The sequence below is a fragment of the Lepidochelys olivacea genome, assembly GCF_965140295.1.
Source record: "Lepidochelys olivacea isolate rLepOli2 genome assembly, chromosome: 10".
Taxonomy (NCBI): Eukaryota; Metazoa; Chordata; order Testudines; family Cheloniidae; genus Lepidochelys; species Lepidochelys olivacea.
In genome coordinates this window covers 9558946-9630877 of record NC_140420.1, presented here as the reverse complement: position 1 = coordinate 9630877, position 71932 = coordinate 9558946, and the positions used below count along the sequence as shown (strand labels likewise).

The following is a 71932-nucleotide window of genomic DNA, read 5'->3' as shown; positions in this document are numbered from 1 at the left end:
TCATTCATGATGCATTTCTGTGAGAGACTTTCATAGTCTCTATTTGTGTGGTATACGCAGAGTGATACAAATGAGGAGATGGTACTTACACATGTAACTAAAGTTGCAGCAAGAACTGTATTATCCTATTTTATTTTTTAAAATGGGTATGTGATCATGTAATTAAAGGCTGCATCTTAATGCCAAGAAAAGGTTGCACGTGTAACTTTCTCCGGCATACCCTGACTTTCGAGTACTTAATTGTGCAACTTTAATGTTCTCTTCGGGTTTTTGATAGAATTGCAAACAGTGCTGGATTCATGGAATTAATTCCATCACTGGGGTCCGGTGCCTCTAGCACCATCCTTGCAGTTTATCCGGTCACTAATAGAGCTCCCCTGAATTAATTAGATTACTGCAGTCTCTGTATGAATCACTGTAATGGGAGGGAAGCTGAACTTGGCCACCAACTTCTGCTGGCCTTTATTAGACACATCCCTCACCCTAAGGCACATGCCACTAGCACATGGCAATATCTGGAATCCTAAGACCTGCTGTTCAGGAAAAGGGGGGACACATGTATCTATCTACCTACAGTAATAACCCCTGGTGTGACAGCATGCCACAGAAACCCTCACAGATAGGCTCCTCTGTGAACATCTGGGGAAAGCAGAGAACTCAAAGCAATAACAAAACCCTAGAAAAAACAATGAGCAGCACCTTCTGATTATAACAACCTAGTGTCCTAAGTAAAGCTGGCTGGCCAACATATGCACACAGACTGCTGAAGCTGAGTCAGACTCACACATAACAGATCTCCAGGCCAAGGGTTAGGCGATTGGGAGATAGATGCTGGAAAAAGCAAGACAATCACGTTTAAATCTCAACAGGAACAGTTGTCCTTCCAAGGAAAACTGACCTACAAAAATCAGAGATTTTTACTCCAAAGCACCTAAGACACTTTTGAAAACAGGACTTAAGCTCTGAAGTCACTTGGGCCCTTTTAAAAATGTTACCCAAGATCGTAAAAGAACAAAGTCCTGGGTGGCTAGCCAAGATTCTGTGATATTTTGGAAAGAGCAGTAGGGGCTTAAACTAGTCCCCTGGGCCATAATTTCTGCTCCTGCTGTTTGCTAGTTGGTTGCTGCCCTCCACCCCAGCGGTGGCTGCATTTCAGTGGTGTGCTATATGTATTGTGACAGGCTTTGGGAGTCTTCAGGATGGAAGGTTCCAGATACACGCAAGCTATGGTTACAAATATTGCTAGATTTGTAGGTGTGGTCATAACATGTTGTCAATGAAATGTAGGGCTGGCATGGAGATTTAGGGTATGAAGGTTCAGGATCAGAGTTTTGGTTTTAGGGGGACGTCAAGAGCCCAGCAGCCCGTGATGAGCAGGCATCTGGTTTGCCAGGGAGATAAAGTGACCTTTTCTAGGCCTGCTATAGTGGCTATTCAGCAGCGACAGGTCCAAATGCCTTCCAAAGTAAAACCCCAAGAACACAGACACAAAGAGCAGTTCCCTGTTGTTTGGGTGAGATGCCCGAGATATCGTCTAATTCCTGAGGCCCCATCTGTGCATGCTACACCTGTCCATGCTATGTAGACTCTGCTGTGGAGAAAACTCATGCCTTTCTGTGTGAAAGCAGGGCCGAAATTGGACTTCATGCCTGGCTACTGCAGGGAATGGAAACCACAGCAGTGTTTTACGACGGCATTAAACTCAAATGTTCCCAGCGTCTCAGGTAGTGGAGATCCTGCCTGGCCCCGTGCCACAGAGGCCAGCGCTGTCAGGGAGGCTATTTCAGCCTGAAGGGCAATTTACCAGAAATGATACAAAGGGAGAATATACCGCAGAGCTATTAACATTCCTTCCAGTGGAGATCCTGAGGCTTTGGTTTGTAAAGAGGCAATATTTAGCCTTTCCTTCTCTCTTTCCTATAAAATTGAAAAGCCTTCAGCTATATCCTCCCTGGCCAGGAGGTTGGTTTCATTCAGGCTCTCCCCCATGTCCGGGGGCTATGGTGCTGGTGTCTAGGATGAATAAAGATGGATTTTTAGCCTCATTCTATCCTAAAATTACCCCTAAAATTTTTAGCCTTATTCTTTCCTAAACTGGCCCAGCTTCCCCACCCTGAATTGGCTGACCAGGATAAACTTCCATTTCCAGTGCATAATTCTTGCCCTGGCACCATTAGGGTTGGCAGTTCATAGCCCTGGCATCTCTGGGCTCAAGGCCAGCAGCACAGAGGTAAGGGTGGCAATACATCCTCCCATGCCACCCTTACTTCTGTGCTGCTGTTGGTGGTGGCTCCGCCTTTAGAGCTGGGCACCTGGCCTGCAACCGCCACTCTCCAGCTAAACAGCTTGAGCCCTGGCACCTTTTCATTACAAGTTAAGCACTGCCTATTCCGATCCATATAAGCCAGGCAATCTCTCCTATGATGTTTCCTATTTAAAGGTGGCACAGTCAGTGTCTAGCTAGTTAGGTTCTAGCTAGACTCCAGGGTGGTTATGCCAGGCCTTATTCCTTACAAAAAGAGATCACAGTGACCATTTACATTAATATGGTATTCATATGGCTATCCTAGGGGTACATGAAGCTAAAGAATGGCCCTTTGGCAGTGAAGACTGATCCTTCATTCACACTATATACATGAAGCTAAAAACAAAACATACTGTGCTTATGTCACAGATGCCATTTGAAGCTCTTTGCTTCCAAGTATTATTTCCATTTTACAGATGCGCCAACAGAGGTGACTTACCTAAGATCACCAAGCTGGTCATGGGCAGAGCTCAGAAGAAAACCCAGATCTCCTGCCACCCAGCCTTGTGCCTTATCCCCTAGGCCACATTACAGGGGCCTTAACTGATCTGTGGTGAATGGTGGTCCTTGGTTTTCTTATGGCTACGCCCAGCCGATGAAATGACTTCAGTTACCAGAGCAAAGGTCTTTCTCTTCAGCTGAGTGGAAGCAGAGATGGCTCCAGGGTGACGTGCACGCATGCTGCATGCCCCATGCTGAAGGGCAGGCCTGAGCAAGTGTGTGGTGTGATGGAAGATCAGGCTGCAGCATCACAAACGCCAGAGCATTATGGCACCTGCCACTTCTGAATGTGTATTTTGAAAATATCTGCCATGATGTGCAAGGTCACATCTTTGCCCCTGAACACTGCGTCACCTCCCATTTGCTGCAACCTGCTGCCTGTGGCTACACAGCACATCATGTTGCAGCAGAGGCGAGAAAGTGACCTCGACACTTATGAACATGATGGGCCAAGTCTACCCCTGCTGTAACTCTGACAACTCCTGTACGTTCCAGCACAGAATCTCCCATCCCCTATCTGAGGAACAGGGACCCGCAAGAGGCCCAGACACAAAGCTGGAGCTGTGCCAGAGGCCAACCCATCTCCCTCTTCAAATACCATCGTTACTCATTGAAACACAGTGTCAGACATTTAGCCAGTTTACAGTACTTCAAAACAGTCCCCTGATTTCCAATTCACGGATTGCCAGCACTACATACCCTAGGATACCTGGCACCACACAGCTCACTTTAAAACCCTCAAAAAAAAATGTATTTATTTTTTTTGGTTAAAAAAAAAAGAGGGCCATAAAATCTCTTATATTTATACTTCAAAACAGCTTATTTGTGTAACTGCCAAAAAAAATTGGTACAATGACTAATTAGTGAGCTCCTGCTTCGTACCCTGTAAACAAATGTATTTGTAACCAATTTGCAAGCACTTTGCATAAGGAGCCCAGAACACTCGTGCCTGTTTGATGCATTTTGACATTAATTTGATAACAGTGGCTTAACAAGGAATCCAGGCTCCCTGGCTATAAATATGCCGCTTTTCCGTTTCCTTTTATCTGCACAGTGAAATAATGTTTTTCCCCCTGCTGCAATAACAACCATCCAGCCCTTTCATGAATGCCCTTTATGTCCTTTAGCATTTTCAAGGTATTTGTTCTGCAGACAGCAAAAGGGTTTTTTTATATATTTTAATTCTTATATATTTGGGGGAAAGTAGTGCTGGTTCTGTGATAATGGGGCTTCTGGGAAGTGCTGCTGAGAGCCTTGTTTGTTCAAAGGGAAATATGTCTCCATCCATTAATAAGTTCTGTGCTTGCGCTATCAATCTCATCTTCCTATCCCGCATCTTCAGGGCATTGGCCTGCCTTCCTCGTTTCAGGCTTTACCCAGAAAGCAAACAAAACAGGAACTGGAGGCCACTGGAACAAGAAAACCACCATGAAACAGGGTATGGAATGATAATTGTCAGAGCACTTTGCACCTGGCCTTTTGATCTCAGTCACTAGTGTCCTTGGAGGCTAGGGATTGAGTCTATCCAATGGATGAATAGGAAGAGCCAAAAGGATATGGCATGAAGATAGCCAAGTACAGCACAGCAGGCAGATAGTCAAAATCTCCGGTAGGATCTTCATTTTTCAGCCAAAGGTGGGAAGTGGATGTGTGGTAGGAGATCGAGGGTGGGGGAGCATGGGACTACTGAGAGCAAGGTTGCTGTCCTAATTTTACTACTAAAACCCTTTTCACGCTTTGGCCATTGCTTGTGCCAACCACGACAACCACCTTCTCCTGCTCCTCTCTGGCCTCCCCCCATTCATCCCATTTCATCCTCTTCCAAGCTACCTAAACTGCAGCTGTTGAAACAGTTTCCCATTCCTGATGCTGGGAGCACATCACTCTCCTCTTCAGAGCCCTTCACAGGCTTCCCCTCTCCCTCACTATCCAAGTCAGGCTCTGCAGGGCTCTGTGTTGTCTACATCTCTGCTTCCAATTCTTCCTACTTCCTCCCAGCCAGCTCCTCCCATGTCTCCTGCCCACCTGAGCCCTTTGCATCCTTTTCCAATGCTATTCTTTGTACGATCTTCATGCTGCCTGTTACACAGTGAACTCGATGTTAATCTGCATAAAACCACCATAGCACCTAAAGATCCTAACCAATATCTCCTCTTCAGATGCTAACACATATGCATAGTAGGACACAGTCCCTGCTTCAAAGAACTTACAATCTAAATAGACAAGACAGGCAAAGAGTGGCAGAAAGGCAGCATCAATGTTGATAAATGCAAAGTAATGCACATTGGAAATCATAATCCCAACTATACATATAAAATGATGGGATCTAAATTAGCTGTTACTACTCAAGAGAGAAATCTTGGAGTCATTGTGGATAGTTCTCTGAAAACATCCACGCAATGTGCAGCAGTCATCTAAAAAGCAAACAGAATGTTGGGCATAATGAATAAAGGGATAGAGAATATGACGGAAAATATCATATTGCCTCTATAGAAGTCCATGGTATGCCCACTTCTTGAATACTGCGTGCAGATGTGATCGCCCCATCTCAAAAAAAGATATATTGGACTTGGAAAAGGTTCAGAAAAGGGCAACTAAAATGATTAGGGGTATAGAACAGCTGCCATATGAGGAGAGATTAATAAGACTGGGACTTTTCAGCTTGGAAAAGAGACAACTAAGGGGAGATATGATAAAATCGTGACTGGTGTGGAGAAAGTAAATAAGGAAGTGTAGCGGGGTGGGTGGTCACCCGCTCCGGCCCTGAGGGGCTTAAAACAGCCCACGAGAGGGCTGTGCCTGGGGGCAAGTAGCTCCCAGGCTGATTGGGGAAGTAGGCACAGCTGGGGCCACGCCCCAAACAGACCACAGCTGGCCCTTATCAAAGGGCTGTGAGCCAGATGCTCAGAGTCTCCTCTAGCCGTGGAGCGAGACGGGCCTGGCTGCTGGGGAGCGTACCAGAGGTGGAGCAGGGCTGGGGGAAGGCCAGAGGAGCTCCGGCCTGGAAACCCCACAGGCTGGAGGCCTAGAGTAAGGCCAAATAGGTACTGGAGTTGCAGGGGACAGCCAAAGGTAGGCAGAGGCAGCAGGTGCAAACCCCCCTTGCCTGTGATGAGTGGACCTTACACTGCAGTCGGCCCCAGGAAACGGGGGCTAGGTGATGACTGGCAGTGGCCATAGACTGAGGAGAGGTGGGCGTAGAGGATTGGGGAATACCCTGGGGATGGGAGACCCAGATCTTTGGGGGTACTGCCAGGGGGCAGCACCCTGGGTAAAAGGGGCACCAGGGTCTGGAAGGGACACGGGGGCAAGCAGGACACAGGCCTGCAGAGGGTGCTCCGGAGGCTGGAAAATGAGTTAATTCCCAGACAACCAGCAGGAGGCGCCGCAGGGGTGAAGCGCCACACCGCTAGAGGAAGTGTTATTTACTCCTTCTCATAACATAAGAACTAGGGGCCACCAAATGAAATTAGTAGGCAGCAGGTTTAAAACAAATATAAGGAAGTATTTTTTCACACAATGCACAGTCAACCTGTAGAACTCCTTGCCAGAGGATGTTGAAGGCCAAGACTATAACAGGGTTCAAAAAAGAACTAGATAAATGCATGGAGGATAGGTCCATCAGTGGCTATTAGCCAGGATGGGCAGGGATGGTGTCCCTAGCCTCTGTTTGCCAGACGCTGGGAATGGGCGACAGGGGATGGATCACTTGATGATCACCTGCTCTGTTCATTCCCTCTGGGGCACCTGGCATGGGCCACTGTCGGAAGACAGGATACTGGGCTAGATGGACCTTTGGTCTGACCCAGTATGGCTGTTACGTTCTTATGTTCATTAGCCTCATTTTACAGATGCAGAACCGAGGCAGACAGAGATTGACAAATGCACAAGTGTTTGGCTAACCCGTTCATAAAAACCTCCAATGCCACAACCTCCCTAGGTAATCTGTTCCGGCGCTCAACTATCCTGAGAGCTAGAATTCTTTTTCCTAATATCTAATCTAAAACTCCCTTGCTGCAAACTAAGCCGATTGTTTCTTATCCTGCCCTCAGTGGACACGGAGAACAATTGATCACTGTCCTCTTTATAACAACCTTTTACATATTTGAAGACTTACGTCCCCCTGAGCCTTCTCTTCAGTAGACTAAACGTGCTCAATATTTTTTCAGCCTTTCCTCCTAGATCATGGTTTAACTCATTCAGTTTGGGATCCACTCTGACTCCCAGATCCTTGTCTGCAGTACTGCTGCCTAGCCAGTTATTCCTCAGTTTGTTTGTACATTTGATTTTTTCCATCTTTATTGAGTTTCATCTTGTTGATTTCAGACCAATTCTCTAATTTATTAAGAGCAGGTTCCTTGTTTAAACATCTTGGGCCAAATTCAGCCCTGGTGTAACTCCACTGATTGCACTGACCTCCATCTATGGCAGGGAGTCCCAAAACTTTTACCAGCACCAGCCCATTTAAATGAAGTATTTCCTGCGGGGACTCCAGCTAGCATGGAGTATGCCATTTAGAAGAGCCAAACTGCACCCTCCGCACTGTGTGACCTCATACATATGGTGCATGCGAGGTCATACTGTGCAGAGGACCCCATGTTGTAGAGCAAAATGGCATCCTCCCTGCATTGTGACCTCACACACACTGTACATGCAAGGTCGTGGTGTGCGGAGCAAAATGGTGTCCTCCACACACTAAGGATTGCCATGACCCCATGTGCTAGTGGTGTGACCCCATTTGGGATTGTGACCCCCCAGTTTGGGAACCATTGAACTATCAAATATGGGTGCTCTTAGCCAAAGAATCCTGTCTTAGAAATTCACTGTCTTTGAGGGTCCACCAGAGCCCATGTCTTCCAATATTCAAGCCAGGATGCAAGACACTTGTTTCAGTAGCTCTAAATTCTAGTTTTGTTGCCTCCTTAATTTTCTGTTTGAATCTGCCATGGTGGGTAACCAGGGCTACACAAATTGAAACAACAGGAAGTTAACACACGCAGTCTACAGGACCCATTCCCTGCACCAATGCAAGCCCCACAGCCTCACTGCACTCTTGAGAGAGCAGATCTGTTTCTTAGAGTGCATGACAACACGAGAAGCCAATTCAACAGTATGGAGACTGGGAGATGATCTCACGGAAGACAGGGATGGAAGAGATTTAGTTCATCTCCTCCATCTTCTCACCCATGAGGGATTGTTCCCTACCTTGCACAGCCATTGATAAGAAGCTGAGTTTCTTTGTGCATAGTCCAGGCTGCTTTCATTGCCAGGTGATTTCTTTTCGATACTTAGATTCATTATCTTGTCTGCAGATGACTTTCTGAATGTTCAGGTCTCCTTCCAAACAAAGCTCTGTCAGTAAATATTTGTGCAGGCCCATTCCTTGCGCCTGACACCCTGACTTTCCCTTGGCCTGAGAATGCCAGCCCTGATCTATCATCTTGCTAGGGACAGTGCCTATTTCTGAGCCAGCCAATGGTCCCAGTCCAGTGAGACTGAACAAACAAGACAGACCTCCACATCTGGAAATGTTTACACTTCACACAAAGGAGTCATTACAAAGAAAAGTGGAGGGGTGGGTGTGGAGCATGCGGACAGGCTGCTGTTAATCTGCATGGGCAGAGGCACATCAGCCTCAGATTATTTAAAAAAAAACAAACAACAATTAAGGTGAGCCCCTGCCTGGCAGGCACAACAGCTTTTCCTGTCTGGAAATTTTATGAAAGAGGCACAACCATCTTCTCCCACTCTACCCTACAGCTTGCAGCATACCAACCTGTCCTCCTGCTACTTCATTTGGAGAGCGATGAGAGTTCTTGGAGGCTTCACTCCGAGTAGCTGTACCTAGAGACTCACACATTCCTTCTCTATCATTCGCAAAGGGAGCTTTCTTTGACACGCTTCTTAGGGCGGATAGGTGGGCAGTGAACCAGTTACATGATGATCTTTACCTAGTGCTGGAATCTAGCGCAGAGTTCACCTTTCACCCGGCCTTCGCTTGGCATCAGACTCAAGGGGTGAATCGGTAGCCTTCCGGAATATTATTCCGTGTCCTAAACAGCTGGATGACTGATGAGGGCTGTTATACAACTACCACATTCCCCTTTTCTCCAAAAGTAGCTGCAGAGCCTCTTTATCTCCCTTGCCCAAGTTACGGGACAGCTAAGAAACTTAGTAGCACAGAAGTGACTGGATAGAGTGGAAAGATAGTCAAAGGTTAGAACAGTTCAGCTCCCAGGTGGGCCTCTCTCATACTAGGCAAGTCCCTTAATTTCTGTGCATGTTTCTCTATCTGGAAAATGGGAATACCACCCCATCTTGGTAACAGGTTACAGAGTAGCAGCCATGTTAGTCTACAGCCACAAAAAGAAAAGGAGGACTTGTGGCACCTTAGAGACTAACCAATTTATTTGAGCATAAGCTTTCGTGAGCTACAGCTCACTTCATCGGATGCATTCAGTGGAAAATACAGGGGGGAGATTTATATACACAGAGAACATGAAACAATGGGTGTTACCATATACACTGTAAGGAGAGTGATCAGGTAAGGTGAGCTATTATCAGCAGGAGAGCGGGGGAGGGGGGGAATCTTTTGTAGTGATAATCAAGATGGGCCATTTCCAGCAGTTGACAAGAACGTGAGGGGGGGGAAGGGAGGAGGAGGGAATAAACATGGGGAAATAGCTTATGCTCAAATAAATTTGCTAGTCTCTAAGGTGCCCCAAGTACTCCTTTTCTTTTTGCCATCTTGGTAAAGCATTCCTAGATAGTCTGCTGAAAGGCACTATTACCAGTAAAAGATTTGAAGGCTAGTTGTCTCTAGGCATATCTTTCCTTTACATTCCATCCTAGTGGGACTCCCCCCTCATCTGCCAATACATCTGATGCTAGAGTTGCAGGCTAAAACGTTTGTCATTTTTCCCCAATTCCTCCTCTCAGATTATTAATGCTGAAACAATGCAGCAAACCTCAGCAACAACGTTTGGCATTCTATAATAGACTCAGACAGCACATTCCTTCCTCAGCCTCCTCCTCTCTTATCTCTTTCCTCTCCCCTAAAAGCACATTTAGATAACAGTTATTGGAATGATAAAACAAAACCATAACTTAAGCATTTGTGAGTGAAATGTAGAGGAGGCTCCTCACGGGTTGCACCTTAGGTCAAACCTGCCAAAGCAGCAAAGGAAAAGATATGCTCTAGTTCAAGCAAGTTATTTTGGGGAAGTTCTATGGCCTGTGTTATGCAGGAGGTCAGGCTAAATTATCACATGTTCCTTTTGTCCTTAGATTCTATGAAAAAGGTCACTGAAACCATGAGCCATTTTCAGGAGACTTGCCTGTGTCACTCCCTAGTGCTATTCCACCACATGCAACATGCTCAATATTCTATGAGCTTGTTTACCCACAAATTTACATCGGTTTAGTTAAACTGGTGAAATACCAGTTTTAAACAAGTGTCCACACTGGGTTATGTTTCAGTTTAGCTTGCCCCAGAACATTTAAACTCAAGTAAGCCAGATACACTTTGCTCCCAGCTGGGCCTCTCTCATGCTAGCAAGTCACTTAATTTCAATGATTTAAGCATGTGCAAACATGTAGCTACATCATTTTCAAATTTAAAATCACACCTTTAGTGAAACAGGCACAACTCTGACTGTGGACCAGGCCTCAGACATCTGCTCTAGCAAACTGCATAGCCGTTGGTCATTAATGGAGAAACAATGATGGAAGCTGTAGTATAGAGAGGATGCAAGAATTTTTACCACCATGGTTAGAGCCTATTTGTTCTACTGTGGACAGATAGAGGCTGCCGCCACTCCAGCTGTTACTATGTATGAGGAGGACTTGGTACAGTACTCCAAAAATACCCCTCCATCAGCCTTAGACAGTTGACGGCACAAACATACACCATCAACAACCTACACAGGCTCCTCATGAAACCAGACATCAGGATTCTATCTGAGGTGGCAAAGAGGAGGTTATGGACCCAGAGGTGCAGATCCAGGTTAATCCTCATCCAGTTGGGAGGTCACAGAAAAAGGTTTGATTAGTCGCGATTCAGACAGTTGATTAATTTTTAATGCTTTCACCATTTCATTGTATTTCCTGGTTTTATTTACTAAATTTTAGATTCCCTTCTCTCTCACTCCGTTACTGCAATGATCTCAGGTCAAATGAGTCTCTGAAATAAAGATGGTCTAATTTCACTCAGCTACACAAATTGACTCCTAATACCCCCTGGGTCACATTTTGCTGCAGTCAGATTAGTCAGCTCCTTCCTGTACTGGTGAGGATGCTTGCTGGGGCACTACATTAATAAGCAGATCTTTTCAAAGAGGTTCTCCCCTCCAGCTATGGTAACAAGCACATAGGTCTCTGAAAGTTCACATTATTTAGCTTGGCTAAGGCATGGGGACCAGCTGGCTGCAATGCATTACTTAATCTACCTTGAGAACCTGGGCTCAAATTTAGGGTGGCAAAGTTCATATGTAAGTTACAGTCTCAGCTTGGTGCCAGACAGACACAAGGGGGAGGATTTTCAAGACCGGATTTTCATGTGATGTCACCATTGTTCTCCCTGCAATAGTGCACACACCAGTTAGCAATTACAGGTTTAACTGGTCATTTTGTGCACAAAGTTACCGTGATTAGGTGCATTTTTGCGTAGGTAATTCTGAAAATCCAGGCTTGTGCCATAAGACTAAAGGTCTGGGAGTCAGGAGCTCTGGTTCTACTCCAGACTCTGCCATAGACTGAGTGAACTTGGGCAAGTCATTTCACCTCTGTATGTCTCCGTTTACTCATCTGTAAACTGGAGAGTAGTCCCTGCCTCAGGCAGCATTGTGAAGCTTAGTTCATTTCGTCAAGTGCTTTGTGATCCAGGGAGGAAAGGTGCTATATAAATACAAGCCAACATCAGTCTCCATTAAATACATAACTGAGCCCCTAACTGCAAACAGTAGGGGTGTTCCAAGTCAAAACTGAAGTGGGTTAGCACAGCTGTGTCCGAACGCTTAGAACATTCCTACCCACAACATGCTTGGCTGTAGCTGGTACCAAGGTGGTCCTAAACATAACCATATAGCTTCTGTTAACTTTAAACACAACAGTGTGCTTCTTAGCAACACATTTCTTTCCCTGCTCTCATTGTTGTTGAAGACAATAACAAGGCAGGAGGCAATGAACTGGACCTGTTTTAAAATCAGTTTCACTCTTTATTTGAAATCTTTTACATGCCACAAATGCACATGAAAAATTGCACATTGAGAATGTGGTTCACTATTATGAACAAAGAGCGAGCTGTAAATACAAGTGTAAAACCAGTGCACAGATGGAGCTGTTAAAACTGAGTTTGTCAGTCATTTGCAAACCGGCTGCTTGGGTTCCTGGTGTCACTTAGCACATCACAGATTTTGGGAGTGGCTGCCTCCTCTAGCTTTCATGTTATTGGTGTAACATACGTCTTCACTCTCATTGTAATACAATTCTCTTACGGCAAGCTGAAACAACGGTTTCGGTTACAGTTACACCAAAAAAGTGGGTGTTACTTAGAGACCAACTGTTCCTTAAATGTCCTTTTTTTTTTTAATTTAACATTATGACAACAAAGTTTCACCCTCTGTTTATATAGGAGTGAATACAGGAGATTCTCAACAGAACAGGGACTTTACACTGACAAAACAACATTTCCCTAGCAGCCTTGGGCAGAGTTGCAGCTTCCACTTCAAAGGACAAACTTCAAAAACAAATCCGACGTCCTAATGGTTTTGTGCTACATTACTTAATTGTCATACAGCTAATTAGCAATGCCCGATTTCACATTCTCAGTACGGAGAAGTTGTTCACATAAGAGGGGCTACTTACAAAAAAAAATAAATAAAACAAGGCACCAAGCATCCAGACTCGGATGACAGTAACATAAAACGCTACACTTGAGCATTTACAAAGCTAAAATAAAAAACATTTAGTAATTAAACCTAAATTGATCGGCCTTCTTTCAGACCTAGGAGTTTTGAATTTCCATGAGGGGTGGGGTGGGGGGGATGTACACATGTATGTATATATATAGATAGATAGATAGATCTCGTTCATTGTAGATCTTTTACAATTCTAATTATTTCCCTATCACCAAGTAAGATCAGGATCAATAGATGGTACAAACTGACCCCTCTCCCCAAATGTCAGGGGGAAATAAAAGACCGAGGGAGAAGGAGAAGTGAGTGTCAGAGGTCAATGCCACTGAAAACAATAGATATTGATGTCTCCATTCATTTCAAAACAGCAGAAAGGTCAATGTCTCCCTTGCTTCATGTTTTATGGCTGAGATCCTGCTGCTAACAGCAACCATGTTAATAGCCAGGCCTCATCCATCCTTTTATCATTATTTCTAACCAGGTTAGCCATTTTGAAAATTCAAAGGAAGCTGGAAAGCAGCCGCCAAGGGAGGGAGAAGAGGGGAGCTGCCCTGGAAATTAATGGAAGAGATGTTTTTCATTAGTGACTGCATCTCCCCCTACCTGTGCTCTGCTTCATTCTGGTTTGTCCCTCGCTGCCCCCGAAAAAATGAAAAAGGCCTGAGGCAACGTCCCTTCACTATTAATCATTATTCCCTCTACAACATCCCAATCGGTTTCTATGGAAATGATTCTCCTGCTAGAGAGCCCTGGCTGCCTATGCATGTAATCGAACAGGGAGGCAGCCTACAGACCCTGCAATGGAGAGAGATTTTCCTCTGCAATAGCCAAGTCATGTTCACATTGCTCCTTTTACAGACTTATTCTCCTCCAGGTAAGAGTGAAAGGCTTTGGCTGTACACGGCATCAGCCAGGATCAGCGCTGGATTTAGTCTCCCATGAGCAGATCAGACAAACTACCGCACGACCTGGAGTATTAATTTTTTGGTAAATTAAGTATCGGGATTTTGTTTCTGAAGTTAGGAGACCCCACTGCAAAAGGTGAAAGGCTGGACCTACAAGGTGCTGAGCACCCGCAATTCTCATTGGGATAAACAAGAGTTGAGGGCTCTTGGCAAGCCCTATAGTAGCATTCATCTGCAAGACTTTCATCCCTTCCTCTCAATACGAGGAGAGCAATGGAGAATTCTTTTAGCCCATAGTCACTGGCAGTCATGGGGCAGCCCGCTGCCAGCAGCAGGATAAGTCCAGTAACAGACAGTTACAGAAGGTGACTGCCTACAGGAGTGTTAGTAGTATATGGTTCATGTGGTCTTTCACTGGGAATGGATATGTTCAACAGCAGTTTCCATTGTTGGGAAGCTCCCCAATGCCCTTTTTATTCTGTGTTTTTAACTCTGTCACCTGAGACAATCAGGATATTGATACTGGGATTGCAGCTGGCAGCACCAGGGATCTGCTCCACATCGGGCCACGTAAGGAAACTCAAGACAGCTGCTATAATTCATCCCATTTCCCCCCTCCTTCTAAATTAGCACTGTCCTCAGTTGTTTGTCCTCCAAGACAGACAACACTTTAGGAGCTTTACAATAGCCTAGTGTGAGCTGGGAGCCAGATGAGGGACTTGAGGCACAGAGAGGTTCAACAACTTGCCCAAGGTCACACAATAAGCAAGTGGCAGAGAGGAAACTGAAAACCAGCTCCCAGTCTGATTCTCCAGCCAACAGATCAAGCTGTCTCAATTCTCTTTAATCTCTTTCCTTACCGCTGATGTGCCATGCTGCATGGTGACAGGTTAGCATCACTCCCTGCGCTCGGGAAACCTGATGATGTGACGTATTGTTGCTGTACCGTGGGTGGGTGGGAGGGTTTTAAACAAGGTGCCAAAAGAGAGCCCAAACTGAGCTTTGCCAAAAGGCAGAGGAGGAGACCCTAACAGGATTACATCCTCTTTAAGGTGCCTTTTTCCGACTCAGGTGATATTTGGTCCAGTCAGCTTCTCCTTACCAAAAAATAAAACCACTTTAAAAAAAGCCTAGAACCCACCAGGCAGCAGGAATGGAAAGCCACTTTGTTAAACATGTTTTGGCATCAATGATCCTGTGACTGTAACTCTTAATTTAACTTTAGCATCCGATCCAGTTAGCGTCAAAATGCATCCATCCAAACACGTGCAAAGAACGGGAGTTTTTGGCCAGCCCAGTGTGTTTGCTAGCAATGGAGCCCACTGCCAGAGGAGCGGTCAGAGTTCTGATCGAAAAACTGGTGCTCCTTCCCTGGCCAGCTGCGGCAGCCAGTGGGAAGCGCACCTGATGTAGTTCAGGGTGCTCAAGAGAACGGGGTCAGTCAGAAGATCGTCCCATCCAGACTTCCACAGATGGCAGGGAAGGATTTTTGCAGTGGAGGGGATGGAGAGGAAAGAAAAAAAGGGCATTTTGTATCAAAGAAAAACTGAAAACAAGGACGACAAAAAGTCCTCCCCAAAAACTGCACATGGAACCTTAATGCTGACTATGCTTTGAATCCTTTATACTTCTCTGCTCAGAACATATGGTGCTACGTTTAATAGCCCAGCACTGCCAATTGGGGACTATTAGGGTGGGTTCTTTTCCCAGTGTAAACGTTGCAGAATATAAATTGTAATTAACACCGATGCCAAAATAGCACTTAGAGAAAATAAGCACATTATTAACATCTGGTGACTCCTGCCTGGAGTGCAGAAGCAGTGGAAATTCTCACTCGCAGTCAGGAGGATCTGTAGTAGGGATGCAGAGCACGGTCCCACTGTTTGGGGATGGGGATTCTTTTCAGTCCCTTTAGCACAATCTGAGGTGCGAGTGGTTGGCCTTTCCTAGCCCTTATTGTGAACGTTACGGTTCACATTAAGAACCCAGACCTGCTCACGTGAATACAGATGTCTAAGAATCATGCCACAGGCAATACAATAATGGTTGTATACATACTTGATAAAGGGATCCACTCCCATTTTACCTAGAGGTAAGAAAGAGTACAGCATCTCTTTACAAAGGAACTGACCCACATGAAGCATATCTTATCACACCAACACAGTCTTTAAAAGAAAGGACTAGGAAAAGCATTGACCTACTAGAACACACCTTTTTGAACAACAGAGCCAGATCTGAATCGATTTTTTTCAGCAGATATCACAGAAATCAGATCCTTCCGGCAGGGAGAAAATGGGAGCTGGAAGTTTCCTTGTGACTAGAATCCATTGAGCCATCTCTGAACGGTGCCCCATTGCTTGTTAGAAAGAGAAATCCCTGCTCAAGTGCAAAAGCGTTCTTACCTATAGCATTCAGGCACCACACTATGCACTACTTGAGGACGTTGTTTATTGGCTAGGATAGTTCCCATTATGGACTGAATAGCAGAGGACTGTCTCCAGACCTGTAACCACTCAGCTTTCCCTCTGCTCCACGCTGAAGTTGCTAGGATTCAGGAGGAAAAGAAATGCAGCTTTAGTGATGCTTCAATATCTCCTCATTGCCTAACCCCCATAATCTGTGTTGGAGAAGGGATCTACTCAGCAACTGCACAGAGTGGCATCACCTGGACAAAGCAGTAACTTATTTTCCTCCCCCCCCTCCCCCCCAAAAAAAGTACAACTGATTTGTGAGGGAGAAAGGAGCCCAGCCTGACAAAGAAAGGGGCTCGACGAAGCCACAGATACAAGAAGAGGTTGGAAGAGAGAGACAGGATTCTGGAGATAACTAGATAGAAAACAGAGGTAGGACCCCAGTGAAGGGGTAACAGCTACCTACTGACCCACCCATGCTTAATGGAAACCTCCCACAAGTCAGGGATATTTTGGAAACCTAGTTTAGTTCTGAAGCACCTCCTCCAGCGGCCCAGCTGTGAGGGCTCTGGCTAAAGCTGCTGAAATGCTACAGGGCACCTGCTTCACGTAAAAGCATAAAACACATCTGCTTATTTATTTAATAGCTACAAGACTAGCAGCTTACACTCCCACACCCTTGCTAGCCAATCCGTCCCGTGGGAAGGGAAAGGAAAGGAGAGCTTCGATCTGGAAGTCCCACTCAGTGAAGGGGCTGCTGAAAAGTAAGTGTACAGAAAGATAAGGCAAAAATTAACAACTTGATGCTCTTAAAGGTAAGGGTGAGCTCTAAAGCAAAGCAGAGTACAAATGTGCTCATATGGATTAATCTGGTAATATGCAGTCTCACTCTTAATAAATGGCTAATGCTGAGAAAGCATCAATGAGCACACATGTAGTTATGTCCTATTTGTACACATATGGGTTGCATCAGGCTGGCCCATGATTTAATGCGTCGGACAGGATAAACAAGTCTGGAAATTCTTAAGCAGTGGGAAGGGGACTAGAGAATAGTGTCTGAAACCTGCATAAAGATGTATTCTGCGATCCAATCCACCCTTTGAAACCAGGATGTTTTTGACACCGTTCCCAGTAACCTCTGCTTATGAAACTATGGCACTGCTGTAGGAAACACTGACTAGCTGATTCTGTGATGTCACCCACAGAAGTACTGAGTTCCCAAGCAGTGAGGTCACAGCACAGCTGTTTAGCATACCACTGGATAGAAACTGTTCAGACTCAAATGGATAACCTCTAAGGAAAAGATCAGCCCCACATTTGACCATGGAATATTCCACTTCAAGGGAAATCCTACCACCACCCAGAACGTTTGTACTAAATACGTGCACTTTGGCTTTTGGCACTGCGATTTGACACTTTAGAAAGTGCTAGATCAATAAGGCACTCTGAAAAGTGATCCAGCCCACTACAAATTCTTAAGGACATTCAGTAGAGCAGGCAAGTCTTATGAAGTTACCCTTTGAAAACGCTCCATATAATCTCTGAAATTAGTGTGTGCTCATCCACATGATTTGGGGATAGAGCTGTCCACTAGGCTCCCACCTACACTGAAAGTTGGAACGGTGTTCTAACGTCTCTAGACCACCGCTGATTTATTTATTATTTTTAGGGTAGATGGGATTCAGGTTGGAGATTTGGTAACACGGAGTTTGTGAAATCTAGAGGAGAAACTCTAGACACAAATGAGGAATTCTTCCCCACAAGCCAAACGGTCCAAACACTAACAGCAAGAAGAATGTAGCAATGGGCTTGAAAGGTTAACAATCATGATTTGCTACTGGGGTGGGGGGGTGGGGGGAACAAACCTGAGGTACTTCTCTCAAAAGATAATACCCTGAAATACTTCTCATCACACGTGCGTAACTATGTACACACATCTATAATAAGAGCTATGATGCATTTCATTCGAGCAATACACCTTTGTGCCCATTGTAACTGAGGGACACTAACTCACACAGAATCAGGCCCTCTACTTTGCCATTAATAACAGACTCAAGCAAAGAATGATCACTGAGGAAACAACAGCACATACCACCAAAGTACACAGGACCCCTACAGAAATATATCAAGCAACAAGGGGAGAAGGGTAAGAAAGGGAGCATTCTTTAAGTTGGTTTCTCTTACCTTTAACTAATATAAAGTAAAAGAGGAATTCATTATTAACCACAAGGAAATCCCCATATGGTTCCAAAAGGCTTTGATATTGTATATTCTTGTGCAAGGTCTGTTTGCCCACCGCAATGTTTGCCCAGGCTCTTTTGCTTTTCGATTGCACTGATTTAAAGTGATTGTACGGCATCCCATAAGGCGGCCATAAGCTCAAGAAGGGGGATCCAGGCCAATAAGAAGCTGTTGCACACATTCATCCCGACTGTTCTACGTGTGCTATGGCATAATCACCACCACAGGTTTGGAGGTTCCTCAGCCACTCTGCTTTTAAACAAGGTAATTTCATCCAAGTGCATCATGGGGACATCTCTGATGACCTCCGTCAAGTCCTCATGTAGTAGAGGGAAAATGATGACATTTAATGCAGGGCGGTCTGCCTGGAAACTAAATCAGATACAAGTTATTAGCCAAGGAGAAATGCTAGTTCTGCAACAAGAGAAAAAACTTGCACGGGTAGAGTAGGAGGCGGCAGAGGGGGAAGGGGAGTCTTGCCGAGACAGGAAATCAAGTTTTCCCACCTGTGTGGGACTTTATTACCTTGCAGTGGGTCCATGTGGCTAATTTAGGAAGCATCGGAAAGGAGTCCTGATCCAAAATGGAGATTGGGAACCACAACATGGAGCTCTTACAAGAGGAGGAAAGGATCCTCAGAACTTTGAATGAGAGATTCCTTAGCTGAGTAAGATGCTGGTGGGTAGCCACTTAAGCTCTCACTAACAATGGCAGGTTGTACGGCCTGCAAAATCCGGACTAAATTGTCTGGGATTTGCCCTAGGACTGGGCCTGGGATTATCACTGAAGGGTCAGTTGTACAGCACATGGAGGACAAACGCTGCGGTCAGAGAAAAAGGAAAGCTCTACTACTGCAGATACTCAATGTTTATCCACGTTAGAATAACACACTGGCAAGTGTCATTTTTAATAAAAGTCACAACAGCCTGTGACAGATACACACAGTTCCAGTCCTGAGGAAACCCAAAAGCAAACAGCCACATTTGCCACTAGAATTTTGGTTTACTATCTTTTTAAATCTATTAGCCCTTTACCTCCACTGCTTTCTACACCAATCTTTTTAGCCCCAGCCCCTTCTGCTCCTAATTTTTTTGCCACCTCGTTCAGCAGACGTTGAGCATCACAGACCTTTCGATGGAGAGCAGACTGGTGTGACAACAGGAGAGACAGGGGCAGCAGGGTTGTAATTACAGAGCAGGAAAAACAGCAGAAGTTAAATCCATATGCAATATTTTTGAAATGAAAGCAGGCCCAGATAGCAAGTACTATGCATGACAGCAACCCAGAGAAGTAACAGAAGAACACAGATATTGGGGGGAAAGGGAGGACAGATTACAGGGTAAGAGAAGACCATCAGAATGAGGACAGGTAAGTCTTTTAGCATTGATTGGCTGATTGAGTAGAGCCATGTCTAGGCTGCTGTTATTAGAATAGACATGCAACCATATCTTAAAACACATGGGTTATTGCTATAACCCTGCTAGCAATCTCCCTGAGCAGTGCGTCCAGAGTTTATTCCTTAACTGTTACAGGGTAGGCTGGATCCACGTTAGAACATAAACCCACTAAGGCAGAGCCTAGTTTGACATTCAGCCTGTGAATCATGTGTCTGAACTGTAGTGCTGTCCGCTGTAGACCAAGATTATTGTCTACACAATTCTGAGCACACCCATCACGCTAAAATAATTATCCATATCATGGTGATACAGGGCTGCAGGAGTGATCGTAAGTTCAGGTGCTAGAATCCCACATGAAACTTCAGAGTAATTGTTCCTGATTAAAGATTAATGCTGGCAGATATATCATGCTGCAGTTCGATCCACAAGAGGCTCGCATTTCTCTCTGGGTGACGGACCTAAGGAGCACCTCCCACAAACGCATTAGTGCTTCCTTCCATGCCAACTCTTACGCGCGGAAACTTGTCCCGAAACAAATCCATAAACCCGTCACTCTTGCCTCCAATTCCCATCTCAGGACCTATTTCTGCAGCAATGCTTGCAAGAAATTAGCCAACAAATAATGGCTAGGCGAAAGGCAATTGGGTAAAGTTGGTATTTACGTAATTTGAACTCTAGAATATAGCAAACATATTGGATATTCTCTCCCCCCCTCAGCTCTTCATACGGTAGTCATTTAAGGCCCACAATCCTGCTGAAGAAGGAACCATGTTAATAACCTCACTCCCTCCCCCCCACATCACAAGTTCACTGGGACTCAGTGCAGGGGTCCACCCACCCAGGCAGATCTCTTTTTAGGACTGGTGCCTTAGATTGTAAGTTCTTCATGGCGGAAAAAAAAAATCAAAATCTCCTATTTCTGTGTTTGTACAGCATCCAGCATAGCAAAGCCCCAATCTCAGTTGAGGTCTCTGGATGCCACCGTACCACCACACAAACGACAAACTATATTTATACATTAGTTAAAAAGTGGGACTCAAACCAAGTTTACACAATTTGCCTCAGAGTACTGGAAAAATACACATTAAATATGCCTTCCAAGAAGCCGGATTTATGGAAATATTTTTTGAAGAGCTTTGAACTTGATCTGCAGCAAAAAAAGCCAAAATATGCCTTTGAATTTTGTGATTTGTATTTTTTTAAAACTGGAAACTGTATGTTGCTCTGAAACTTATAAATTGCCTACCACAGCCAGTTTATGCCTGCGAATTCTTTCCATGTTCGATTTGCACAATTTAAAATGAAACGCACATTGTTTACCATTATTCTCAGCAATGTGTGCGTGCAAAGCCGCTACTTTAGCTGCAAATTTCAAAACAACTTTTAACGAGCTGCTGTCACAATGCTAAAATGGGATTAGCATTTCCCAAAAGCAGACTCCTCTACAGATGCTGTATGTATGTTCCTTCAGTCCTCTGCCGGAAGGCAATTCCATTCTTCATACACCTGTCCAGGTGGGCTAGATTAAGTGAACAGCACTTAGTTCTAGCACTAAAAGACCCCAGGCATGGGGTGGAGAAGGGGAAGAGATTGAGTTAATGAGTTGCAGCATAGCTGCTGTAATCTTCTTGAAGATTCTTCCCTCACTCCACACTTGGATGAATTTCAAACTGGATCTACCTCTGAAAGTCTATGGTGTGGTTAGTGAAAACCTGTCAGATGGAGGGAGACGTGGATTTGGGGAGACAAAAGAATTGCAGCTCCAGACTTGAATCCCTGTTCTATTCCAAGGAAAACAAGCCAAAAATTGTGAATGTTGCTTGCTTTCTCCTACAAATCAATCTCCAAACTAGACTCATCATGATTAATTACATGAAAGTAAGTTTTCTATGCAATTGACTAGCTGGCTCTTTAATATTTATCCTTGGGAGGGGCGGGGGGGAAATCTCTGGGATAACAAAGAAAAGGACAAGCTTTCCATAGCAGCCTCTGATCCAGTATACTTAGCCTCAAACCAACAAGAGCTCAGTAGCACTTTACGCAAAAGCAGGTTTCTGAAGATTATGTAAATTTGGATGTGAACATCTGCAATTGGCTATAGTCATCCCTGGAGCTCGAAAATGGACACACCGATTGTGATGCAGGGCACACTTCAAATTCATTCTGGCATTAGCAAAAGCAGTACCCTTGCCTTCCTATCCCGTCCTTTAATTACACCTAATGTACTGAAAAAGGCTGTTAGCCAAAAAGGGTTAATGGAGCTTTGTTGCCTGCCCCAAAATTATGTCAGAGCGAGTGTGGACTGGGCACAGTAAGAGTATTTTCAAAGGAACAGTCTGGTAAATAACCTACACTACAATCTCAATTATTTCCAACTGGCACGGCAGGATCCAATATGTAGGTCATGGACAAAGTCAAAAAGGAAGGAAAAGTTGAAAGCAAATCTGTACTTCAATCAGATTTCCTTGATTTTCTGCAGGACAAAAGAGTCACTAGGCTGAATTCATTATCTCATGGCAAACACCCATAGATGTGTTGTCAGATGTACTTTTAAAGTGGAAACAGAATGAGCCCCTTAAACTCCACCTACTAAAGTTGCATAGAAAGGACAGCTGAGAACAAGCGAAGTTTAGCAAAGATTATGCAACACTAGGGCACAGATTATTAAAACCTCAATTTAGTTATTTGCATCGCAGTAGCTCCCAGAGACTGTCATTAGGAAAAAGGCCCCAATGCGGTAGGCACTGTGCCAACTTATTTTCTCTTGGTTATAAGGAGGAACTTTGAAGGGACTTGGTGACATCCTGCATTGAAACAAATCTCCCAGAGACCTCCAGAGGAATATAACAAAGGTTCTGTATGTTACACATCTTCTGAATTTGGCACATCACTTCACACATGCCAGTAAGTAGGTGTAAGGGCAGCTAAGCTGGTATAACTTACACAACGAGGGGATGGAGGAGAGGTGTGTAGCGGAGAGGTGTGTAGCACGAAAAGCAGCTAAAGGACGACTCCTCTAGCTCCTCTGCTAGAAGATTATGGCAGGATCCATGAATCCACAAATTCAGGACCTGGGCTACGGGGGTCACGAAGACACCAAATTTAAATCCATGGGGCGGGGGGAGGGAGAGGATACCATCTAGGAGTTTTGGGACCCTACATGGAGACTAGGGAGGAAGAAGTACTGGTAGGGAGCCAGGAATGCCATGATTTGGGGGGAGCACGGTACCCTTTAGTTGAACTGGATCCAGTCTCCATTTAGAATTAATCCACTATTCTTCCAATCCTACCACGCTCTGGTTTACCTTCTGCCAGCCTCTCAGTGTGTAAATTATACAATCTTAGACTCCTTTACACCCACTTACCATTTTGTAATAGCACTTACACATCACTTCTAACTTTGGAGCATTACTTCAGAAAGCAGCTAATTAACCAGGAAAGGGGAATTCAGTACAACTCAAATTTTGCCCCATATCTGGTCATATCAATTTGTTTCAGCCACACGTGTACATATGTGCAGGCTGTTTCATCTTAAACCAGAAACTCCAGCAGTTTTGTTTTCACTGGAAGAGACACTTGTGATTTAAATGTCGGGCTGAAGCCTATAAGCGATGCCAGGGCTTGAAATCCCCTTCCCTGATGCGCGGCATGGCAGAAGCTACAAAGAAAACATGAGCAGCAGGGCATTCATAGTGGATTAATTTAGTATTAAAAAAGATTGCAAGCCAGAGTGGTAGACAGGTCATCTTAAGTGGCATGACATATATGCATTTTTCTCCTCCTTCCAATCACACCAAGCATACATACCATTAGGGTCTGCTGCTTGGGTCCTTTCCAGCACATTCCACTGGCACTAGGAAATGTCAATCGTCATATCCTGCTATGACAGTCTCCAAAACAAACATGCACTCATGCGCACACACATCTCCCTACCCCAATAACTTCTATGGGGCTAATTTCCATCCGTACCAAAGCTCTGGCTCCCTGGAACATGCTGGTATAATTATCCCCAAGGTGCCTTCTTTCATGAGACAGAGAGCTCCATTTACATCTACCTGTCCTTCACCGAGTCTCCCGAGAGGGGTACAAAGCTGGTTTGTAGCCACTGTAAAGTGGGCCAATTCCCCCGTGCCATTCTTGCTGTGGACCCTTTGGAATATCAATGATTAGCAGACTCCAGTTCATAACCCCAGAGCAGGAGTTGCAGTCAAGAGCTTCACAGGAAAGCAAGATTCTTGGGTTCATTAAAATACCCACAATTTGTTCATATTCAGCAAAACCAGCCACATTTACAGTACAGCTCTGTTTTGAAAGCGCTTTCTGGTAGCCGGGTCTCTTCATCCCCACATCTGCTATGACCGAGCTGTCCCCAATAGCATCCTAAGGAACCCCATAATTTCCCTCATTTTAAGACTCAACTACAGCCTCCAAACTCTGACCAATGGGTGTGGACAGGACTCTTTGGAAGCCAGTCAAGTAATGACAAGCCAGATTATCCTGCTGCTTGTCCCTAGGTTTCAGTGACACAATGTCATTTCCCAGCAGGGAAAGGATAGTGTTGTGGGTAGGAAACGTGAACAGGGAGTGAGATCTGTCACACTCCCTGTCTGAGCATGGGCAAATTACTTCATCTCTCTGTGCCTAGGTTTCTCCATCTGTAAAATGGGGATGATACATCACTAACTCCACATGGGTGCCATGAGGCTTAACAATAGAGTGCTTTGAGATTCTGGGGTATTGAAGAAGTGGAAGTTACTATGCCCACTGAGCTGCAGACCAAGCAGTCAAACATGAGTGGGCAGTGGAGATTAAGAGACGAGAACCAAAGGAAAGATGCCAGCGCACCCCGCACAAGTCCTAGAGCTGCACTCTGCCAGAAGAAGCTGAAACGCATTGGGAAGTTTTTTCTTAACATCTTCCGCAGATTAAGATGTTATTGCAATAGCTGCTCAATTAAGTGCATTTCCTACTTTGGAAACACATTAAAGCTATGTTTCTGTTCAAACCTCTTCATACCCACGTTCATGTATGCAAAGAGGCACCAGGGCACAGATTCCACTAGGACTGCATAGCCAGGAGAAAGTAAGAGATCATGCTGCACAGGCCACAGGGCTATAGATCTATTTGAGGAAGACTGTGTCCAGACCACGCAATCCTCTAACACTTCCCCAACTGAGTACCCGCCACAGCATGCATACAAGTAATTAGGAGGAGTGGTGCAGGCTAACAACAGGAATGCAGCCAGAAAGGGGATAGATGGGTGGCCCCCAAAAAGAAAACATTAAAATGCCATCAGGGATGCACCTACAAATCAGATCAGCTTGCCCATAGAGGTGTATCCATATCTGGCCCATGTCGAAGCTAGGCAGTACTAATGATGCCCAGAATACAGTCAAATTTCACCAAGCACTCCAACAGGTAACGTAAGTGGACAAGGATGCAGTTTATTATTAATTCAGTCTCAGACAGGATGATTCAGGGGTTTCTAAGAGCAGGAAACAAACAGATAATGAAAGCTGGAACAAGGTTTGAATGATTCACTATGCCAGTCTAGCGATACATTAAGCCTTCTTGCAATCAGAGTCAGAGACTGAGTCCACAATATACTTAGGCTAGTGAAGTGGGTTTGGCAGCTAACGTGCCAACACTGGGTTCACAAAGAACAGCAGTGTACTAGGGGGTCGTTTCTCAAGGTCAGAAAGAAGTGGAGAGAAGAGAAGGCAAAGACTCAGCTTTCAATCTAGCATAAGCCATAGGCAGTAATACCCGCTCTTTGCAATGTCAAGGTAATCGCTAACATCCAGGTGGGCAGCATAGAAGAGAATGGTGGAGAATTTTGCAGAATACACAAGGAAGATTTGTAATTTTGCACTAGCTTCTCACCCTCACAGGATTTCACACACCCCCCCCCCCGAGCTTTAGCTCTGCAAGTCAGAGGTAACATCCATAGGAGCCATTCAGAGTTTGAACCAAAATTGGAACTGAGCATCATGCGGAATAAGAATCCACTGGGTCAAAAAAGTGCATTCACTAGAAAGAGGTTGACCAATTGGGACTTTCAGAGAACAGCTACAATGATTAATGGGGTGGAGGGACTGACATCTGAGGAAAGTGAGAATTAAATAGTCATAAGCTAGACTAAATGACAACTAAGGAGAGTCAGGGGGAGGGGAATTGGGTAAACATTTTAAGGGTGTAACCGTCAACATAGGAGAAAGTATTTAGGAGGATCCAAGAGTTTAGGGTTAGAAAAGGATGAAAGTGAGCAGAGGAACACTTAGGCTAAATACTAGAAAAGTTTCCTAACAGGGAGGTCTAATCAGACTGTGGAATAGCCATGCCAGGGAAGTGGTAGGAGTCCTATTGCCGAAGTCCATTCAAACTAGACACGGCACTCCATTTACAATGCTGGGAAGAACCCTACACTGGCATGGGGTTGGAAAAGGTGACTTGGTACTTCTTTTCCTCCTCTCTCCCCAGTCTCCGGTTCCTAGGATTCACAATTGGGGCTGGGAACAGTGGTGGCTAGAGGAATAGAATTGTGGAGTCAGTCACTTTGCAGCATTGGTGTACTACTAAACACAACATTTTAAATGCACAAAGCACTGCATAAACAATCTTCAACACCTCTATGGAGGCAGGTAACCAATACAGATGGAAAAACAGAGGGAGAGAGGCTGACTTGTCCCAGACCAACAGCAAGACAGTTATATAGCCAGGACTGGAAAACAGGAGTGTCTGGCTCCCAGTCCTGCATCAGTCTCCCGGACCACCTTGTAACTAATGCTGCTAGAGTAGCTGGCCACTCCCTCGCTAGCCAGCAGACTTCAATAGTCGCAGCAAGTATAGGGTACTACAGTAATGCATTCTCGAGACAAATAACTGTACCAGGCAGTGCAATCACCACCCTTCATCACATACCTCTTCAAAACACTGCAGTTAGTCTGAAACCACAAGCTGTCCAGCTCTGATCTGACATCTCAGTCTTAACTTAATGATCTCATTACTATAAATATCATAACTCTAATGTATTCCTTGATGTTTTAGCTTTATATTCCAAAAATCCTCAATGATACTTCTCTCTGATAAAGGCCTTTTTAATCGCTGAGATATAGTTGCCTTTCCATTCTATTTCTATGGTGTTTTGTCAGGGACTTTTCAGAGATTTCTACTATTTAGTATTGAAGCGTGGCTGAAAATTGCTGCAGTGATAGGTGCTATAGGTGTAATATTCTAAAGACTGAGTATTACCAGTTGCAAATGATTAAAAATAAACTGGGGGGAAAAAGTCTCTGGAGCCAGTAAGACATTTGCCAAACATTTAATACCACACCTCTTTCTGCAATCCATTCTTTCGCTGGTAAACTCCGCAGGAAAAGGAACTTCTCTTCCGCATTTGTGAAGTACCATGCCCATTAATGGCGCCATGTAGAAATACTATGCAAAAGTGATTTGAATTCCATCCTTTTCTGCAAGATTTCTGGGGTGAAGAACTACATGGCCCGCAACACACAAAAAAGTCAACATTGGTGGTAGATCTACTATATACCACAGCTCTATCTAGTGGAGCTTTATGAGAACTACAATTCAAAAATCTACTCTGTGAAAGCAGCTTGGAGAAGAAAGCAATGTCCTAACGCTATGGAAGTGTCTGGCTGGAATAGGATTTGACACACTGGCTATATATAACTATTTTTAAAATCTACAGCAGGAGTTAGTAAAACAAATCCCAGAAGGAAGCATTTAATTTTGCCACCCGAGGAAACTTTCTTGCTCAACAGAATTAGTCAGACTGGAATCTAAAACCGTCATGCTCCATATTCATGAAACATAATATTTACAGTACGGTTCTAGAATTAACACGTGGAGCAGTGTTAATGGAACGCCTACTTAAGTAAATGTAATGCCCATCTGGACTGAAATATTTCAAAAGTGTATTTCTGGTTGTGGTAATGTGCAAATCTAAAAAGGAAACAGCAGTATTCTCATTCGCTCCATTTTTAGCTAGGTACTCAGATGATCGCCATCACCAAAGAATCTGGGCCTCCCACAATCTTTTTATATATTTATTCTCACAACATTCCATGAGGTAAGGCAAAGCCACGATCCCGGTTTCACAGATGGGGAATGAAGACACAGAGATACTAAGTGATTTATCCAAGCACACACAGAAAGTCTGTGGCAGCACCGGGAACTGAACCTGGGTTTCCCAAGTCCCAAATTAATGCTCTAATTAATCTCTTCCTTTCCTAAGAGGGACTCGTGTGCTTGGACAACATGAGAAGTGAATGATACAACACCCCTCTTCCCCCATCCAACCCCAAATGCCAACAAACATATTTACTTACAGTGATATAGTTAGTCTCCTCTGCAGTTCAGAGGGGAATGTGGCCTTGTCATCCTGTTTGCTGAACTATCGGGGGGGGGGGGGCTCCGTATCAGTTCTACAATCTCTACTGTGTGCCAATGCAGTGGACACAACATTATATCAGAGGCATCTGGAGGAAAAGGTGACCACCACAGCCAACACATGGATAGCAAACAGGAGAGGGAAGCTGGAACTGAATACCACAAACATACCAATGTTTAAAAGCTCACAAATATGCATCTACATTAGAGACTGAAATAAACTACATGCAAAGAGACCATTAACACTCAGCTACCAACTGGGACAACTATACTTCTGAAGCTGGCTACACGCCAACATTTACACAAAACCTTCCAGTTATAAAGTTGTCAAGAGTCCGGACCCAATATATTCCACAGCCATGGAAGGCACCCCCTACCACAGAGCTGTGCTCCAAAATTTAAGTTTTCGTTTAAAATAAAAATGGTTTCTACCCCTTCTGATGGGAAGAAAACCTTGAAAACATGAACCAAATGTAAACTGAGGCAGCAATCTCTTCTTGACTCTGTAGACAGCCTGACACAATAGCTCTGAGAGGTGTGAACTGTCCAAATCTTATGACTGACAATAATTTAAGTTGCAACATTGTTAGCTATTTCACTAATCATTATAGCATAAGCATCCAATCACTGTAATACCTCTTCTTCACTAATGACAAAAACCCCAACTATCCCCCGTCAACTGCCAGTAAACTCAGCTTCACTCCTGCAACTTTTATGTTACAACTGTTCTGTTCATCTGAACATCTCTAGTGCAACAAAGATGTTGGGACATAAAATAGAATTGAATACCAGTGCATTCAGAGAGGGTACTGCACTGTTTTAAATATGAAAATTCATTTGTTAAAAGCCTACACTTAAGACAATGAGATGATCCTGCTGTAGAACTCCCAGCTCACATCATAGTGCTGCAGAATCCAGGAACCTTACCATAGAACGAAGTCCATGAAAAGCTGGGCCTACACACCTTCTTGCCTATAGTAGCCACGAGACTGAAAGGACACAATTATCAACCTCTTCATCTCTACCCAACAGGAGCTAAACTTCTGGGCCTCCCACTAATCAATCAGCGAGTTAGGCACAAATATGATCCCCATTGTACAGATGAGGAGAAAGTTGAAGAGAATTAATTGAGGACTTAAAGCAAGGCCATACCAAGCTGGTATTAGTTCCTGGCTCCACTCCCCCTGCAGTCCATCTACCAGACAAGGATTCTTAAACTTTGGACATTTGAACAGTGTCTCCTAAACACCGACATTCCTCTTTATGATTATGGGCCACCTCCCCTCCTGCTGACAGTCAATCAACATCCCTGTGAAGGCTGCAGCAATTACCTACACAGAAAAATAGTATTAGAAAAATAATGTATTTTCAGTTTCTTCTAAATGCAACTCAGCAGCTGGAGAGAGAAACAGCACCACACGACCAGTCCACTCTCCCCGGATCACCAGCATGCGACCATGGACCAGTGTCCAAATATCACTGCTCTAGACCATGTTTTTGAGCACTCCAAACTCTAAAGGCTCCAGCAAGAGCACCTCTGCAGCTTTAACAGTAAGCTTTTCCAGAGTCGCCCTTCAAGTCTCCAAATCCCTTTAAAACGGGGATGGGCAAACTATGGCCTGCGGGCTGCATCCGGCCCATCAGAACTTTTAATCTGGCCCTCGAGGTCCCACCGGGGAGCAAGGCTGGGGGTTGTCCCGCTCCGGCGCTCCAGCCGGCGAGCGGAGTCGGGGGCTTTCCGCACGGCTCCCGGAAGCAGCGGCATGTCCCCACTCTGGCTCCTTCATGTAGGGGCAGCCAGGGGGCTCTGCAAGCTGCCTCTGCCCCAAATGCTGCCCCACACAGTTCCCATTGGCCGGGAACTGGGGCCAATGGGAGCTGCAGAGGCAGTGCCTGCAGATGGGCCTCGCCTCCACATAGGAGCTGGACAGGGGAAACATGCTGCTGCTTCCGGGAGCTGCTTGAGGTAAGCACTGCCCAGAGCCTGCACCTGAGCTGTCCCGACCCAGCCCCTTACCCCAGCCTTGATCCCCCTCCTGTCCTCCAAACCCCTTGGTCCCAGCCTGGAGCACCTTCCTGTACCCCAAACCTCTCATCCCCAGCCCCACACCAAAGCCTTCACCCCCAGCTGGAGCCCTCAACCCCCCCGGTGCCTCAGCCCTGATGCCCCTCCCACCCTCCAAACCCCTCAGTCCCAGCCCAGAGCAGCCTTCTGCACCCCAATTCCCTCATCCACCAGCCCCACCCCAGAGCCCACTCCCCTAGCCGGAGCCCTCAATCCCCTCCCACCTCCAATCTTTTGAGCATTCATGGCCCGCCATACAATTTCTATACCCAGATGTGGCCCTTGGGCCAAAAAGTTTGCCCACCCCTGCTTTAAAACGACAATTAATCTCACTTAAGGTGCACCTCCCCATTCAAAACTAGCCATCCCCAAGACCCTCCAGAATCCAAACCAAATCATCTAGTCCATAGCAGTGACAGAGAAAGTCCCAATGTACTCCCACATGGCTCAGAGGGAGGGAAGAAAAAGAAACATTCAGCTTTGAGAGTCCGCGCCCTGTCCCCACACACACTAGCCCTTCATGTTTTCTGCCCTTACAGAGCCCATATAAATCATTTCCAAAGCAAAATCACTATTTTCTTACTCTGGAATAAAGATATTTTAATGTCATACTTGCTGGGTGTTTTCTGTAGTATTAGATTGTTGGATTTGGGGGTACAATACCAGCATGCTAAAGAGCTATACTGGGCAAGCTACAATCATCATCCGAAGACCTAGCAATGAACTAGCTAGCAAAAATAAGCTCGTCTCAATTTTACTGTATATCTTTTTACCCTCGCAGCTGCGGATAAACCACAGTCAAGAGAGTCAATTATTGACCCCATTTGAAGGCATATTTGTACAAGGACTAAAATGGTAACACTGGAGAAGTCACATGGTTAAAGACTCGCTGATGTGGCATGGAAGCTTTCATGTTCTGCTTACACATCATTTTCTGTATTTCTTTCCTTGTATTTTATTACTAGAGACAGTTGCACGAGAACAGAATCTTTGTTGCTTAGGAGAGCATCTGCTCCTGCTGCTTATCCTCTTCCTGAAGTCATAATCTTACGTGACATCAAAATAGTTTCCAGAGCCACCAATTACAGTGTCAGAGGATTATGACTTCAGGTGGGGAATTAACAGCAGGAGCAGATGCTCTCTTTAAAATACCCCCAAAGATCCTGTTTTCATATAAACATCCCTATTAATAAAACACAAGGGAAGTATAATAATATGACAGGCAGAATTGTTTCTAAATATAAGACAGTTTTCAGCATTTTCCACAAGGCATCAGCTGCTCTTTGGAAAATTACTGGGTGTTAAAATATAAAGAGACACAGAATTTACAAAAGTGATATGTAGCACAGAAAAGAGGAGGAGATCTGCAATACGGGTGAGGAATAGCATAGTTCTGCATAATAAAACGATATTAAAATTCTGGCCAGCACTGCAATGACATCTCAAACAGGCATGTAGGAGAAAGCGGACAGGGGATTTTTGGATCTTTCCAAAGATCCCCATGGCACACAAATGAATTAGATAAAGAAATGCCTTTACAGATATGACAGCCCAGTAAAACACAAAAAATGATTGACACATCACAGGGACTTTATTTACTCAGATGTTGGTATGTTTTCCAATAGCTACTATCCCAAAGGAACAGGCATGCTCCTAGAGGCAGTAATAAGCAGTCTCATACATAGTTTGCTAGGTAGATAACACAGTCATAGCCTCTGCTGGATTTAATCCTAGAAAACAAGTCTGAAGCTGGGGAAGGGCTGGGGTAGAGCTACCATCTAGGATGCAATAATAAATAATAATAATGCCATTTGATTTGAAAATTTTTATTAAAATGTAATAGAGGAAAGCCACAGTAGGTGACTAAGAAAACACACCTAATGCCTTAAGAAAAAGGAGAGGGGAAAATAGCGTGAAGTCTCTGTTGAATGGGAAATATTTTGTGAGCTGGCTGCCACCATGCCAAGTGTAATTAAAAGCTTTATTCTCAAAAGGAGTTCACGGTTCATACACAAACGCTTCCCACCATGTGAGCTTCAGAACACTGCAAGGGGCTAGGCAAGACTTATTTAAGAACTGCCAAAGATGCAAGGGCTACACCAAAAAGAACCCCCCTTAGCCAATCAGAAGGCTTTGAACTGCTCTACTGGGGCACTATCAGAAAGCGACATTCACAAGGGATTAGCGGTCTGAATGAGCTGTAGTTACTTGTGGGGAAGGAGGAAAGGCTCAAAGTCGGACATCTTCAGTACTTAAAATGCTGCCAGATGTTTTTTTTTTGTTGTTTACATGAAGTTGTCACTTGATCATGTAACTGTATGATTGAAGCTTCAAATCAATCATGATGGGACAAGCGGATTAAAAAAACCGTACAGAATACTTACAAGTAGCTCATTGACTGGCTCTTATTAAAATGAGAGGCCACCCTTTGTGCCAAGGAGTTAAATTTCACCTGTCAGCTTCTTAGCATGCTAAAAGGCCAGGAGAACATTACACAGTGCTCCCACACTTGACCCATATATAAGATGGAGGGAAAGGCAATGGGGATAAATCCTGAACAGCCCCAGAAATCCCACCTCAGCCCCTTTCTCACTCACCTCCGTACAATGGACTGCTGAAGATTTTTGCAAACTGTGAGAGATTCTCCCATAAACATGTGGCACATGATGACCTCAAGGCAGTTGGCCATGAATGACATCACTGCATCAGACTGCAGAGTCCCACTCCGGGAGATGATACAAAGGCGCTGGAGAGAAGAACAATGACTCAGTGCCTGGAAGAACTGGGTGTTAGCACTGAAATACGGCTGCTCTAGCCTGCAAGAAAAAACACAAACAAGTCAGAGGATGAATTTTAATTCTGCTTTAAAACAAGTGGGGGATGCAGCATTCGTATGGGGCTATGAATGGTGCAATAAGTGTCTCCAATTTAGCCATGTGTTGCTCCCACTTGAAAACAGCTGGTGGATTCAGAGATCAGGAATGGCCTGGCACTATCTATATACACAGTACACATGGTAGTCTCATATCTGAGTGGGAGCACCATAGCAAAGGTGATATTCCAATCTCAGCCCTCTTGCTTACAGAGCGCTACCCTTCAGCAATGAGCTGTTTACATGACAGCGGCAAACAGAGACTGAGGCAGGCCCAGACTTGGCTACGTGGCATCTGGTCAGAAGGCTAGTAGCTGGCATGGACCATGGGGCCTTGCTGCTCCAGAGGTCCAAATGCTGAGCAAGCTAGTCACCATCCTCTAGGCAACAACCTCAACGTAAGACTCCAGGCAGAGCGAACCAAGTATGAAAAACTGATTCACGACGGACACTGATGGAGACCTAGTGCTTTTGAGCCACGCGGCTGAACATCTTCAAGCCCTGAGAGGTCAGCAGAGAGGAGCTGGAGAAAGAAGAGGGGTCAGAGAAGAATCTGTCAGCACAAGCTTCTATGTGACCTCTTCTATATTTCACATGGGCTGAAGAGTTGGTCTGGATTTGATTAAGTAAAGGAATCTGACAGTCAGTCTGCAGCACATGGACTATTTCAGAAAGAAATGTGTCAATTTGAAAATACACAGTGGAAAGTACTAAATACCTCCCCCTCCCTTTCGGAAGTTTCTGGAAGCTATCAGTTTCCATGCTGTAACTTGCAGCCTAACCAGATTCTGCATGTACAAAATAATAATTTTACAGAAAGTATCTCCACTGCAAAAGGTCAGTGTCACCTGGAAGATATGGCTGCTCAGTCCAGGTTTGCTAGAAGGATCTCAAAGCCGTTATGAGACTCAGTCATTGGGTCAGCAGAGCCAGGAGCTTGGAGATGTGTAATCCATTAGATGACAACTAGCAGGCAATCCCACCCTGAACTGGATAATCTCTATCCAGCCTTTCGTGGAATGGGGGCATATCTGAGCAACTCTTCGTCCTGATAATTTTTAAGTCATGTTTTGCGAGTCCAGAACTTTCTGGCAGTAAGGACGCTTGTGGAATGGTGTTTTTATTTGATAGCTACCCAGCAATTCACCATAGAGGTGAGCAATACCTGGCTGTCTCTGAAGATCCTGCATTATACTCATTTCTCCGGTTGTGTTAACTGAAAATCAGAAACCTGCCTGATTTATCCACAATATGTCATCATCCTAATGTGAATCTGACACAAAGACACACTGGCTCCCATTTTCTGGGTTAATAACTTCCAAACACGGGTAGGGAAAGTGGCAGAAAAATGCATACTAGTAATACTCTATTTTATTCACTAGGTGACACTGCTGCTTTGTAACATCACCTGAAATTAATTTCTAGGCTTGCAGAAAATTCTTGGTGGTGGTGGAATTAGCCAAATGACACCCAATCCGGTTTTCAACAGACTTTATTGCCAGATTTTAAATGCTGAGCAGCTCCTCCAGATAAAACCTTCCCCAACTCCATTTGGAAAGTTATGACACCTTAAGTAGCGTTTCAGAGTAGCAGCCGTGTTAGTCCGTATTTGCAAAAAGAAAAGGAGTACTTGCGGCACCTTAGAGACTAACAAATTTATTAGAGCATAAGCTTTCGTGGGCTACAGCCCACTTCATCGGATGTACAGAATAGAACATATAGTAAGAAGATTATACATACACACACGTTGGAACTTACCATACAAACTGTGAGAGGCTAATTAGTTAAGCTGAGCTTATTATCAGCAGGAGAAAAAAAAACTTTTCTAGTGATAGTCAAGATGGTCCATTTAGACAGTTGACAAGAAGGTGTGAGGATACTTAACATAGGGAAATAGATTTAATATGTGTAATGACCCAGCTGGGAGTGGCTGGGTCATTACACATATTGAATCAATTTCCCTAAAGTTAAGTATCCTCACACCTTCTTGTCAACTGTCTAAATGGGCCATCTTGATTATCACTAGAAAAGTTTTTTTTCTCCTGCTGATAATAAGCGCATCTTAACTAATTAGCCTCTCACAGTTTGTATGGCAACTTCCAACTTATCTGTACGTGTATATCTATATCGATATATCTTCTTACTATATGTTCCATTCTATGCATCCGATGAAGTGGGCTGTAGCCCACGAAAGCTTATGCTGTAATAAACTTGTTAGTCTCTAAGGTGCCACAAGTACTCCTGTTCTTTTTTCTTAAGTAGAGTGTTCTTATGGCACTTCCATGGGAGACACGCAGGCTTTTCCTTTGTGGGAAGCTGTACAAACCCTCTCCTCAGGAGTGGCCAGTCTGTGGCGGACAGGCATACCATAGTCCCTGGATGCAAAGTTCTCTGGGCCTGGCCAAATGGAAGCGACCACTGCACGTCAAATTGTTTTCTCCAAAGATTAGTTTTGCGATGCAACTAGCTCTTTTTGGAGATGCTTAGCCTCTCAAAGGCTAGCTCTACATTAGAAGCCCTTTACCAGTATAGGGATACCAGTATATTAGACTGGCAAAACACTCGTACTGTGGACATAGCTATAATGACAAAATTGTGCTTTGTACTGGCATAAAACCGACCCCCAAGTGAAATAAGCTACATCTGTAGCTTTGCCAGTATAGTTGCATCTGCGCTAGGGATTTTTGCTGACATAACTATGTCGGCCAGCAACCACGCCACTGTCTTTTGTGCCAGCAAAAGCCCCTCGTGTAGACAAAGCCAAAGGCTGAGCTGCTCTCCTGTCTTCTACTGCCGCTGTGCATGCTACACCTGCTACAGACAGAAGGTGTCAGTCAGAGCTCTGAATCCAGCAGCTTTCACCAACACAAAGATGTTTTTAAAAATGTCTTTTAAAATGTCTTCTGCAGTTTCCACAGGATGCATCCGATGAAGTGAGCTGTAGCTCACGAAAGCTCATGCTCAAATACATTGGTTAGTCTCTAAGGTGCCACAAGTACTCCTTTTCTTTTTGCGAATACAGACTAACATGGCTGCTACTCTGAAACCTTTAAAAGGAAAAAGTTCTATTGACCTAAATGCCATCTGCAGACCTCATGAAGAAACCTGTTGTGAGAATGTTGACAGAATTTACACCATGTCACTTGCTACCTTTGTTTGGGAGAGTTAAAGCATTCAGACTCTATGGAGAAAGGCCAATTCAGAAGCAGCAATGAAGACAGCTTTTGGAGGGTAAATGTTCTGTGATGCTGGGCAGCATAGAGCAAACACCAGCTAAGAGAGCTAACCAGAGGTTCGATAAGAGAGCTCTTTGTAGACCAACATGTTAACTTGTAATGCTCTGCACTGCCAAGACGCAGTCTTAGGAATATGTCCTCCTTGGAGCCCACAGGGGCTTGAGGGTATACTGACTACCTCTGCTTCTCAAGGACAATACAGGACACACCATCCACGCCCATCTCAACAATCCTGCTATTCAGGAGGAAAACCCTCTAATTTTCAAGCCAACACAGCTACCTTCCTTGGGACCTAGAAGCTAGTATACTCTCCTCCTTACGTTGGTCCAAAAAGATCCCCCTCTTCTCCACACACACAGACACACCTTTCTAGACACGCATGAATGAAAATGGAGATCAACAACAGGCCCTCACCTGAGATCCCTCAAGCACTTGCAGTGTTTCAGCATGTCCATGAGGGCAGACATATAGACCACTTTTCCCATCATGCCCAGATTGGCTAACGAGAGAGTCCGCAGATGCTGGCACTGCAATCCAATGCTAACAAGCCCAGAACCAGTCAGGATATTAGGCATCTGTGCTAAAGTGAGGTTCTGCAAAAAGTTCAACTGGCCAATGGCAGCCACCTCTGAATCCCCAACACTCTGTGCCCGGCTGCAAGGGGGCAGTGAGTTCCGAATTGCTGGCTCATTCCGGGGCATGGCAGAGGAAAAGCTGGACCCAATTAACTCCAAGTTTTTCAAAAATGGGAGGTTCTCCAACAGAGTCCAAAACACAGAGGACTGAGACTTCTGATTTGACTGCTCCAAGAAGTTCTTGGCGTATGTTGGCACCCCGATCCGGATTTTCTTTCCAAGGCCTGGGGGCACCACATTAGTCACAGACTGCACAGGTAGCTTGTCTGTGTTTGTAGAAACATCTGTGATGGAGCAAACTGGCAGCGCCAAAGACAGCAGGTGCCTTAGCCGTGCCAGGAGCTGGCACAAATGCTTCCCTAGGCTTTCCGAGCTGTGATGATGGGCAGCAGAAAGATTCAGATGTCTCAGATTGCAGCAGGAAACAACTAGACTCTCCAGAATGCTGCTGTCAATATCATCTTCTGCCTTTCGAAACAAGGAGTCAGAAGACAGACAGTGAATGCAGCCACTGAGATTCAAACTGGTCAAGCTTTTGAGATCCTTCCCACCATTAATAACCCGCAGGATCAGGTGGCCACCAGATAAGGTGCAGCGGCTGAAGCTGAAGTAGAAAGGGTTGTTGAACTTCAAGTGCTGAAGGAGGCCAGATCCATTAATCCAGGATTTGGGCAATTGCAAAGCATCCAAACATACATTTCGAGCCATGGAGTCCAAAAGGTTTTTAGTGGTTCCACTCTCTGCAAAACTGCCAGGGGCAGAAATGAGAAAGGCATGAAGATTCTCTGGGGTCCGGTCACTTAGCACTGCCAGATACAGTCTCACCACCTCCTGATTGACATAGCCAGGAGCCAACCTAGCATAAAAGACACGAAGGTTCTGGTAGTGGGGGACATTACTTTCACCCACCATCAGCTGGCCAGACAAAATGAAGCCTTCTCGGGATCGGTCTAGGATCTCAAAATAGAGCAGCAGTTTCTCAAGGCTGGTGCAGCATGGAACCACCCCATACGACGGTGTGTAAAGGGTCTGCTTGAGCTCCAGTACACGACTAAGTGTGGCTTTACATTCACTGCTCAACTGGCTGGCATCAAAACCAGGGTTTACATCAATTGCCAGTGAGCGCAAGTGCTGGAGAGCAGAGAGCATCTTGGAGAGGCGGAGGGAGGTGAGATGGCAGCCAGACAAGTTCAGCTTCACCAGGTTCTTGCATCGTATTACATAGTCAATTGTGGAACTGGGCAGCCAGTAGCAGCCAGCCATGTTCAGCTGGTGGATCTCTTTTCCAATCCCCCTCATAAGCTGCTTCACTTTGTCCTTGTTGACCTGTATTTAAACACAAACTGCTTCAGTAACATTGAAGAGGATGATTATACTGCCTCACTTCTCTGTGCCTCAGTTTCCCATCTCACAATGGGGATAATGACACACACACCCTCTACTAAAGTGTTTTGAGACCCTTGGATGAAATATACAATATAAGTACTAAGTATCACATTGTTGTAACTGCTGGTAGTTTGTTTTACCCTTCAGACTTAGGATCTTGAAGATTACATTTCATTTAGTTTCTAGTTTGAGTCTGCATTACTGACTGACCCTAACAGGTGCTAAGTGACAATGACTGACAGGAATTGAGGGCATTCACCACTTCTCAGCTTCAGGCCCTATGTCTGCAGAATTATGCATCTGTGGAACAGCTCAAGTTGACAGAGGAACAACTGCTGCTTCTCTCTGCTTCATCCACTTTCCAGCCCATTCCACATTAGATGAAATATGCTTTCTCCCTTTCCTACACTTAGAGAGACAGTCAACTTAAAAGTCACACTTCTACCTGGAAGTTTTTTACTACCTACTATCATTACAACACTTAATATTTTCTATAACCAAGAGACAGAAAAATACATTTGTCGGTTTTAGTTTACTTTGTGTATTTGACAGCACTTTGTGTAGTCATTTCCCCCTGTTCATGTGGGTGCTTCACTAACACGAAGAGAAACAAATTCTAAAGAAATAAGAAACATTGTAATGACATCTTAACATCATCATCCTGGGAAGATAGAAATGATCAAATCTACATTTAACTTTTTTAAAAGCTACTTGTTTTCAATTTGTTACTATCCCTTTAGTTTATCACCTGCAGGCTATTACATACAATTTAAGGTTTTTTACAATATAGTTAAGTGATTTGGAATACAACTAACATTCTGAAATAGTTCTACTGTACATTCTAGTTAAGAATTTTTTTTAAAACAGCACTGTGGAAAACCAGAAGTGGTTGTAACATTGGCTTTCTGGATTACATCCTAAACCAAGTGATACTAGGTCTCTGGAGTAGCCGTACTAACTGTTCTAATTCTTAAGAAATCCCCCCCTTCCCTCCAAGTCAGGGCTAGAAGGATATAACTATGTTTATGATTTGTTTTGTACTTGGAGAAATCAATCTGTCTTCATACTCTCAGAAGCAGCCCCCTCTGGCAGCCTGCCACAATCCCCATGCCCCATCTGGGCATAAAACCAGCTTCTCCCTACCTGATATTCTTTATGAAGTAGCACCGTGTGGGTTAAACTCTTGTCAAGACAAAGAGTTGCCAGCTTCCTGCAGGTTCTCCTCACATTCAGAACAAGGTCTGTGCAAGGAACATAGCTCAGGATGTGCAAAAGGATCTCATCTGAGAACTCCATCAGGTTGATGTCATTACTGTCCTCCCCAATCTCTGCACTCAGCATCTCCTGAAAGGAAAGAGCAGCAAGTCAGCTCAGAAGCCTCATGGAGTTAATGAGAGACAGAGGAGAAAAAACAGACCTGGGAAGAACAGGACTTATAAAATAAGCCAAGGTGGAAATGGATGAAGCCTCACGTATTGAGCTATCGGCTACTACTGTCTACAGAGCCAAACTTTCCTCGAGATCAGATTTTGCACTCTTGCCTTGCCAATACTGCAATGTCTTCTCCCTGTTTTGCCAATTCATCAGCCTCCTTCTAAGTGCTGATTTAGAAACAGAATAAAACCCCTTTATGCTTATTCTGCTTTTGTAGTTTATTGCTATGGTGTTGTTACTAAACTAGTTAATTCCCAGTACTGCCCAAGACCTGCTTTGGAATTGGGAAAGTGAATTCCCCCTACTTCAGAAATGCAAGCTATCACCTCTATTCCCCCCCACCCTCAAGACATTTGACCTAAGAAAGAATCTCTTACTTTGGCTCATCTTTTATACCACCATCTGCCTTCAGTTTATTTGTACATTTTACGTCAGATGTTTACATCGTTTGAAACTACAGAAATTGCAGAGCCATATTCCCTCTACGGTCAGTACAAAGCCATATTTCACCTCTGTTTTTCCTTTTTATCCTCTCCTTTGAGATCAGATGTCATGGCAAGAATTCCCAGGTAACAGACTATTAATCCCAGAGCTCATCAACACTGCAGCAGCCACTGGGAATGATTCTGTAGCAAAGTGATACTGCATTCTCCCTCTCCACCCAGGCCTGAGTGCATGGCGTTTACAGCATGCCTACACAGAGATAAGAACCAAACTAGATCATTAAAGACCCTCACGGAAATCCTGTCCCATTGAAATCAATGGGAGTTTTGCCACTGATTTTGATGAGGGCCAGGATTTCTCCTCCTGTCTTTAAAAGAGCTCAAACTGAGTTTGCTGAACTGACTGAAAGCCATGCAGTATCCTAAATATATATGATATATGAGTTTGGTTGGTCCTACGGTCAGACTCTGTTTTAAGAGTAGGAGTACTAGTGGCACCTTAGAGACTAACCAATTTATCCGAGCATAAGCTTTCGTGAGCTACCGCTCACTTCATCGGATGCATCAGACGCTGTAGCTCACGAAAGCTTATGCTCGGATAAATTGGTTAGTCTCTAAGGTGCCACTAGTACTCCTTTTCTTTTTGCGAATACAGGCTAACACGGCTGCTACTCTGAAACCTGTTTTAAGAGTCTAGACGTACATTTTCTAAACTACAGAGAAAACATTTTAAGCCAATATAGAAAAAATAAATACCCAGCACAGACATGGCCAAATATCCCACCAACACACTACAGCTAGAGCACTGAAACAGCTGAACCACTCCTTTAACTATCATTTCAGAAACCGTGATTATGCAGTTCTCGTGGATAATGAAAGATGCATGAAGCAAAGATCACAATTTATACATTCCTGCTAACTCATAGAAAGAATTCATCCACGAGTAAGATCCTAGACAATTCCCCTTCCAGTTTAACTAAACAATTCACAGCCGGGCACTGTTCGCCAAACATGGAAGTGAAAGGATCACCTAGCAGGCCCCAGAATTAGCCTAGCTTGATCTAAGGTTCCTTTCCATTCATTTTGACAGTCTAATCCCTTCCGTGGTGCTTTCATTTGTTCTAATCAAGAACAAGCATGACAACAGTCCTTGGGTCTCAAAAGAAAACGAACCCAAACCAACACCAATAGGATCAAAAGAACTGGGGAGCAGGGGAGCGTGAGGTTAGACTCATAGAAAGGTAGGGCTGCAAGGGACCGCAAGGGAAGAGTCCAGCCCCCTGCCCTGAGACAGGCCCAAATAAACCTAGAGCATCCCTGACAGATGTTTGTTCAGCCGATTCTGAAAAGTCTGCAAGGAAGGGGATTCCACGAAGTGGCACGCGGGGAATGGGGATTGTCCCGCTGGGAAAGGCGCCAGCCTGCCCTCGAGGGCCCCCGCCGGAGCAAGGGGGCATCAGTGCGGCGCCCCCACCCCCACCAGAGAGTGGGGGCTAGGAGAGCTCAGCCTCCCTGGCCCACTCAGGACAGGGCCCTGCGGCGGGGGAGCGGAAGGGGGAGGCGGAATACACGGGGAAGCGAGGGGACGGCAGCGGGGAAGCGGGGCCGCAGGGCCCCTAGGGAAGAGGCTTTGTGCGGAGGGATGCAGGCAGGAGGGGGCGGAGTCGGATGGAGAGGGAGGGGCGGGGGTTGCTATGGGGCCGGACCCCCAGCGTTACCTGTCCCGGGTCGAACATGGTCCCCCAGCAGCCGCCTCCAGAGCCCGGCCCGCCCGGCCGAGCCGCTTAAACAAGCCGCTTCCCCGGCTTCAGGATCACCCCCACACTTCCGGCGCACCTCTGACCTCACTTCCGCTCTCTCTCCTGGGCCAGCCCCCTCCCCCTCGCCTTCATCTTGGGAGCGGCGCCGTCCTTTTGCCGCCATGTTGGGAGTGGCCTGGCCGCTCATTCGTGCCGCCATCTTGAGTGTGGCAGTGGCTCTCGCCCCTCTTCCTAGCTGTCATGTTGGGAGTGGCACTGGGCAATCCCTGATTCTTTATGGCAATTTTTCCAAACGTTCTTTGAGCCATGATATGAGATTACACGGAGAATCGTCTCTACACTCTCTGCCATAGGTCCTGATAGCCTGGGCCAGCAAAACCTCCCTGTAGAAAAGATCTCATCATTCCATACAACAGTCATAGGGTTTTCACTGTTGCCAACCCCAAGCAACATGAGTCAGGTGCCAAAAAAACCCCATAAACTTGGTTTAGAAAGCAAGATATGTTATTAAAGTAATACCTGGGAGAGGGGGTCTTTTAACTTCCAGTTTCTGAGCCATTAGGGAATCACGTTTTCAAGCATTTATCACAGCTAATAATTTACTCTTTTTTTTAAATGAAAGCCAGGGTTGTTGCATAATCCCATGACTCCAAGAGCTGGGACTTTAGGACAAGCAGCAAATATGGTGAGATTCGTGATAAACTCATAAGAGTTGGTAACGCTGGTTTCAGCTTCGTGTCTATAGAACCCTGTGAAATTTCTGCAGCTTCATATTGGATTCAGCCCTATTAAATTGTATAGGACTTTGCCTGAAGGCCTGTCTATCTGCTATCACAGGCTACTCCCTCATTGAAAGCATTTATTGTACCCTGTTGCAAACAGAGGACAACACTTCAGGCATTTATTAATTAATTAAGCCTCAATCCTGCAGTTGGATCATGCAGTTTGTGTATCAAGCAGCAGGGTGGTGGCCTTACATTGTGAGATGCCAAGCCACAATGAGGCCCGGATCCCATCAGTGGCCTCTATGTGCTATCACATTACACAAAAACAATAGTATTATGAATGGGAATGCATTCAATCAATATCAAGTGAAATAAAAATAGACATATAGGAAAAATTAAACCGATCTGTTTAGTCAAGTTTTGCTCAATGACCTGAAAATGGGGCATACAGACTGCATACAGCTGATTGTAGGGTTAAGTTTCTTTAGATTTAATTTGACTTCAGTTAGTTACCTTTATATTGTTTAAAACAATTTTTGAGCAGTAAAACCTAGAGAAGAATCCATCCTCATGGGTCAATGCATGTAAGAGAACCTTCTTATTCTGTATTTAGCTAAATGTATTATTATTATTAAACATGTATGTTGTGAAACCGCTACCGCAATTGAGGCAGTCACTTCATTGCTTCATTGAGTTAGGCACTGTGCAAATATATAGTGAATGACCATGACAAAACCACAAATTTCACTGTATCTGTGCCCAGAAAGATTGCAAGGGGGGCAGTGAAATTTTTTTAAAATATATCTTAAATAGTGTCAGGTAACAGCGCCTGGGCTACTGAAAAGCGAGCCCCAAAGCCCACGTCTCCCATCCATAGCAACGGATCCATGCTGATGTGGTTTGCTTTGAGCAAGGCAGCAACTCGCTCTACTTTGTTCCACAAGTGATACTCCATCTTAGACTTTAGCTCCAAACAGACCAAGAGGTTGCTCACAAACTCCTAGCATAATTCAAAACCATGACTCAGCATTGCATATGTCAATCAACCCCCTGAGAAGTCATCGAAAATGACCCTTGGCAGCAGTTACTGATCCCTCCAGCACAATTCCGGCTCCGCCTATGAGTCACCGGGTGGCCCTTCCTTCCTGTTCTGATTGGTGTATTCAAATGAAGTTTGACTATTAACACATCTAGCTTTGCAGGGCATTGCAGTTTTGTTTTCACAAATGAATTTGTTCATTCAATGGCTTCCATCAGGATCCATTTTCAGGAGGGAATGCAAAGGCCTTGCCAATATTTGGAATTATCCCTGATCCAGCAAGCGTAGCAGCTGCACTGAGGCAAATCTCAAGTGTAAATAAAGAAAGCTAAGGTAGAGCTCACCCTACTTTTGTAACCCACGCCCACTTGGTGTGGCATTTTGTCCCCTTCTTGTGGTGACTGGGCCATGTGCAGAGGTTGATAAGTCTTGCATACCGTGTGCTGTTGTGGTTGCCCCATCTCAAAAAAGATATATTAGAATTGGAAACGGTACAGAGAAGGGCAACAAAAATGATTAAGGGTATGGAACAGCTTCCATATGAGGAGAGATTAAAAAGACTGGAGCTGTTCAGTTTAGAAAACAGATGACTAAGGGGGAGAGGAATATGATGGAGGTCTATAAAATCATGAATGGTGTGGAGAAAGTGAATAGGGAAGTGCTATTTACCTTGTCACATAACACAAGAACTAGGGGTCACCCAGTGAAATTGATAGGCAGCAGGTTTAAAACAAACATAAGGAAGCATTTCTTCACACAGTGCACCGTCAACCTGTGGAACTCATTGCCAGGGGATGTTGTGAAGGCCAAAGTATAACTGGATTCAGAAAAGAATTAGATAAGTTCATTTCTATCACCAGCTATTAGCCAAAATGATCAGGGACGCAAGCCCATGTTCAAGGTGTTCCTAAACTTCCAACTGCTAGAATCTGGAATTGGATGATAGGGGATAAAGCATTCAGAATTGCCTTATTCTGTTGATTCTCTCTGAGCCACCTGGCATTGGCACTGTCAGAAAGCAGGATACTGAGCTAGATGGACCATTGGTCTGACCCAGTACGGCTCTTCTTATATTCTATAGCATCAGCTAACAGAAACACCTCTTTAGCACAAGGTGCAGCAACTGACGCTTTAAGATTCAGAGTTATAGGGTTCAATCCCCACGACTGATAACTCACCCAGGAATGTTATATTACAATTTCAAACAGATGGAGCGTGCAAGTTACCTCATTTGCATTGCTGGGTACTGATGGCAGAATCTCAAGTACAGAAGCCACCAAAATGATGGATTTTCTGTAGCTACATGTATGATTTTAGATTTTGTTTTCATATAAAGGGGTCCTTAAAGATGACCTAGAAAGGACAAAAATGAGTAGTTGCTCTGTTTCTCTCTGAAGTCATGAACAAGGCATTAAAAGACTGGGGGGGGTGGGGTGCACCTACTTTTAAACTTAGAAATATCAGGAGCCTTAAGTCTTGTCATGCCTGTTTTGCTAGCAGTGTCCCTTCGAGGGCCCAGAGCTATGGAGTGAGAGCTCTTTCAACCCTTGATTGTTTGATGGTAGAGAGCGTAGCATCTTTTACAAGTCATGTTTTATGTTCACTGTTTGGCAGGTGCTGGAGTTAAATAGAAGTTATCAAAACCAAACCAAAAGGATATTTTAAAGTCCAAATAACAATCACACAGGCCCCTCAATCAGGATTGACTTGCTTAGTATGGGTGAGATCACTAACCTGCCCATTCTCTAGTCATCCATATAATTTTTCAGGAAAAAAGGGTAGAAAAGACCTGAATTTCCAATGTAAAAAACAGGCAAAATAAACAACTAAAACAACAGGGCCATCATGATAGGCGTAAAACACCTGGAGGGCAGCGCCTGTTCTGTGCCTCCAGAAGGTGTAGTTCAGAAGGTGAAGATGGAGGGAATGTAAATGTGGCTGCTATAGGGACCATTAAGGCTCCCAGTGTAATTTAGGCACGCTGGGTGTGGCTGTAAAATACAGCAATCTCCCCGGTGATGGCCAGGCATTGCAATGAAAGTCGGAATAGCTATAATAGCATATGATATGGCCCCATTCCTCTCGCCACCAGTTTGCCAACTACTTGGGAATTATGGGCAGTAGGGGGTCAGCCAGAGCACAATGCCATGTCTAGCAACTCTATAATGTAGTTTAGCAGCCACTTTGCAAAAAAACAGACACCACTTGCTTCAGAACATGGAACTCTTCCTCTGAGCACAAAGAATATTTACAACCCATTTCAATGACAAAATCCCGGTCAAAACATTCTTTATCTGCTGCTTGACAATAGACTTTTCCCAAAGGGGGCATGTAATGCATTGACACCATATGATAACTTAGTTTGTTTGCATGAGTTTAACCTGCAGCCAACAGCTCTGCACCTTCACCCTAAGTCGCTATACTTTCTGTTAACTAGAGCTTGTAAGGCCATCTGTAACAGCGCCATCTGGTGACACCCAATAATATTCCAGGTGGTTGGGAAACATTGAAAAGTAAGGGGGCTGATGATCAATTAGTGCAGGAACTAAATCCCAAAAGAAGAAACAATCTCCTTTACCAAGGACATCACTAATTTGTTTTGATAGCTTGCACCTGTAAGCTGATCAGTGAGGTAACTTCCTTGTTCCCAAGCTGATTACAGATCACACATCTTGCTGCTGGTGTCTGTCTAGATCACTAGTGAAAGTTGAGCACTCTTAGTGGAGAAGGATGAAAAATCAGGTAAGTCTGGGCCCAGTTAGCCTTCTTCTCCCAATCAAATGAAGTGTGGCATTGACTGGGAAGTTGAGTTAAGGCTAGATGGCTGAGGATTAAACCCATGACATGGTGTCTCAAAGACAGTTGAGGAAGGTGAAGCTAAGGCAAATGGGAATTCTTGGGCCTTCCAGAAGGTTATGGAAAAATCCCCTAAAAAATCCAAATGAGGGTGGATCCTAGTCACTGGCACCCACAATACCGACACCCATACCAGGTACGGCTGAGAAATCAACTTACCCAATGGCCAAAGAAAAAAGGAATTCACTTGGATTCTGTATTGTCTGTATGCTGAGGAAGTCCCAGCAGCATTACGTGAGGAGCACCTGTTCACTGATCAGTGACCAGGGTTAGAAGGCCCAGCTAGGTATAAAGTGAGAAAGCAGAGACTGGAACAAGAGGGACTCACCCATCTGGGAAGCTGAGGGCCTTATTTGAAATGCAAATATATTTGATGAATAAATATACTATATGTAGCACTGAATCCATGTCGTGGTTCACTAACAAACTCACGCAATGATGGAAATAACACATTGCCCTTCCATAGCCTCTTTCTTCTAAGGAGCTCACGGCCACTCTACCACGGTGGGTATCGTTCTCTCTAATCTACAGCCAAGAGAAGCAGGACAGCGATTGTGAACTTGCGCCTGGTCACAGTGAGTCAGTGGGAGCAGAGGGTATTGCGTCAACATCTCCTGACTCCCAGGCCTCTGCCACAAACAGTGCACGGTACAGGACTACTTTTGATTAAGGACACGCATTTTTCCAGTGGCCAGTGATTCAGTGAGGCTAGAGTCAGTGGAAAGATATATTACCCCCAAACCTATGAAATGGCTAGAAATAAATTCCCAGATCTAGCTCAACACTAATTCGCGTTAGGAAGAGATGACTATGTATAAAAAACATCCCCTTGCTCGCTAAAGGAAAACACCCCAGGAGTTCAGAGTCCTGAGTAGTGAGTAATGTTTTCCCCAGGGTGACACAAAATTCTTTTCTCCAGCATGTAATCACTAAGAGACATAATTACCAAGCCTTATCCAAGGAACCTAATAAGAATCTATACAGCATTGGCCTGCTAAACCCAGGGTTGTGAGTTCAATCCTTGAGGGGGCCATTTAGGGATCTGGGGCAAAAATTGGGGATTGATCCTGCTTTGAGCAGGGGGTTGGACTAGATGACCTCCTGAGGTCCCTTCCAACCTGCTATTCTATGATTCTATGTTTGTTAGTCTCTAAGGTGCCACAAGTACGCCTTTTCTTTTTGTGGATACAGACTAACATGGCTGCTACTCTGAAACCAGATAAAGATTGAATTTTAGCCTCAAACTGGTTCCTGCCTTCATTCTGTTTTAAAGGGTGATCAACTGGCAGTCCTTTAGCACTGGTAGGCTATAAAAACCTTAGAAAATCATTAGAGACTAGATCAGCCTCAGTTTCTAGTCAGCTGCTCTCAACTGGATGAGAGAGGTGAGGGCCTGACCCCACAGAGCTGTGCCGTTGTTCATGCTGGAATGTCCTCCTTTGAATCCCTCAAGGCTACCTATAGTGTAAAAAAAATAAAAGTTAATACAGACCTCACAGTGTATGTAGTGGAGAGGCTGCAGTGTCTAAAGAAACCCTGGGTAAGCCAATTCACCCTCTGTGCCTGTCTTGTTTATTTAGGCAAGTTCTTTGGTGCAGGGGTTGTTTGCACAGGACCCAAAATAATTGGGGCTTGATCTCTGTCGGGGTCTCTATACCAGCCAATTACATGGCCTGTATATCTCTCCCTTGTCTCACTGCCATCCTTTTAAAGGGATGGCTCTTTATAGCAGGGCCATGCCTAGCCCAGTTTGGTTGCTCTATAAATAAAACCTTCTTCCCTGAGAGTTTTGCTATTGACTTCCTTAGAAGTGGTTACCTCAGACAAAAGGGAAACTAGTGTTTGCAAGCCTGGACAGTCATTAAAGCTAGGATTAAGCATGAAGGGGCTTCATGTATCTACTCTTACATTGCCAGGCCAAGAGGTATGCAGCAGATTAATGCCTCTGCTGACTGCCTTTTGCAGATAATGTAGCTATCAAGCAGTTTTGCTTATAATGAGGGTTTAATTATGCTAGGTACCAGATTCCTGGGTAGTTTTAGCATGGATAGGAGCATGTAATTGATGGCATTTTTAATCTTACAAGTGCATTGTGACAGACTCCAGTTCTGCTTGGGGCACATCATCTCACCTCACCCAAGATCAGAGTTCCCAGGGTTACATCTTAGTACTAGAGTATAGGGCAGGTAGAGAGCTACTGTAGCAGCTCCTCTTCCACTCTCTCTCCCCCCCCTTCTGGCATGACCTTGCTGGGGAGCCTGCTCATGTCATTACCTCCATGCTTGATTTTCAGAACTGTTCAGCAACCTGCAGTTGGAGGTGTGGGTGCTCAGTTCTGCATTACACCGTCATCTGTGTCCTAGGGCAACTAGGGAGTTGCCAGTGGAGAGAAGTGTAGTGAACAGAAGGGAAATGAAGTCAGCTCTGGTCCATTCCTGGCTGCTGGGTTTAAGCAGCCCTTTAACCCCACAAGGAAACTATTCTGCCCCTTACAGATCTGAGGGCACAATAGGAGAGATTCAGTGTGACAGCAACATGCCTCTGCTTTTTGGCTGTAGCAGACCTACCCACACCCTTCTTCCTCCTCCCCACAATGGGCCAGGAGGAGGATTGCTTTAATTTCACTATGACAGTAGTATTGGCCATCTCTGCTTGGATTCTTCTAGGAGCAAGCAGATGGAAGTGGAAGCAGAATGGAGTGCATACACAGTTTAAGGACACAAACTGGTCACCCCTGGTGAAGTCTGCCTGCTTTAGCCTAGTGGCACCTAATGGCTCAGGACTGGCCTTTGGTAGATCTAAGGAATGAAGCGGAGAAGGTTCCAGGAGAGTCTTGCTGTAGGCTCTGGAGTAGGTGCAGCCAGCGTTTGAGCTCTGCACCACATCTTGAGCTTGCCTTCCCACCCACCCTCACTCCAGCTGAGAATGAGTGTTCTCCCCAAACCCAGTAGCTGGACATGATCCACGTGTGCAGTGAAGTGAGAAAAAGTCAACACCAGCCAAGCCTCTATTGTGTGCACTTTTATTTGAACTGGTCTTAAGTCAGTGTACAGATAGCCCCTCCCCTCCCCCACATACTGGCACCATTTCTCATTGGACTCTCAAGGGGCACTGTAAAGCCTTCATTCACATCTAGAATTGGGGAACACAGCCCATTTGCTTGACCAAAAAAATCAAAGAAAGGATCAAGTGTGTTTTGTTTTAAGGCGGCAGATACAAAAAGACACTTGTTGGGTTACATAATTTACCGACAAGCATTACTCTAACACCTTCATTATGGCATTAGCTCCTTCAAGCTGGGCTGCTACCTCCACAGAGGCAAGTAACTTCCTGTAACAATGCATTATGCAATATTTGGAATGACTATTAAAAAACAAATGTACAATCAAAGTCCTGATGCATTGTAGAACTTTGGGGACGTTCGCGCCAACACGTTAAGACTGCTGCTGTCACCTTCACCATTCCAGTTTTTAAATCCTGAGTCAAGCGCCAAAAAAAACAAATAAAGCCATGCCAATCTCATCTTGTTTTATGCGCAATTATGGGTTTTATCAAAGGTGGGATGTGGTAACAGTCCGGTTTAAAAGCATTTGCGGTGGACAATGGATGGTCCGGATTCGTCGTACTCCTGCTTGCTGATCCACATCTGCTGGAAGGTGGACAGAGAGGCAAGGATGGAGCCACCAATCCAGACAGAATACTTGCGCTCAGGGGGGGCAATGATCTGTAGGAGACAAGAAAGTTAAATGCTTGTATCAGTTGCTAACCACCACCACTGATGCTATTCGAGCTGGATCAGTTTGGGTGATATCCAACAGGGCACACCCCTTCTGAAGTGCTTCCGCAACTTAATGAAAACCTTTGGTTCACTAAATGACGATTAAGACCAGGCCTGTTGCAAGCCACTAGATTTGCCACATTAAAAGACCCACAGTAGCCTGAATTCACTTTTCACCACCATATGGCATTAATGGTGAACAATGTTTGAGTGGCAACATCCCACATATGTTCAAGTTCGGAACAGTATTCTTTGTCAGCCCATTTGCACTAGGGCTTCTGGCCAAGGAAGACTATTCACATGGTGGTACTAACATCACCTGCCCCAGAAATTGTGGTACCACTGTCAAAATACCATCTAAGATATCTATGATTTGAACTCGTGGCTTCTTCTATCCCAGGGACTTAACTCTTAATTAGGACAACCCCACCCACTGCTGGAACATGAGCAGAGAGCATAAATTCTGGGGTCTCCAACATACCTTAATTTTCATTGTGCTAGGTGCCAGGGCTGTGATCTCCTTCTGCATTCTGTCAGCAATGCCTGGGTACATGGTGGTACCACCAGACAGCACGGTGTTGGCGTACAGGTCTTTACGGATATCCACATCGCACTTCATGATGGAGTTGAAGGTAGTTTCATGGATGCCACAGGATTCCATACCTAAGAGGAAGGAGGCAATAGTAAGGTCAGTAAGATACCAACTAGCTAATCACAACCTAAAATAGTGTAATTTAGCACGCACTAAGACTGCCTCAAGCATACATCACGCAGAATCCAGCACTGGATAGAGGCAAGTGCTCCTTTCAGCCAAGAAGAGATCTCTTGCTTGGCTTCACAACACTTACAATTATTCTAGACCCATTGTGTGGTAAGCTATGGGCCATTCAGAGTCACTTCATGGGGAGGAGGACTTCACCACTAAAGCTTGGTGGGTATAGTTTGGCCATCCCACCCTCTCCTACACAATGGAGACTTACCCAAGAAAGATGGTTGGAAGAGGGCTTCTGGGCACCTGAACCTCTCGTTGCCAATGGTGATCACCTGACCGTCAGGGAGTTCATAGCTCTTCTCCAGGGAAGAGCTAGACGCAGCGGTGGCCATCTCCTGTTCGAAGTCCAGAGCAACGTAGCACAGCTTTTCCTTGATGTCACGCACGATTTCCCTTTCGGCTGTGGTGGTGAAACTGTAGCCTCTCTCTGTCAGGATCTTCATGAGGTAGTCCGTCAGATCACGGCCAGCCAGATCCAGACGGAGGATGGCGTGGGGGAGGGCATAACCTTCATAGATGGGCACAGTGTGGGTGACACCATCACCAGAGTCCATCACAATACCAGTGGTACGACCAGAGGCATACAGGGACAACACAGCCTGAATGGCTACGTACATGGCTGGGGTGTTGAAGGTCTCAAACATGATCTGTGGACATAAGAGAAGAGGTTAAGTTGACAGGATATGACCAAGAGGCTCAATCAGCACCCACAAGAAACAGTTTGCAGCAAGTCATGCAAATGTCCTTATGCTGCAGAGTGTGGCGTCTGCAGACTCAGGATTTGGTCTTCTGGAATAGGAGACCGTACCAATCAGCTCCCAGCTCACAGCAAACCCACCAACCCAAGCTCAAACCTTGGAAAGATGAATGGAAAACATGGACTAATGCAGCTGCAACACAGCAACTGTTGCTATCCACATCTTAGCTTTCTCACAAGCTCTAGAAAGCTATGTTACAGAAGTCACTCAGGGCAGGTGAATGGGTTAGTGTCACGTTAGAAACAGCAGTTAAATGAGTTGCTAGTTTAAAGTCAGCAAGAGGAAAAACCAGCTTAGGAAGAGCAAATAAAACCTGTCAAGATCCAGCAAAGAGAAGACTCAGGTCAGGAAAGGAAAACCCTGTAGAGAATAGCAAAGGAAAAAAGATGAAAGCACGCAAGGGAGGAATGCTGGCCAGCGGATCTCAAGTCAGCTGGAGCCAAATGATGGAGACTGGGGACCAAAGCCCTCTTACACACCTGTGTCATCTTCTCTCTGTTGGCCTTGGGGTTCAGGGGAGCCTCTGTGAGCAGCACAGGGTGCTCCTCAGGGGCAACTCTGAGTTCATTGTAGAAGGTGTGGTGCCAGATCTTCTCCATGTCATCCCAGTTGGTGACGATACCGTGTTCGATGGGGTATTTCAGGGTCAGGATACCTCTTTTACTTTGGGCTTCATCACCAACATAGCTGTCTTTCTGGCCCATACCAACCATCACACCCTGGAGAGAGAAAAGTCAGAGCCGATTAGTCAAACTTGATCCACCAACTCTGAAGACAATCCATTGGCTGACTAAACTCCAGGCCTGTTCCTCAGCCATGGCAGCTAGCGTTCTCTTTAGGTTACAGGACCTAGGAAGCCAGGCCATAGGTACAAAACTTCCCCATCCCAGTAGAAATGGGAAGTTTTACTGGCTGACAGTAAGATGAACCAAGCTAGGTCATTTCTTTTCGCTCCTACACAGCCATGCATCTGTGTGTACACAGAGGACAGAGATCAGAGACACTATGCAGTGTTTTCTTCTGAGCTTTAGGATTCATCGCACAAGACAGGCAAGGTGCTACTCCATTACATACCTGATGTCTGGGGCGACCAACGATGGATGGAAAGACAGCGCGAGGGGCATCATCCCCAGCAAAACCGGCTTTGCACATACCGGAGCCGTTGTCAACAACAAGCGCAGCAATATCATCGTCCATGGCGAACTGTAAAGGAATGAGAATGTCAGCAAGCTTGATTAGCTGGGTAACAGACGTTGCCCTTTAGTTTATTGAAGTCTCCCTATGCTCCAGGGTTTCTGGAAAATAAACTTGTAATAGCAGCGAGTGTCTCATGGTTTGGGAGGAAAACCCCATGCAGTAAGATTAAGCCATTTGCTTGTGCGCCACCCATTTCCTTTCTCACTTCCTGTTTGCAAGCTGCTGGACTTCTCCCTTTCAGCCACTAGATGGTGCAAAGCACTGCATATTTTGCCTTTGCACAGATTTGGGACAAAGGAAGTCCCTGCTCTAGTCTCACATTATTACCATAAAAGGCAATGGTTAGAGCAAGCTTTGCAAGAAGCCAGTAGTGCAGTATGTAGCCAGCTTTTGGTGGACTGATTAAGGAGACAAGCCACTCCCCTCCCTTTTCAAATGAGGCATATGGCTGTGGCCACTCCCTGCAAGAGGGAGTGTGCCTGGTACCAGCACTAGGGGTGTCTGAAGCACAGGGTTAAGAGGACAACTGAACCAGTTTAAAAAGGGGAAGTTACCCACACCCTGCTTCAGAGAAGCAGCATGTCCCTGGATCCCACCCTGTTGGGCACACTGGCTCTATGACTAGTTAGACCAGTCATGCAAGCAATTGCATTAGCTTTCACAGATCATTTTGAAGTAGTCTCCCACTGACCTAACCCTAAGAAAGAAGCCTGCTTTATATACATTTAATTAGCTGGCCAAGTTTAATTGCAGGTTCCCCACCAGCCTCAAAACCCTTTACATTTCAGACACTGATGAAGATGCCAATGCCAGAGGATTAAGACAATGCTATTATGCAATTCACACACACTCTGGCAAGGAGAACTCAGTAAGTACTGAGACTAAAGTGCCAGGTTTAGAGCAGCAGCTCCACCAGTTAACTGAAGACTCAGATTCTCCCCACCTGTGCCTGCCCCCCACCCCCTTGTACCAACCTAACAAGGTTGCTCTGGGAACCTAGTTCCTTCACCCCACTGTCTGGGGAGGGAAGCAAGGCTTGGCAGGGATGAATCCCTGTTTTTTTTGAAAATGCATTTTAAACCAAACTAGCAATAAACCACCACATCTCTTCCGCCTATTCTCAGGCAGAATAACCCTTGATCTGCACTCCAAGGCCAGAGACACTAGCCATCTGGACCCACCGGGACCCCACTCCTTCCCAGACACTAAGGACAATGCCCTCAGCAGAGTCAGGTTTCAGATCATTCTTCCTGGATCCACCGACCCCTTAGAGCCCCCTAAGAGAAAGGAGTCTCCAGTGTAACCACCGCATAGGATGGATGGATGGTGCGGGGGGGGGGAGAAGAGGCAGCCACCTCTCAGAAAGAGCCAGTGTGCCTTCAACAAGACAAAGAGACCCCCCTCCTCCCCGCCTATGGGCCAGGAGACTGATTCATGGCTTTCCCCCCTCCCCATCCTGTGCAGGGAGGATCCTCCCTCTGCCTCCCCCACCCTCCCCCAGCATGTGCTGAGCCGATACAATAGGAGTACCGGCTTTCTGCCACCGGAAGCAGCAGCTCTGGAGTCACACCCTACCAGCTCTATGGGGCAGCGAACAGATCTCCCTTTCCAAAGGGGGTTGGACAAATCCTGGGGGGGAAAGGGGCTGAGAGGCACTCGCCCAAGCCCCTCTTTTGGGCAGCAACAGTGGCCCACCAAACCCACCACTTCCCTCCCCTTCTTAAACCATGTAAAGCTTTGGACTCCCTTCCTCCTCCTCCAGCCTCTAGTCCAACATCAAATCCCTCTTAGGCACCGAAGCAAGCAAACCAGATCACAGCCCCAGAGCCCTGTCAGCAACACTGCAAGCCAAGAGACACTCTACACCCACAAACTCAGATTAACTGGAGGCAAACTCCACCGCACCCCCCGCCAACCTCCCCTGGTCACAGCCATGCAAAAGAATCCGTGGATCCATCCCCCCTTTGTGCAATCTCACCATGCAGTCCATCCCCACTGCCAGCTACGGCCCTGGACAAGGAAGATCGCGCCCCTCCATGCTCAGCCCTTCCCATTTTGGTTTGGGCACTTTAGCTTTGCACACCAAGAGCGAGCCTCTCCCCAGGAAAGGAGCAGCCCCTACATAAATCTTGCAAGAAAAAAACAAAGCAACCCCACAACAGCCTTCCAAGGGCTTTCCCTTGGGGGGGGGCAGCATTAGACAGCCGCAGCGTTTAGCTGGGAGCCATCCGCATTCAGCCCCTCTTTGAGGGCAAGAGCAGTGAAATCGAGCCCCCTCTCGCCTCTAGCTAAGAAGGGGGCCCGCAGAAACCCAGCCCGTCCTCTGTGCGCCCCCCCCAAGGAAAGCGGCTCTGAGGAGGGCTCCTGCCCCCCTTCCCTTACCTGGAGGAAGTTGCAAGTTTAAACCCTAGGCGAAGAGAGGCGGCTCAGCTGGCTGGGGGGGACGTGGCGCGCGCAGAGGGAGCTCACAGCGACTCCAGCCCGCCTCGCGAGCCGGGTTTTATGGGGCCAGAGCGGTAGCGCCCTAGCCATAAAAGGCAACTTTCGGAGCTAGCCCTTCTGATTGGCCGGGCCGCTGCCTCTCCCGAGCCGCTTTGCACATTGCAGCAGGGCTTTTTTTTTTTTTCCCCCTCCCCTCTTGAAAAAAAAAAATAAAAAGAGAGAGAGAGAGAGAGAGAGAAGCAGGAGGGGTGGGGGAGGGCTGCTCCTGGCTGCCTGTGGGTGCAGTAGCCAGGCTGCTCCTTTCCAGGCTTGAGCCCACGCTCAGTGCCATAGCAATGCAGGGTGGATTCATAACGAAACGTGCAGTCAGAGGCTGCCTTGCTGCCCTGCCCGTGCACCAGCCTCTTTCCTGGGTGGGGGGGGGAAGGGTTCTAGTGGCCCAGGCCACTGTGGCTCGCCAGGGCCTGGGGGTCCTACTGTCTCCCACCCGCCTGCTACCGATTCCTGGCCGCCCTCGACGGAGCGTGGCGTGCTTGGTCGTGTGGCGCCCGGTGCCCCACAGGTGTCCCCTTCAAATAACCTCCCCGCCTCGGCACTCCAGTGAAAAAGAGGTTATCTAGAGCCTGAGCCTGCGAACGCCGCAGGGGGCTGGCTACTGGAAGAAATGCCTGGCCTCCACTGGGGCCACACGTCACTCAGCTGCGAATGGGCCCTGAGACTGCAAGGTCTTCTGGACCGGAACCTTAGAGCCACTTCTCTGGCCTAGCTGAGGTCCCCCTCAGTGCAGGAAGGGGTTAAAGGCCAAGGCGGCTTACTCTGGGGATGTCCAATGGGCCTTCCTGGTCCCCCAGGCTAAATTAGAGTAGCCTCAGGCAGCAGCAGAGTTCCTGTCCCCAACTGTACCCCTGGAATATCCCCTACACCCCAAGCTGTGAAAAGGCATGGCCTACAGCTGGTTATATCCGCTTATACTAGTGGTACTCCTAGTGGGCAGAGCTGCTGACTTTATGGCCCATTTATGCTGGGAAAGTAGCACCAAGAGGTCATAGGGCAAAGGAAAATTGAACCCTATTGTCCATATGCTGAACTGTTAACGTGCCTTTGGCACCAGGCAAGTAATAATCATCCAGAACAGATTCCAATTTAAAATTGAATTTAAGGGGCAAATTCACCCCCACAAGGCAGTGGACATTATGGAGCTGCTCTTGCTGCCATCATTGGTAAAGGTGGCCCTTTAACTCACCCACCCAAGGAGTATTACGGTAACTTACAAAAACTGTGAAAGGTCTTTGTATTAAGATTGAATTTGCTGTAAATGTGCGATATGGTACCAGCACCTGATCTGCTTGCTCCCTGTGTCACAGTGGGAGTTAGGCACCTAAATATCTTTCAGAGTAGCAGCCGTGTTAGTCTGTATTTGCAAAAAGAAAAGGAGTACTTGTGGCACCTTAGCGACTAACAAATTTATTTGAGCACAAGCTTTCGTGAGCTACAGCTCACTTCATCGGATGCCACAAGTACTCCTTTTCTTTTTTCTAAATACCTTTGTGAATCCCACCCACTGGGGGCAGGTCTACACTTAAAAATCTGCACCGGTGAGGCTATGCCATTGGAGTGCTTCAGTGAATATGATACTATGTCAACAAGAGAGCTTCTCCAGTCTGTGTAATGAATCCACCTCCGCGAGAGACAGTCGCTTATGTCAACGGGAGAAGCCCCCCCATCGGCATAGCAGTGTCTACACTGGGGATAGGTTGGTATGATTGTCGCTCAGGGCGTGTATAGTGCAGGCCTGGCCTGAGTAGTGCTTAGTGATTGTTGTCTTAGGCCTTGATCCTGGCCTGAGCTCTCTGCAGATGGGGGCCTGCAGCCACTCATTTGCACCCAGGTCAGTGTAGGATCAGACTTAGCTGGATCTTGGGAGTTCTTGTTCCTTTTCCATTTAGCTGTTTGGTGCCGAGCTAAACGTGTCTTTGTGTGAACCGTTCCTCACTGCGTTGTATTTCTGCAGTTCTGGGTTTCATTATTATAATAAAACATCATTTCAAAATACAGGTTAGGCCATCATAACATTAACAATACCCAGCAATTACATAGCACTTTGCATCTTCAAAGCACTGTACAAACTTTAAGTAATTAATCAAGTTAATTAAACAGTAGCGTAAGTAAAGTGTCAGCCTCAACTCACAATCTGTTGCAGTTGGCAGCACAGACTTACTGTTACTTAAATGTAGGTCCTTTCAGATTTAATCCCAGTGGTTTAAAACACAAAATCCCCTGGAAAATGCTAACAATGTGTGCTATTTATCAGACACCTCCAACTGGTACCTTTAAGCCGGGATGCCCCAAAGGAGCGTGGCCCTGATCATATGGTTAGGTGAGGCTCAGGTGCAGAGGGACAACGGGGTGATGGGGTACCACGTCATGGGAAGGGCTGCTGGGAAAGTTTTACAGCCTGTTCCTTGAAAGCCCTTTGTCACAGGAAAGTCAAGGAGATTACTCAGGTGAATAAAGACTACCTGAGTAGAGGTGTGCAGGACTGGGCCTTCATTCAATTAACAGGATGCCTGAAGGGAATTGCTGTTCCGGCCATTTAATGTTGATCCTGCAGGCTGAGGGTTTTGTTTTGGTTTTTTTTGGTGGGGGAGGGGTAAGTACATTATCTCCCCAGGTAAGATGTATCATGGCATCTGTGCTATGTGGAACAAACAAGGGAAGAAAGCAGCAGGGAAAGCTGTGTAAACAGCTTCAAAACAGAGCTCTGTAGTTGCCTGGGGAGGGTGATACCATGGGATATAACAACTGTATCAACCCATTTATGGATTGGGCCAGGATCTTGTTCCCATCCTATCATTTCCTATGTTGCTTTCCTATGTTCTATTTCTTTGAATTCACCCCTGTGCAGAGGGTCTGTGCCCAGCAGTAGCCCTGTATGGGGCCAGAATCCAGAATCCTGCAGGATTCTCAGAGGAGTTGGGAAGGGCTGGTGGCATCAGGCCTTGGTTCCTTTCTTCTTCCTGTGGCTTAGTGCTGAGGTGCCCAGAGAACAGCCTGTGGGGCCAATGGCTTCCTAAGAGGGGGGAAGACACACTGATCCACTGCAGGATTGTATTGCTGGTGAACTCAAGCCACAAGCGATTTCTAGTCATGTGTCAAGGGCATGATAGCCAGGAGAAAATATTAAGCAAGCTCAGGTTCCTGGTAAATGGGCAGTGTGCCCCCCAGACTCACAGTGCATGGAGCCCCTTGTTTTGAGGGAGCTCTTTTCTTAAGACAGGGGTGGAAAGGGCTGCGTCCGCCCCAGGTAGCACCAGGAGAACTGCTGCTGCTGCCACCAACAGCCATCGTGGGTAGGAGGAAGGTGGGGGCTGAGAGGAGGGTATCTTTGTCTCATAGCTGTGAAAGGACCATCCTGCTCCACCACACGGCGGATGCTCTGTTCCAAACTCTGTGCTGGCTTGGGTCACATTGCCATGTAGAAAGGTTGGACCAGACTCTGCCCTCGGCTTCGCTGGTGCAAATCCAGAGTAATTCCAGGGCAATCAATGGAGCGCCTCCAGATTTACGCGGGTGTCATTGAGAGCAGAATGTGGCCCTTTGTGTTATTACTGTGCTCTTAGCTATGAGGGGCTTCCCCTGGGTCCGTACTAGCTTTGTTAGGCTCTGAAGATACACACAATGTGCACCCTATCCAGGAGAACCCATATGGTATCAAGAACCTGCCTAAAGGAACATGAGTATGCCACATGAACCTGACAACCACATTCCATGCATATTGCACCATGAATGTGCTCTGTTAATTACGCTATGCAGGGAAACCCATAAGCCACAATAGACCACTGGTGTATGCACTGTGGATGGGCTCTTAAATGATACTGTGATCATATACACGTGCAAAGAGGCACTCCGCTTACACTGATAATATTCTTACAAACCTACTCTAGATCTCCTCTTATGAACGTACAGAATACAGCCTGGTAAGTGCAAAAGCACCTTGCCAAAAATGTCCAGCTATAAGGAATGAAATAAAGGTTACTTAAAAACCTCAGGGTTTTCCTTAAGGAGGGGTGGAGAGGGGAAAGAGGGGGCTGAGCATAGGAATTTAAGGACCAGGCACTCCTGAGCTCAAATCCTGACTCTGCCATTGACTTTCTCTGTGACCTTAGGCAAGTCCCTTAATCTGTCTGTGTCTCAGCTTCCTCATCAGTAAAATGGGGCTAATTGGTTAATTCCCTACCTCCTAAGGGAATAATTAATGCACTGCTTTGAAAAGACTGCTTGGTGAGTACTATCTGTCAAATAGGAGATATTCCACGGCCTGGATGAATGATGGCTGCCAAGGAGTAAATGAGGCAAGGGGAAAGGTTACATGGGAGAGTTGATAAGGGACCAGAAAAAGCACTACCATTTGTTGGGGGAAGGGAACAGAGAACTCCCATAGTAGGGACTGTGAAGGAGGCTGACATGGTCAACATCTGCTTTGTTGCTGTTCTCAGCAACAAAGGATGAAAGGAGCAGGGGGCTCAGGCAGATAAATGTTAATGAGGCACTAGAAACATCAGGATTCATAAGAGGCAAGTGAAAGACTCCTGAGATAAGAAGTGTATCAGTCAGCAGGCCAGATGCAATTCATCAGCCCTGCAGAGGGATTGAGCAGAGGAGTCACCAAGCTCCCCTGTATTTGGGGAGTCATGCTGAGAGGGCGAGGTGTGATGGGGGATGGCAGATGTAGGTTGGATCATTTAGAAGGAAGGGGAAATACCTGCCAGATAGAATCACCTAACATCCAGGAATATTGGAGCAAATCATAAAGCAATTTGGAAACACTGGAAAAACAATAACAAAACCCCTGAACCTTAAATCCTTTTCATGCAATGGGAATTTTGCCTGCACAAGGAGTGGGCCCATAATAAGTAGTTAGCAGCATGGCTTCGGTCATTTCCTTTGAGGTAGAGAAAAGCCAGGGTTCAAGTCTCCTGAATACAAAGTGGATTCTTTACTGAGGCTGCTGATCACAGACAGATAGCAAGGTCCTCTCCACACCAGACTGACTAGTACCACGTGTACTGCCAAGGAAGGGACTGGCGAGAGACTCCAGGTTAATATCAGCTAGCACATAAACGAACCCAATAGCTTTTGGTGGCGTGTGTAAGGGGCTCATCTACCATGGCAATGAGGGTGGCACAGGAACCTAGACGGAAGAGACCAGGCAAACGGAATGCGATGGGCACATTCTGCAGCAGGTCAGAGCAGAGTTGTAGGGCCTGGGTCTCCATTGCATCATCATTTACACGTGGGCCAGGCGAGTAGATAGTGGGTGTCAAAGGCTCCCATTCTGATCTGAACCTCACACCCACCTCCATGCTGGCTTGAGGCAAAGCTCCATGGATGGTTCGGATTGCACCTGGACTAGATTGCCCATCCCTATCTGCACCTGCAAGGAAGTAACACAAAGAGGGGCGAGGTGGGAATGTTTTCAAGGGCGAGTTTAGGGATATAGCAGAGAGCGAGCCACAATTTGAAATTGGACGTGGAGCAACAGAAAAGGCTGGATCTTGTCCTGAAAATGCAATGGAGGGTCAGTTTCCTACTCACATTCACTTTGGGATTTTGTTATTCTTCGGGATAGGGGACCAACCTGTCTATGTCCAGCCAGGCCCTTGACATCTGAGATGTGCTGCTGTGAGAAGCCAAGAAAGATACAGGTTAAATACCAGAACAGGCTTTACAATGAGGTCTGTCAAAGCCAATGGCAGTTGAAAGCACAAGTTCCTCCCATGAGCAGGCATTGTGAAACCATCAATGTAGGCTTTAGGAGTTTTCTTTGTTTCAGTTCACTTTTCCTTGACTTCCCCTTGGCCTGCTCTGCAGCGTTGGATCTCCCTGGCTCATGGTGAACTCATCCGTAGGAGGATGCTCTGTGCCCTGCAGTGGTTGATACAGCTGGGGCCTAGTTCTCAGGAACTATATTCTACGGCTCTGCCTTCATCTCCATCTCTTGCTCTTTTTAAAAGAAATGTCACACCCGGGCAGCCTCACTCATAGGACACTGCATCCACTTTGTTTTCAGCTTGTCCCTTCCATTCCCATAATTGGAGCTTGCTTTCCCTCATCATGTGCTCTGGCCATTAGCCTTCTCAAAACGTCCAGATCGCACTCTCTCCCTCCTCCCCGCCAGGCAGTGCCTCCATGGAACTTTCCAGTTTATTATGTGAGAGAAAGACCCCTGAGGGCGAGCTCCGACCCCTCCCCCCATGCCCAATAGAAGAAACTCGGAGCAAGAACCCAAACGAAGCTGTGTCCCATGCAAGGATTCCTTCAGACTCTTCCTTTCCCAAACTGTTGCAGGGGGTTCCTGACAGGGGGTGACATGAGACGGACTTGTTCTAGCCCACCCCTGCCCCTTCTGAGGAGATGCATTCTGGAGTCCTCTCCTCCGCCCCTTCCCTACACGGACGCTCATTCGCTCTCTCACTTTCCACCCTCTAGCCACAATGAGGAAGAGAGATGGTGACACTGAGCCAAAAGATGCTAAGAAACCCCTGGAAACTTTTGAAATGAACAAGTGGGGTTTTTAATAAAATCCCCTCAAAGAGCTTTTTTTCTAGCATTGGCTTTTCCCTCCTCTTGTGCTCGTGGGGCGGAAGGGAAGGCCCAGCCCATGACATCTTAGTTCATAGATTTGCAGGCCCAGATCCTGAGTTCCTTACTTCACTTTTAGTAGTCCTCAGTCCCGCAAAACTTCCATCATCTTCAATGGGCATCTCAGCAAGGACCTCCGGGTTTGGTCCATAGGCATTAGAGATGGGAGAGATTTGGTCACTCCAGCTAGTCCTTCCTCTTGTCAAGCCAGCATGGGATTGTTCCCGACAGTGTATCTCTGACAGGGTCGTCCCACCTATTTGAAATATCCCAGGCAGTGGGGCTTCCATCGCACCCGCAGGTGTTAAGAAGTCTCTCTAGCTTGAAGCTTTGTAGGGACAGTCACATTTTTCCTTATTAATTTAAGTGTCTCCCCTGTGCCACCGCAGACAACTCCTCCCCTTCTAGTATTTGTAGACTATTATCTTTGCCTTGAGCTTTATATATTCAAACATCAGTGCCTCAGTATGATCCTCTGAGAAGCCGCTCCAATTGATCAGTGCCTTTGTGGTAATGAGTTGTATGCAGCTACCCTTGCAGAGCTGTATGCAGCGGGGGCCATCCCCTCTGTGACCTGATGCTTCTGCATGGGTAGGTTTAAAATTGCAACAGGCGTATACTCCATCTACAGCCCAAAATTGTTTGGCCTTTTGGCTTCAATACCACATTTGAAAGCTCATGTCTAACTCACTATCCTCCATCCCGTGTTTCTTTCAGCAGTAAGGCATCATTGGTTTCTTTTTCCCAAAGAAGAGATGGGCCTGACTCTTCTTTCACTTAAATCGGTTTCACACCAGTGAAATACTCTTGACTCCAGTGGAGTCACTCCTGATTTGCACCAATATGAGAGCAGATCCTCTGCATTTGTGTTAACCCCCCCTAGATGTAATAGCTTGTATATTCCCGTGCTAAGACTCATTTTGTCTCTTGCTGCCCCCATTTCAAATCTCTCTAGGCCCCTTTACACAGCTTCTCTGTCCCGTCTGGGGTTTGTAGCTCCTCTCAGGTTAGTTCCATCTGTGAATTTCATCACTGCGCTGTTTACCCCTTATTTCCAGCTCATTAATAAAGACGGGGGAACAACAAATGTTTGGTCAAGTGTGACAGCCATTCACTCAATTCAGGAGAGCAGCATTCTCACAGGAGAGGAGTCCCCGTCGCATACATGTTTTTTATCTGTATCCCTTTTTAGAAAAAAGGAAGGGTTTTGTATGTATGTATGTTTTGCTTACAGACTTTCTCCTCCTAACACAGTTAGAACTTGGGGATACCATTATTTGCTCTTTCCCTCTCATTCCAACCAATATAAAAGCAAGGGCTGGTGTTAAGGGGTCGGAAGCAGGGCAATTGCCCAGGGCCCCATGCCACAAGAGGCACCGCAAAGCTAAGTGCTCAGGCTTCAGCTTCAGCCCCGGGTTCTGTAGCTCAGGGCCCCAGGCTGAAGTCCTGCACGGCGGGGATTTGGCTTTATGCCTTGGGCCCTAGTGAGTCTAATGCCGGCCATGCTTGGCGAACCCCCTGAAACCTGCTCACAGCCCTCCAGGGGGCCCCGGACCTCTGGTTGAGAACCACTGAGCTAGATCAGAAAAAGGCCCTCCTAGTCCAGTATAATTATGCTGATAAATTTCCCCTCACACTAGCCTGAGTCCAAGTTTCAGGGGACATCCCTCCATCTAGAAATAGGGGGAATGAGAGAACAAGAGGGTAATACTAAATAGCAGGCACCCCGGCTTCTTTTGAAATGTGTCAGCTCCCTGGAACCATTCATCACCCCAGTGATTCAGCCTGAAACTCAAACCCTGCATCTCCCCAGTCAGGATTAAACAACAATCTGCCACAGCAGTGTCGTAGTTGCTTGGAAACTTTCTCACACAGTATGTTCTCCATGGATTTGTTACGTGGCCCATAAAACGTATCACAAAGATGTGAATGTGACGCACTCTATATGATTTTATAAAAGTATGTTGATGAGTGTGAATATAATGTAACTAAAATATGCTTCATGCAAAAGGCCTCTTGTAAGGTATCATTACAAAGCTTATAATCTACTGAGCGTGGTCATCCTATTTGTATAAATGTATCACTCTTGTATCTGAAACTAGAAATATGATATATAACTCTGAGGGCCTATTGTAATTATGCAAAGTGTGGGCCACTAATGGTGCTTTGGAATCTTGATGGTTCCCACTAACCAGGACAATTGGCTGTGGATGGCTCTGTTTGCACGCAGGCCTTCCTGTGAGTCAGGCTGGGAGGAATGAAGGCTTGGGGTCTCACAGGAAATGTGACCATGTCACCGGGTACTGAAATCCATCTTAAACCTGGTGCTTTTCCATTTGGGGGGGGACCCAGAGAGACAAAAGATTCCCGCCTTGTGCCAAAGCCATATAAGGGGGTGGAACAGAACAAGGGAGGGAGCCATCATGAGGAATCCCCTAGCTACCACCTGAGCTGGAACAAGGGCTGTACCAGGGGAAAGGATTGTGCCCAGACTAGGAAGGTGTCCAGTCTGTGAAAGAAACTTATTGAAACATCTCTAATGGTGAGATTTTATCTGTATTCAGTTTTATTACTGTACTAGACTTAGACTTGCGTGTTTTATTTTGTTTGGTAATTCACTTTGTTCTGTCTGTTACTACTTGGAACCACTTAAATCCTACTTTCTGTATTTAATAAAATCACTTTTTACTTAGTAATTAACCCAGAGTATGTATTAATACCTGGGGGGGGGGGAGGGAACAAACAGCTGTGCATATCTCTCTATCAGTGTTATAGAGGGTGAACAATTTATGAGTTTACCCTGTATAAGCTTTATACAGGGTAAAACTGATTTATTTAGGGTTTTGACTCCATTGGGAGTTGGGCATCTGAGTGTTAAAGACAGGAACACTTCTGTAAGCTGCTTTCAGTTAAGCCTACAGCTGTTAGGGGACATGGTTCAGACCTGGGTCTGGTTTTGCAGTAGGCTAGGGGGTCTGGCTCAAACCAGGCAGGACACTGATGTCCTAAGCTGCCAGGGCAGGAAAGCAGGAGCAGAAGTGGTCTTGGCACATCAGGTGGCAGCTCCCAGGGCGTTTCTGTGATCCAACCTGTCACAGTGAAAGTGGCCCACCTTGATTATCATACACATTGTAAGGAGAGTGATCACTTTAGACAAGCTATTACCAGCAGGAGAGTGGGGTGGGGGGAGAGAAAACCTTTTGTAGTGGTAAACACCCATTTTTTCATGCTTTGTGTGTATAAAAGATCTTCTACACTTTCCACAGTATGCATCCGATGAAGTGAGCTGTAGCTCACGAAAGCTTATGCTCAAATAAATTGGTTAGTCTCTAAGGTGCCACAAGTCCTCCTTTTCTTTTTGCGAATACAGACTAAGACGGCTGTTACTCTGAAACAGTGAAAATTGATTCTTTCATCCCATACAGTATCTTTTACATCTTTTTTTTTCTAATTACTTTGCAAATTGTGTTGTAAAAAGCATTATAATGCTCTATGGAATTCTCTGCTGGCTATCAGTGTACACGGGAAATGAAACAGATATTGGAATATTCAAAATGGGATTCAGTCTAATCTCCTCTCAACTTGCTGACAATAACCAGGGTTTTAGCACTTTCCCTCCAAGGATCTTAAAGCCCCTTGCAAAGATGACAGGATGACCTCACAGGACTGTTGGCAGGCTTAGGGACAGAGCATTATCTTCATTTTACAGATGGGGAAATGGAGGTGCAGAGGGGTTGAAGCCAGCATTTGAAAACGTACATCTCCAGGTGTTCTGAGAGTTGTGAAGTGCCCTGAAAATACACAAGGCTGTATAACTGCTAAGCCCTATTGTGATTTTGATGTGGTGGTTTTAATCTCAAATTAACTCAGGCTAGGGGAGGGAAGGATGGCTTAGTGGTTTGTACAAAAGACAGGGACTTGGGATAGCTTGGCTCTCTTCCTGGCCCTGCCATTGTCTTTGGGCAAGTGACTACTACCCACCTTTTCAAATCTGAGTGCCCACAGCTAGGCATCTCAATCTATACTGAGGCGCCTGACTACGCGGTGTGATTTCCAGAGGTGCTGAACACAGTGGAGCTGCAAGTACTCGACTGCCATGAAAACCTATTCACTTAGTCACAGCCCTGTGGAGCAGAGCATTGTTGTTATCCCCATTTTACAGATGGGGAAATCAAGGCACAGAGGGGTTAAAGAGGGGAGGATAACAAAGGTACAAAGGGCAGGCAGGTTCCCAACTCGCACTTAACAGTCAATGGGAGTTAAGTGCCTAACTCTCTTTGTACCTTTGAAAATTCCCCCCTAAGTGACTTGCCTGAGGCCACAGAGTCAGTGGCAGAGGAATGGAATGGAAGTGTTGTGTCCCAGTCCTGCATTCAGTCCCCTATTGAAAGAAATCCTTTGGGACAATTCAGTGTGCACCAACTCGTCTCTTTACTGGAACCAATGACACTGAACTCCACCTAACACCCTTTAATGCCAGTAACTTGTTTCCTATAAGCAGTACACACACTATGACTCACTCTAGGAGAGCAAAAAGAAAAGGAGGACTTGTGGCACCTTAGAGACTAACCAATTTATTTGAGCATGAGCCTTCGTGAGCTACAGCTCACTTCATCGGATGAAGTTACTCTGTTACTCTGAAATCTAGGAGAGCAGTGGGACCTTCACCCAATGCCAGGTATGGGGGCATTTTTCTTAAACCAGTGTACATCAGGTGTAACTCACTGAAATCAGTGGAGCTACACTAGAGAGAAGATTTCAGAGTAGCAGCCGTGTTAGTCTGTATTGGCAAAAAGAAAAGGAGGACTTGTGGCACCTCAGAGACTAACCAATTTATTTGAGCATAAGCATCGGATGCATCCGATGAAGTGAGCTGTAGCTCACGAAAGCTTATGCTCAAATAAATTGGTTAGTCTCTAAGGTGCCACAAGTCCTCCTTTTCTTTTTACTAGTGAGAAGAGAATCAGGCCTGATCTCTCTCTAGGCAACACTGCACCAAAGAAGAGCCCAATGTTGCTCCAATTGAAGTCAACTGCAAAACTCCCATGGACTTCAATGGGAGCATGGTGGGCCTGCTGTGTATTTGAATGCCATCCAAGATAATCTAATGGTCCATTTAGCAAACAAATTCTGGGATTAAATAAATCTGTCCTATTACAGATTGTGTGTGTCTAGACATCAATATTGGGTTGCTAAACCAAAACAACTGCATTTTATTATCATTCATCCCAGATCATGTCCCCAGAAGTTCCTATCTTCCACTTTGTTTAGACCCCACTTTGGCTTATTCCATGCATTCTTTCTGGCAGAAGATAAGATCTTAGTAGAAAGCTAAACAAAACCAGTTAACATCTTGAGTTAATCAACACTCCCTTGATCCATTAGCATATTATGTCCTGTTCTCCACCAGATATGAGTCTAATTTTTTCATTTTGGGATTAGTAAAGAGGCCCTCATACTCAGATAACAAACAGTTATAAATAAGAGTCTTTATATATACACACACACACGCACACACACACAGAAGGAGAAAGCACAAGCTTTCCCAACAAATTCACCACTTGATTTTAAATTGTAGAGGTTCAGATAAATGTATCTAGTGAGTTTTAGAGTCACTCTGCCCTAAGACAGGGCCTTGACCCAGCCTCCATTTGTGCAAAGGCAACTTTGCACAACCACACTACGGTGCACAGTTTTCTGCACCAATACCTGTGTGCACAGATGCTATAATCTGTACACACAGGGGATGAGGTCCCTGTGTGTCAATTATGCCCCCTGCACACATGTGTGATAAATCCCATCATTTGTGGGCCAGGAGAGAATGATCCAAAGATATGCCTTGTGTGTGTACACAGTGTGAACTTTACCACAGGGGAGAGGGCCAGCAGCAGTTAAGTTCTACTTAAGCCCGGGGGGCTTCAATCTCCAGAGCTGTTTGCCGAAACTCATCTGAGGGTGTCTCTACACTGCAGTAAAACACCATCTCACTGTAGCTTACTGCCATGTAGATATACCCAGAGAGGCATGGGAGCACCTCCATGGTATCAGAGCGGCTTGCTTTCGCATCTGGCAGACGCTGCTTTCAATGTGGAGCTAGGTAACCCTCTGGGCATTGACCTTGTGCTGGCTTTCTGCACAGGGAGGGCTCCTTGGGGAGAGCCCCAAACTGCCAGCTTGACAGCAGTGGAGAGAGAGGCCCCCTTATGCACAGCATGGACAGCAGCTGTGCAAGCTTCCCCCGTGCTGCCCTGCTAATGGGACTCAGTCCTGACCTGGAAAGGAGAGTTCAGTCACCCCCGGGCATTTAGCCCTCGACCCTTTCTGCCCAGACCACCAGCAAGAGGGACTTGTGAGTGTCAATAGCCACTCAGAATGGGACTGAGATCACCAGCTCCTTCCCCACAGGCCTCTGCACAGCTCTCGGAGACGCTCTCCTTTCAGACCTGGGCTAGAGCTGAACTAATACCCTGGAGCCAGGGGAGCTGGGGAGGGGAGAAATGCACCTTAGATGTGCCTGGTGGGGTTGCACCTTTGATTTTCATGTTGAATGTCAGCGACAAAAGAACCCAGCCCCATTGGGCACGCTCCGAGATTAACTGCACGACGGCGTGAACCTGTCCAGGCTGGCATACTGTCCTGCACCTGCCTCCCGGCTCTGCCCTCATCTCCCCGCCCCCGCCCATTGCTCCTCCTGTCTAAAAGTGCCAGTTCTTTCTCCTCCCCTTTGCAGTCCCTCCTCTCCAGTGGCCGGGGCTGTGATTCTCCAAGGATGGGTGCTGTTTTCTAGTTATTTCACGCTGGCGTGTACACATCACAGTGCGGAGTATTGAGTGTCTGGATGGCTAATGCAGCCACTTCCCCAGCAGGACTCAGAGACCCAGAGAAAGTGAAGAGGAGGCATTTGTGTGCTCAGATGATACTCCCTCCCCTTGGCGCCTTATCGGCGCTCCAGGCCTCTTCCTTTGTTCTGCAGCTAGGGTCCGTATTGCTGAAGTCAGCAACACAGCCCCGGTAGTTGAGAAAGCTGTGCAGCTCCAGAAGGCCAAACATCATGTAGATAATAATTGGGCAGGATCTGAGCACAGAAGGGAAACCTACTGGTCAGAATCCTTCAGTCCCATTGGCATTACAGTCGCCATCCTAGGGTAGTAACAGCCAGTGATTCCAGCTACTGGGCACCTACGTGCTTGTGTGTCTGCCCAGCCAAGTTCAACAAAGCCCTTGGCAAAACCGGCAGCTGTTGTTTGCATGGTGTGGTCCCAGTGTACCATCCACTGCTGAGGACAGTACGCGCACTCACTGTAAATGCTTTTCCCTTGACTTGTTCAATATGAAGGGAAAAAAACCTACCTAGTTCTCAGCAGGACTGAGGAGGAGGAAAACACAAAGCAGTCATACTCGATGGTGCTGTGAGTAAGCAGGTCCTTGGAGGCTGCGGCTAGGGAGTTCCTAAGCTATTGCCCTAGGGAGTCTGCTGCGAGCTGGGGCGGTCATGCCCCATGTCTCTACAATGGACTCTGGCTCTCACACATCCTGCCTGTTCTGTGGAACAAACACTGCATTGCTGATGGATGAAGGTTCAAGGTGACTTGGGGTAGCACATTCACAACCCCCAGGTGCACACTCTGTGGTCCCTGTATAGCTTCACCTGCATTCCAGTTATCCCACATACCTGCAGTGGCTTTTGCGGCAGCTGTTAACCCTCCTCCGTTCCACCTTGTGCATTAGGGCTCCCACGCTCGGTATGTCCTCCCTACAGATGAGGGCCCTGAGCCACAACTTCCATGGGTTGGTTAGCTAACCCCATGTTAGAGGCGGTATCTAACAGAAAGAGGTGGCCACAGGTCACTGTGATGGCCTCAGCCAGTATTAAGGCCAAGACAGAGAAACAGCTCTAGAAAACGACAGATAGGAGAAGGAGCAAGAGAGAGGCCAGATCCCCTCAGCTAGAGGGCGTGAAGAGAAGCACTGGGCTACAGGACCACCCACCCAGAGGTTCTGGTGCCTCTGAGGCTTCCCAACGGTTTGTAAAGGCAACACAGGGTGTGACCAAGGGGTAAACAAGACAAGCTGGTTCTTGTCTGTCTATTTTTAAAGTCCAGCCCAGTTCCTTATTCTCAGTGGGCCACAGCAGCCTAGTTGGTGCCTGGAATATTAGTGTAACGAGACCTGGCCCAGTCCCATCAGAAGGGCAGGGAATAGAGCCACAGCACGTGCCTTGGCCTTACTTTGATGGTGGTTCCCAGAGATAATCCTGCTGCTTCCTCTCCCTCCTCCTTCCCAACCTTAGCCATGCCTACCTCAGCAGCAGCCAATTACCCAGGCCTAATTCAGACCCAGCTACTTAATATTTGCCAGGGATTAAGTGCAAAGGCAACTGACAAGAGCTACAGGAAGAGTGTCAGAGCTTCGCCTCTTTGGGCCGGTGGCTCGACTCTGCCACCCCCAGCTTGTATCACAGCTCCGTGCCTGGATTCGGGAATGTTTAGGCAGAGCAAAGCTTTGTTCTGTTGTGTTTTGGCAGGCTGTGGAAAAGTGTCTCAGGTCCATTCCACCACGGGTGGGCAGCCCATCACAAGAGAAAATAAATTCCACCCCTCCCCCGCTTTTTTAAAACCATGGCTGTCGCCAGAGGAATCAGGTAGCAATTCCTCCATTTTAATGTATTGCAGACAGCATTCAGGAGTGTTTAACAGAGATCAGGGGTCCCTTTGCTTTGACCTACAGTTGCATCATTATGAGCATGAGTCTAAATTGATGCGAGCTGCCACCAGTTGACAAACCAAACCAGCAGCTCTGTCAGCACAGCCAGGAGCCTGTTTCCTAACTGGTCCGGGAAATAAGCCTTAAATGGCAAAACCTGGTTACAGCCCTGCTTGGCCAATAGGTTCTGACGTTGAGCTTCTCTCAGCGAATGGGTTAACGGAAACCGGAAACCAGAGAGCGGCTGAAGCTTCCCCTCCCTTTCTTGCTTGACAAGTCTGTACATTTGCCAAGAATCGACATTAAAAATACACCTCTTCCTCCTTTTCCCCTCTCAGAATTGGCTGGTGGATTCCCCCCGCCCCTCACTTTGTTGCATGAACTGCACAATATGAGCTCGTTCCTTCTGCCCTCATGGTTTTACCATGACTCCGGGGGAGATGGCGGAGCAGGGGGCTGGGGCAATTTCTCTCCTAGGTTACTCAGTGGATAAACTCTAAGTTTGGTGGAGGAGGAAGGGGACAACAGGAAAATATTGGGTGCTATTGGCTTGGGTGACTGGTTGTCAGGCCAGTTTTCATTTTCAGAGTAACGTTATCTACTCAATAATTAGCACAATTCAGTGCTCCCCAGTCTTTTCCGTATTGTGACCCTACGTTACAACTGAGAACAGGTTTGGGACCATCCCTCTCCAATAGGTTCCCGGGTGCCTCTCCCATAAAGAAAGTGATTGTGAGTTCCTTAAACCTGTTCACAACTCCCTGCCCTCAGGTTGAGAATCGCCTGATGTAATCCAAAACCACAACAACAGTCCAAATGTGAGAGCATGAAAATCTAAAGGCTGGGAAACAGCCAGCCAGTAAAACCAATGTCCGCCATTTTGCATCCCCCACATCAATATAGCCTAATCCCCTGTCTTCATGAATTGTTACCAATAACCAGTAATAACTACTCAGAGGTAGGGAGGAGCCAGGTGTGGTAGGGTCTTTTAGGAGGGGACAGGATGCTCAGTTTTTCTAGCCTGAGCCCAGTTCATATGGGCACAAAAAGGATTCTGCTTATAACAGTGTCTGAGAAGCATAGGGCTCCCGCAGTCTGATACTCAG

General features: G+C 46.0%; 2 protein-coding genes across 2 annotated transcripts; both read right to left on the bottom strand.

The window, feature by feature from the left end:
• Nucleotides 1-12029: 12029 nt before the first annotated feature.
• FBXL18 (F-box and leucine rich repeat protein 18) lies at nt 12030-41952 on the bottom strand. Its single transcript, XM_084640517.1, has 6 exons — nt 41873-41952; nt 39421-39621; nt 36671-38217; nt 32746-32964; nt 18221-18649; nt 12030-16169 (listed from the first exon to the last, which is right to left on the bottom strand). Exons 1-5 carry the CDS (start codon nt 41888-41890, stop codon nt 18493-18495), a joined length of 2142 nt encoding a protein of 713 aa, XP_084496643.1. The 5' UTR covers nt 41891-41952; the 3' UTR covers nt 12030-16169; nt 18221-18492.
• Nucleotides 41953-49540: 7588 nt separating this feature from the next.
• ACTB (actin beta) lies at nt 49541-55574 on the bottom strand. The gene is made up of 6 exons (XM_084642362.1): nt 55422-55574; nt 52917-53045; nt 52322-52561; nt 51293-51731; nt 50794-50975; nt 49541-50258 (listed from the first exon to the last, which is right to left on the bottom strand). The coding sequence occupies exons 2-6, from the start codon at nt 53037-53039 to the stop codon at nt 50115-50117; spliced, it is 1128 nt and encodes a 375-aa protein (XP_084498488.1). The 5' UTR covers nt 53040-53045; nt 55422-55574; the 3' UTR covers nt 49541-50114.
• Between the last annotated feature and the right edge of the window lie 16358 nt (nt 55575-71932).

Excerpts from the sequence above, each read along its gene's own strand:
- ACTB (XM_084642362.1), bottom strand. The coding sequence starts at position 53,039 with ATGGACGATGATATTGCTGCGCTTGTTGTTGACAACGGCTCCGGTATG. Across the intron at positions 50,976-51,292 it reads CTTCCAACCATCTTTCTTGG|GTATGGAATCCTGTGGCATC; the intron begins GTAAGTCTCCAT and ends CCTTCCTCTTAG. Across the intron at positions 50,259-50,793 it reads CTAGCACAATGAAAATTAAG|ATCATTGCCCCCCCTGAGCG; the intron begins GTATGTTGGAGA and ends TGTCTCCTACAG.
- FBXL18 (XM_084640517.1), bottom strand. Across the intron at positions 38,218-39,420 it reads TACTTCATAAAGAATATCAG|GTCAACAAGGACAAAGTGAA; the intron begins GTAGGGAGAAGC and ends GTTTAAATACAG. Across the intron at positions 32,965-36,670 it reads AAGTGCTTGAGGGATCTCAG|GCTAGAGCAGCCGTATTTCA; the intron begins GTGAGGGCCTGT and ends TTTTTCTTGCAG.